Source organism: Melozone crissalis, unplaced genomic scaffold (assembly GCF_028551555.1).
Source record: "Melozone crissalis strain CALT ecotype California unplaced genomic scaffold, PUWL_Pcris_2 ptg000027l_1, whole genome shotgun sequence".
NCBI lineage: Eukaryota > Metazoa > Chordata > Aves > Passeriformes > Passerellidae > Melozone > Melozone crissalis.
The window spans coordinates 83563646-83635734 of NW_026535805.1; positions in this window are offsets into that span (position 1 = coordinate 83563646).

Genomic DNA, 72089 nt, shown 5'->3' on the forward strand with positions numbered 1-72089 from the left:
CTCTTCCTGCAGTTGAAGAAAGTGAAAGTCCTCTCCCCTCTAGAAGTCCAAATTTCCTTCCTGTACTTCTTTGCATGCTGAAGAGAGGAAAATGAGGAAAGGTCATGGAAAAGGAGCAGATTCCATAAAGAGGAGTAGGTGGCAATTACTGAAGGTTCCTAAGTTGCTAGAACAGAAGGCTCCCCTAACTGATTGAAAGGAACATATTTATCTCTGTGTCCAACGATGCTTCAAAATGTGTAAATTTCAGGATACCTGATTGTTTTTCATTACTGCACTTCTGAAATAGTAGAACATTTTTGGTTTGATCATTTTCAAGATACCATGAAATTGACCTGAGAAAGTATGAAAAAAGCTGCCCATGTTATCAAGCAGTATGAATTTCAATCCATAATTTGGTTTTTGGTAGTGCGTACTTCAGATGGCATTTTTCTAAATGAAACAAAATAAGTGTATTTAATATGCAGTTCATTTGCTTATTGTGTGTGCTGGAAACCACATATTAACGATCAGTTTTCTTCATCCTCGAAAAAAATCAGAATCTTAAGACACATTTCATAACCCTGAAATAGATTGAAAAATTAAAGTACAACATCACAAGATAGCTGTTTCTTACCAAAGCTAAAGATTCAACTACTTTGTAATTTTGTAGTTTTAAATGTTCTTTTGGTTTCTTAAGGTTTTTATGGATTTTTTTTTTTTTTAAATTAATGGAAAGATATAGAGACTCTTTATTTGATTAAGTGCTACTTATATCACCATGATACAATTAAAATCAAAGCAACTTAATGAGATAAAACAGAAGTTAACCTAAAACATTTCAACCAAAGCCAATGACTATTGGACTGTAGACTTGAGAGGGATTTTTTTCCTTTTACAATATTTCTTCCTTATACATAATGTGGCTTTAATTTACTTCAATAAAATACAAAAGTGGATCTTAGACAAATAATTTTTTCCAAAGAAAAAAGATGATGAAATAAATGGGAGTGAGAGAAAGTAAGGGGAGATATATTTAAAATAACACAGGATGTGTTGCCAGTAGAATTGGTAGTATTACCAGAAAGTGAAATACTACTACAGAGGCTGGGAAAAGAAGGAGAATGTTAGAAACTGATTAGTTGCTTCATATTTGTGTAAGGTAAAGGAAACAAAGAAACAACCTGTGAAATATGACTTTTTGTGGCTTTTTATGTTTTTTTTCTGAAACTGGGATATAGAAATAGGAATAATCATGTCAGTGCATTGGGCCAAAACCCACTGTTCTGGGGAGTAGCTTTAAGGTAATGTTGAGAATCTCATAGAATCAGAGAAAAATATTTTCCACAGAATTTTCCTCTGTCTTTAACAGGTTATCCCTGTGGATCTCCTGAAGTAATAACTGTAACATCAGAAATCTCATTAATGCTTTCTGCAAAACCTACTATAGCTGTGCTGTGTAACAACATCTCACCTGAGGAGAGCTGAGGTCAACCCTTAAAAGCCACAGAGTGGCCTCTATTGACAGTGGTGTCCTAACCTGGAGTACAAACCTTACCAGATCACAAGAAATCTCCTTTTACAGTCTTAGCCTAGAATCTCATGCTCAGTCTGTACAGGATGAGGTCTCTTGTATGGAAGTGTATGTAAGTCCTACTCTGAGGATTGCTCTAATGAGCCAGAACCTCAGCCACCTGCTGGGCAGGTGTTACTGCAACCATTTACAGGCTAAAGTCAAGTGCTGTGCACTAGTCTGGCAACTGATTGAGTACCTTAGTGTGTCAATAAGATGCACTCAAGGATAGCTGGTCTATTAGAGCCATGTGATTAATGGCTATTCAGCTTAAGAGACAAAGAGAAGAGACAGGAAAAGAAGTAAATTAAACACTCAGAAATGCAAGCTTGAGCAATGGCAGATAGGGGAAATAGTACAGAGGGGTTCATATCGTGGACTGAGAAGCCATAGAAAAAAACACCCCAATATAACATTATGATATTAGACTAGAATTTTGTGACTGATGAGAACAAGGGGAAATAGGATTATGCTAAGCCTTACTGGAAAGATCAAATATATGTAGTATTTGAGAGCTTGAAGGATTGTGTGAAATTTATTATAGAATGTTGAAAGGGGGCTGTGAGGATGTGCAAAAATTGTTATAGAGAGATCAGAGGAAGGGCCACATGCTGGGGAAAGGGGAGTGGGGTGTGTAGTTGAAGTTGATCCAGGAGGAGCAAGTGTGAAAAGCAGAGAGGAGAGGGGACAGAGAAGACTGGCTGTGTGAGAGTGTGGGCATATTTTCTAAGGGACTTCAACAAGCTGGATTAGCCTGAAAATAGAAGATCGACTTCTGCAGACACCAAATCTGTGAGATCTGGAGGCCAATGCTAAAATTTAGAGATCATCCAGAAATCACAGCAACTTTGTGTATCAAGATTGTTATGCTTGTGATCTTTAATCTTCATAGTCTGGAAATGAGGAGCAAGATGATGCTTTTGGTGCCTTTTCTTATTGTGTGTACTTATATTCTATGTGTGTCCACTTTACATCTTTGGTACATGCATTAAGCCTTGCCACTGGCTGGACCTAAAAAAAGGCACAGTATCTAACAGGCTTGGAAATCAAAGTCCAGTGCCTTCACTGAAGTTGACTTTTCTCACCACTTCCTGCTGATGTGAGGGAGTGTACTCCCTTTGCTTACAGTCTTTAACACCCTGGAGAAGTACACCTGGCTATGTCGTGTCAATTGAGTGAGTGAGAGCATCAGGAAAAGGTTGTACATCTCAGCCAGACAGGGTGTTTGTCTTCTCTCAAATCCACTTGAGGCTAACTGGTTGAAGCTTTGAAAAAGTCCCTGAATAAATGTGGCGAACCTTTTTTTTTCAGTTTCCATTTTCACATAACCTCTTTCATCTTCCACCATAAACATAAGATAATAGAAAGAGTTGTGAACACAGTTTTTGTTCTTAGATTTTTGACACTGGCTATGAAGATAATAGTAACCTAATCAAGTCCACAGTTTGATCAGAACATTCTGTCCATAGAAGGAACTCTTACTGGTCTCCTGAGAAGCAGCCTCCAAGTTTATTGTGAGTCCGTGCCTCCAAAAACTGCTGTGTTGACCTCCTCAGACCTTTTTGGCTCTTTTCTATGCCCACTTGGAACACCTTCTCATCTTCCTATCTCTGCTTTTGTGATGTGGTTCTCAGCACTTGTACTACTTGTGCTTTTAATATATATTTTATGGAAGGCACCCTCCTTCTTCCCTTCCTGGCAATGAATCTTAAACTATTCCCAAAGTGGGTAATGGGACATCGAGTATAATGCATCCCCAGGGAAAGGAGCACAAGAACAGAGATAATCTCAAACCATTATAGGCAAATATATTAATTCTGTGACTAGATCAGTTTGGTCCCAACCATAAATATCCTAGAATTTGCTTTATTTATTTTTTGAGAGCTTTGTGCTTGTCTATGGGCTATAGTCATATTTTGCACCTAATACAAAATACCCCATTATACCTGCAATGTTTAAACTGTTAGATTACAATGGTATAAGAGATTGAATGACATGGAAATGCCTGACCTGTAAGTAGGAGCCACTTAAAGTGTTCACTGTTTGAAAACAAATTAGTGTGAATGCTGAAGTGTAGGACAAATTAGATTAAACAATTAAGTCAAAGGATGATAGTTTTGCTGGTTTTTTTTTTGTTCGGCTGAGTCTATTCTGTTGCCACTAGTTGTTAACAGCCAGGTTGTTAAGTTTTTTCCTATCTTGTAGGTTATTAATTACAGAAGAAGAGTGTATAGACCTGCAGTTTCTATGAAAACCTTTAATCTCTACCATGGGAGTACATTCTATTATAAATGCATGCACACAACATTCACTGACATTAAAAGGAGTTATTGGGACCCATTGAGTGGAGAATAGATGACATGGTTGCTGAATCAATTACTCATAATATCTTTCAAATGCATGATATTTTGTTGAAACATTCTTTAAAGGGAAGAGTTAAGAAAGGAGAAGAGAAACTAGCATTTTTATTCAAAGGAAGTTGGGCCTTTATTTAGTGTATATTTCTTATCTAGACATACTAAATATACTTCCACAGATGATATTTCAAAAGAATGTAAAGTCACAAGGTTCTCATTTATATGCCCCATGAAAACCTGTGAATGTTGCAGCTTTTCTGAGTTTTATGAATAAAATAGAGTTTATTTCGTAATGTGTAGAAAATTAATAGTCACAGTGATTTGAAGAGCAATGGCTTCCCTGATAATAATGATAAACAGAATAAGGACTTGATGGATATACCTAAGCTAGTGGAGGTTAAAGGTGGTGCTCCTAAAAGATTTGATTTCATGGTGACAAATTGAAGATGACCTGCAAAGATGAAGAAGAAATTCCATTAAATTTTTCAGAGCCTCCTCCCATAGAAGAATTAGATCAAGGGGTGCACTGGGTACTTGCTTACTCCCAGAATAACTGAATGGTCTATTGCCATTGGTCTATTGTCCAATGGCATCCACCTCTGATGCAATTGATTAGGCCCCCCTCAGAGTAAACTACAAGGACAATTATCTATGATGTGGTCATTGAGGGTCTAATAGTGAAAATTAACTTTTAATGGCAGGACTAGACAGAAGAACCTCTGACTCTATACACTGACATAGGTTTGAGGTTAGGCTGCAGTGTACTGCTGGGTTCAGTAGAGGAGTGATGCTCCTTTAAAAGCAAAGTAATAACTTACGTAAATGACCATACTAAAAGGACAAATCATATAGGCTCCCCACAGCTGCATGATACCACACAGCCAGACATGAGAGGCCACAGGATAACAGAAAGAAGAGAGGAAAAGCAATGCAACAACATTTGTTTTGGGGTTTTCTGTAAGAAGATGATAGAGAAAATTAATATATTCCTGGCAAATTGCTCATTGCTCAAAAATGTTCTTTATATCTAAAGTGCCATTTGAAATACAGCCCTTGGTGGCAGTTAATATTTGTTGCTACTTTGGGAAGCAAATATCACATAAATTGATAATTTGAAACCAATTTTTTTGAGACAGAATGCTGAAAAAAACCAATAAATCAACCCATAAGAATGGCCCTTTTGACCTCATCCTCTCACTGTATATTGAACTGATTGGTGGATAGGAAACCTTACATTACCTATATCTGTATTGGGATTGGTTTTTGGTTTCGGTCAGTATGACCTTTTTGTTGAATTAAATTAGCTTGAACTCCCTGTTTTTCAAAGACTAAATTCCCTTCATACATTATTGGCATGAACACAAAGGTGATTTTTGCACCTTAAATTATAATGGTTAATTTTTAACACCATTAATTTTAACAAAAATTGGGAGAATAGGTCAGAACAAAGAAAGGACAGGTTAGAGAATATTAAATAACTTAGAAGCAGCCAAGATGTCAGGATGTGATGAAATTAACTAAGCCAGAACTATCTTTGAACCATTATTAATTATGTTTAAGAATTCTAGGGCTATCCTACAAGATTGTGGAAGGGCAAACACACTACAGTTTTATTTTTAAAAAGTAGGTGGTGAAATTAGAAAGAAAGTAAAAATGTTGAGTTGTAGACAAGTCAGTCTGACTATGGCACCAATGAAGATATGATAGCATTTTTATGATACATTTTTAAACAATTATTTTATGGAAGCCTAGAGAAGGCAGACCTGATTTTGCTAAGAACAAATGTGCTTAAATCCCACTACATTAATTCCTGAAGAGAACAATTATGAAACATATGCTGGAGACATATGTAGTATATTAGCAAAATTTTTCACATGGCCAAAATATTCTAATATTGAAAGAAAGAAAATGTAGTCCAAAAGAAATTAGTAAAATGATTTGTTATTGAAGTAGGACAGAATCTACCTTGTAGGAGGCTGTTTCGATGTGATGCTGTCCAGTATTTTTATTAACTGACTAGGTCAGCAAAGTAGTCAATGTACTTCTCTGTGGATCATAAACAATTGCATTTAGATGAGCATTGTATGAAGTAAGGATTTAAAGGATGGAAATTAAATTGTAAGTGGTCCTAATGAAAAGAGAACCACCCAAAGTATAACAAGAGGAATTAACTGAAGACGAGTGTGAGGCAATGCAGTTAAGAGACATATTTTTCTTGCAAAATTGCAAAATTACCCTGCAGAAATATGCAGTGCAATGAAATTGCACAGTTGATGTTAGATATTGTTGCAAAAATAGATAAACTTCATGTAGGTATTTATGTACCAAAGTGTAATATATAACACATAAAAGGTAATATTTGCATTTTCCCTAATACTTACCCGGTTCTATTTTCTGTTCTACTTCAGGCACTATATTTTAAGAGATGATAATATCAGTAAAACAGGACCGCTTGAAAAAAATCCCTCCAACATCCAAACAAAGCCCAACCATCAGAATAAGCAGAGACTTTGAAAATGTGGTCTTTGAGAAAGGGCCTTCTGCAGAGAGAAAGATAGCCTCAGATATATGGAAAGTGATGAAAGAAACAGGAGTGGCCTGCTGCTGTATGTCAGTAACCTCCCAGGCACTGGGTTCTGTGCTGAACCAAAGGTAGAAAACCTTCTCCAGGCTTGTCCTTGAACACAGGGTAAAACTGGTCTTGATCCTATGGCAGACTAGCTTGATGAGCAAAGTCACTTCCTGACTTAGTCACTCCTGTTGTATTTACTGTGATCACATATTACCCATGTGTGTACAGCTGCAGAATTATAGAAAATACTATTTAAAGATGACATTTTAAAATTTGAATGTGCTGTTTTGTATTTCAATTCAATTACTGTTACAATTTGCGCATATCATTATATTATATAAATTTTGGACATCTTATAAACAGATTTCTAATAATCTTAAAATATTATGTGTCAGCAATATTTTTATGAGGTTTTTGTCTATGGAATAAAGTTAATCTGAACAAAAGAGTTTTTAATTCAAAAAGACTACCTTGCTGTCACTAGAATTGACTGTGTGACTGTGGTTTTGTTGGTTTTTAGTCAGGCAAGGTGTAATGGCTAGAATAACTCAATTTGATAATTTCTCTCTATATTTATACTTCAACAATTCAATATTTTCTTAATTCTTTCAACAAATGAAAATTACTATTAAGTAAAAATTGGATATGTTTTTTTTACCCCTCACAATATCTGTAGCAGAGAAGTTTTTTAAGTGGTTGAGTGACATTAATTTTATAAACATTGAAGATTTCTCATCCGTTATTTAGATTTTAGAAGGGAAACCATAAAAAAATGTCACTCACATGGAGAAGACCAATGCAGTTTACAGAAGGCCTTGTTTAAGTGAGGTCTTCTGAAAATAGTGCCAAAATACAGGAGTGAGTATCCAAATTCAAACCATGTACTTTTAGATAATTCTCATAAGTGGTCATCAGAGACACTGAGTTTATTAAAGCAATTGCCTTTAGGAGGGAAAAAAAAAAGGCAGCTGCTAATTCCATGCATTTCCATATCTCCAGGTGCTGCAAAGAGTTGACACAGGTAGCTGACATTAAAGATTCAGTTAGACTGTTGTGTTTGTACAGGCAGAAACCACTGAAATAACCAGTGAAATAATAACCACTAATTTTTGTTTGATTTTCTCTAAGTTTTTCTCGCTCCTTTCTGTAAACAAGAAGCACAGTTATACCCAGGCATTCTCCTTGGAAGTCCTGGGGACAGGAATAGCTGCAGAATTACCTTGTTATAGAGCAATTCTAGAAATTTAGACTTAGATTTTTATATTTCATGTTAGCTTTCAAACTAACAAAGGACTAAATATTTGGTTTAGCTTTTCACTAACACTAATGTAACCCCATTGCAAATGATGCAAATGTTACCAAAATGCCACTGCATGAATGATTATGATAGAATAACACAGCAGTGTAACTTATATTCATTGCCAGCTGAAATGTGTTTTCCATTTAAACAATGCTGAAATGAACTTTTCATAGATACAAATGCAATCAAACTGTGAATGTTGCAAATGTTGTCAGTGTAGAGTAAATGGCAGGAAAGCTCAAATGGAAGTTAAGGTGTATAATTCCACTCTGAAAATTCAATACCCCAAAATTTAGATTACTACTCTGAATCCTGTAATAAATAATCCATACTTTAACCATATTAGAAATAACCTTTGTGAAAAAACCTTCTCAACAACCCCCCCCCCCCCCCCCCCCCGGCCACTCTCCCCACCCACAACTTGTAAGTATAACTTTCTTAGGTATTTTGCTTTTATAACAACTTTGCAGGAGGAAAAATAACTAAATAAAGGCACTAAAATATTTATAAGAAATATATTGAAACTACAGGAACATATAATATTGACTTTCAAGAATCTTGAATTACTCTATTATCTGTATCATTGTAAGTGGAAAAAAAAGATTCATATATGTTATTTATAGATACATTTACTCAGATAAATGTTCCGTGTTCAGAGAAAATGTTGCAGGCTCTACTGTTGGCAAAACATCATTGGTGTGTATTTAGCCTACGCAGCAGATAGAGTTTGGGTAGGACAATATACCATATTTTTTTGGGATAACAAGGAATGTTTCGCATTCTTATGGAATAAGCAACTAGACCATTCCTGAGAGAAATGCAGTCCTTTATGCATTATTTCAAAAAAAGAGACCAAAGTATTAGCCAAAATAGCTTCTGCAGTCTGGAATTTTCATGTTATCAGATAGCAACATAGGATTGTGCCTTTATCCTTGACTCCTAAGCAATTGACAATCTCAGCCCCCTATATTGTACATGTGATTTTTATCATTACTTTACATCTTTAAAGGTTAAGAAGTATAAGAAATTTTCAGGAAGCTAAGTGGAAATGCCTTTCGTAGCCTGTAACGTTTTGTAAAAAAATTATCAGTAAGTCTTATTCTATAAGTCTGTACAAATGTATCACCTTACAAATACAAATTTTTTGTAGTCTCCATTTTAATTTCTTTTTTAGGTTATTCCCAGCAAATTCCTCCACAAAAGGCAACTCAAGGTCACAGTTCTCCAAGGATATTTTTATCAAATCAATCCTGCATAAAGCTTGAAATGTATAAAAGCATTATTGAGCAAATAAGAAGCAGCATCTCTTTTTAGAATTACTTGGCTTCATAATGAAATTGTGCAAACTTGTCTCCTTTAACTCACTCTAACAAATTCATGCCTGCCAGAGTGGAATTTTTCTTTCTTTAATTTTGCTAATTTCTCTTGAACAAACGGGGGAAAGCAGACACTGCGGGAGGCAAATGGATAGACAATGAAATAGGCAAACCCCAAAAGGCTGAGGGTAAAAACAAATAAAATGAAATCACAAAGTAAGTGCCTATATGTTTTGCATTAGAAGATTAAAAGAAAAGAAAAAAAAAAAGCTAGCAAGCCTATGTCTCCAAGCCCAAAGTGAGCCGCTCATAAAGCATTAACACAGAGGCATATGTGATACACAAAAAGTGCAGCATTCCAGAGACATCAACACCAGATGTGTTTGTTTAATAGCTCAAGCAATTAAGATGTGAAGCAGACAGTCTTTCAGCCTCCTAAGTGTTGCTTCCATCTTCGTGTTGCTTTGCCTTAAGTTGGTTCCCTGGGGTCAATGCCTGCAGTGAAGCTGACAGCTGGGCATTTCTGGGTGTATTCTCTTTCCTCGTGGCCCAAGCAGCTTTTATCAGAGCAGTTTCCTGGTTCTCAATCTGTCCATAATTAATCATAAAAAGATGAAGTGCCCTTCCATCTTGAATTATCAATAAATCTGGAGTTAACATCTTGTGGGTGCCTATTCTGAGTCAGGGAACAAAAGCTTAAGAATGGATTGTGAATAAGTAGGTGTCTTTTATTTGACCCTGGCCTCCTTTTTTCCTACTGGTATCATTATTTAACTTGTAGTAGAGTATTATTCTGCTCAGGGACAACCTTTTCTGGCACTGCTTGTCGTGTACTTTAATTTATACAATGATAATTTTAATGCTTTTCCTTTTTTTCTGATTTTGAGATGGCAATTTCCACTGTCCCCCTCCCTGGACCATGAAAACCAATGTTTCATAACCTAAGAAATGCTCAGGCTAATTCTGGGTAGTAAATGGACATATGCAATACAGCACTGGTGTGCTTAGGAGGAGGTGATTGCACAGCCTTTACAAATGTGTGCACATCAGCGTGCTGCTGCGTTACTTAGGCACAATGGAGACGAGAAAAATTATGACTCTAGAGGCTCTTGAGAGAAAGAGACCAGCTAGGTATAGGGGTTCCATCTCTACTATTCTAATTAATTTACATCTGTGAGCAAATTACCCTGGGTGACATCAGCTATTCCTTTCTCCAATCAAGCCAAGAAGCACTAAAAAGCACATGACCGTCTGAAGCCTTTTGCTGGTTTGTAGCAGGATGTCTCTGAGAACTTGATAACCCCCAGTCTTCTTCTTTGTCTAAACAGGGCCAGAATTTATCACTAAGCAAGAATATATTTGCAGATGCTAAAGACCTTGATGTTTCTCTTCACTCAGGAAGATATCTTGGTCCCCTGGGGACAAAATATAATTTTATTTGAACAAAGCTAAAACCTTCTCATATCTAATTTGTCTACACTGTTATCTAGAAGTCTGTTTTCATGCTTCTTTATTCCTGATGAGTTTTAGATTTTTCTCTAGAATCATATTTCCAAGCCTGTTTTGTCCTGTTACCTGTTCCTCTGTCCTCTAATACCTCATTTTGATAGATCATGTATGCATTTGAAAGTCCTATCCTAAAAATTGCCTCCATGTTGTAGTGGAAATGTCTACTTTTTGTAAATTGATATTTTTTTTGACATATCTGACAAACAGATTGCATAGTTTTATTAGCTATCTCTCTGTAATTCCTCTGCATATCTGAGAAATTTAATGAACTCTGTTGAAGCAGACTCCCTTGAGTGTTTCCCTTTATTTTGTAAGACTACAGTAAAGACCAGCCTTGACATCTTGTTAATCTACAAACCCCCCAGACACTTAACAGTTGCAAGAGCTGCTGATGGAGAAGTTATCTAATGTGATTATCAAGAGAGAAATATTTATTATCTTGGAAATCTTCGACAGCAGCATAGATGATATCCCCAGCTGCCAACTGAAACTTTTACCAAGGTTTCCTTCAGTCTCACTAAGACATTCCTGTATAGCTTCATTTATTTGAGTGCCTAAACAAGACATGCCTCTGCAGTTTTCTCTCACAGTAACACTGAATTTCTTAATCAGCAGAGAAAACTCCTGAATAGCAGAGAAAAAATTCCCATAGGTATACAGGGAGATATCATGGAGCTTAAAATGTCATGAAAAATAAGAAAGAACATCAAATTCATTGCATTCAGATTGAAAATATATTTTGCTTGTTTTTTATGCAGACATTCCTCACAAGAGCTAGTTTTAAAGGATCTTTAGGTAGCAGAGATTGTATATAGCAGAGGAACAGATCACCTTTTCCATTGCAAGTGAAGATTCTATGTCCACTCACTGCTTGTGATGCCCGATGTAGTTACCTGGATCCTCTGAACATCTCTGGCAGCCTCATTTGTCATGACTTCAGGCATTTGTCTTGATTATTTTGGACCAATATCTCAGAAATAAAAAGCAGGACAATAAAGTATATGGGATGGCATTAAATTTCAGATATTTTAAATCTTATGAACATTTTAAATTTTAAACCAATTCCTTAATACTTAATCAAAATGATTTTTTTATCCTAACTAGAAATATATCTCAAATATTTCACATTTTAGAGAACAACATTATTTAATTTCAACTCTAGAAAAAAAGAAAGAGAAATGGCTATCAATTTTTTTTGTGTTTAACTCCCATATTAAAGGACCATGAATAATGAGACCCAGAAAGGAGAGTAAACGGAAACACTGGGGTGAAGCTGTGTATCTACACTTCACTCAAAGGAGGTATTCCTGATTACATCACTTTGACATATGGACCACTATTTAAAAAATGCTCAAAATGCAGTGCACATTAGCTTATACCCAGGAATTCCTTATCAGTTTGGCAGTAATGCAAACATAATATGAAGAGATGCCAGCTGCACTTTGCACTGTGCAGTGTTATTATGACTTGAGAATAATATTTGCACAAAAATTAAACTTGATTTTATTTTACAATAAGGAATATTTTATGGATATGTGTGTGTATGCATTCCTAAGCAAAGCACAATATGGGACTTAAGTTTGTTTGTTTTGCACAAATTAAAACCAGAGCAAACAAACTCATGTTACTGGAACAGGTTTAGATCATAGTCTGATCAAACTACAGAAAATTTCAGCAGAGAATATTGCACCTGTCAACTGCTTTTCATATCAGGAAATTAATCAAGCTGACTGTTCAGAGAGTTTTTGAGGATGTTCATTATTTCAGCTATTAATTTTTAAAAGCAGCAAATGTTGCAAGTCAACAGCATCCATAAAAATTGATTTATTGTGCAATTTACCTCATGCTATTGGAAGGAAAGAGAAGGGTTTGTGTATCTACTGCTCTCTCTCTCAATTTTTCAAGGCATAAGATGTATATGAGTATATAACTTTTAAAGGAAAATTATGTAGCTAAAAATAATAACCCTTTTGCATTGGTTTTATACCAGTGTTGATGAGTAATATTTGACTACTTGAAAGAACTGCAGAATTGAACAAGAAAGACAATGAGAAATAAAAGAAATTGTATAGTGAAACAGTCAGAGAAGAGCAATCTAAAACCAGCAAGGTCTCACTGTAAGACTGAGTTATCACTATAGTTGTCTGTGCTTCAGCTCAATGAAGTCTATTAAGTGCCATTCTTTTATAATGTACATTTCTTGTAGTTGCCTGTGTGTCCCATAAAAAGAAGTTTGACCTCATTTAGTCAAAATGAGCTACATAAAAGGTTCTGTCAAACACTTGACTTAATGGAACTTACTGCAGACTCTAACATCTGCTTGTGTTGGAGGGGAAAGATATCTCAAATTTAGAAATTTTGTCTTTTCAGGCACACTAATTCTAAAGTACCTAAAATAAGGGCTTTACAATGCTAAACATTGTTCACAGTTGTTACAATGCCATTACCTGGTATCAAATTACATCCTGTACGAAATTCCAGTCTCTGGTATACAGTAGTGGGTATATAGCTACTAGAGGGTAGGTAAATACCTTCTATACAGTAATGGGTAAATTCCTGATCCTGCTGTGATTTTTGGGAATTCAGTTAGGGTTAGCATTCAACCTCTGCTTCTTTAGGTGATGCAGTACACCCTTGACTTGAGGGCTTTGTCATTTGCATGTCGATGGTAAGACTGACAGACAGTGGAGATCTCTGTTATTTTATACAAATTAATTCATTGTGGGGAGCCCTCTCTTCCCTGAACAGCAGATATAACATGCTAAGACCATGCTCCTGTAACACTGGTCTCATTGGAGAGTGCTGGACTTGACCTGCTTATGTTATGGTCAAAATGGGGGAAAAAAAAGAAACTAAAAACCAATAAAACCCAACCTCCCACTGTTCCGACAGATAAATCCTAAGAGCTTTAGAGGGAAATGCAGATTTGTACTACAACAGAGACTTTCAAAACATTATTAATAATTCAAAAGAGAGACATAATCTTCCTGAAAATCTTGACCATCTGGGTAGAGGACATTACACAGTTCATGAAAATGCCAATAATATTAAAGAAATTGTAGATCTTCCCAGTCCTTTAACATTTTAAAACTGGATCTGAGGATCAAAGATCTACACTGACATAAGGAGAAGGAAAGACCATACAACATTGTTATACTGTTTGTCTGCTTGATGGCTTTGCTCAGGAAAATATTAACTTACTTTAGCCTTTCATATCTGAAATATAGTTCAGATTATGAAGTGAATGACATTGCATTTGCTCTGACTGGAGAAATTTAGAGTGTGGGGACCACTATTTGTTTTACAAATCCTTTTTATATTACATATCTAAATATCCCATAGATAAAGAAGAGATGAGAGATCCCTCACATATACTATTTAAAAAGAAAAGACAGTGTGGGATGTTATTTCCTGGGCAGTTTTACAGGAGAGAGTCATAAGGAAAGTAAGACTTTTAAGCACACATTTCCCATGCAATGTTTTTATATCCCATTAACTTTTTATTAATAACAAAAAAGTCCCTAAAAAACCCCAGAGAGCTTAGGCTGTGTTACAAGACCTTTGCAGAACCATTGATGTGTCTTAGCTTCTTCAGGCTTTCATACAACCCTTGGGTGGGCATTCAATGACACCAAAATACACCTACAGGGGGCTGCTGGATTAAGTAATAAGTGGCGAGTCCCCTGTTGGGACATTGCTCTTATCATTATCATCTTGATCCTCAAAAATATTCAAGCTGGTAATGATTTTATGCTACCTACTGTGTAAGATTTCAGCTTCAGTGTCACATTTAATAAAGCATTATCTGTGAGGTTCAGTGGTGCTGTATTGATAAGAGCTGCCTTTAGAAGACTTTGTGAGGCTGAGCAGTGGTGGCTGTGTAACACAAACACAGGAAATAATGAAATAAAAACAAGCTACATGATATGCAGAGATAAATGTTCACTCCAACTAATGAAGAAAAATAATAGCAAAAGGAAAAATATTGCAGAAACAGAATGCAAACAAATAAAGCAATAGCAAAGAAAAAAGACAAATAACAGGAGCAAGCTAAGAAATGAATAACAAATAATAAAACAATAACAAATAATGGCAAATAACGAACTAGATTTCAGAAGTAATCAAAGTGAGAAGGAAAGAAAAAGAGTGTATTATACAAGAAGCAGATTAGTGCTACATGCTCTTGGGATCAACAACTCATATTCCTTGTATAGGCAAAAACAGGTTAGGAAATAGTTTTATCAAAGCTTTGCACATCACAATACACTAATTGTTCATCAAGGCAGACCTCAGAATGGCTAACATGTGGATTAGCATGCAGATTCATGGAAGGAGTGGGGTATGGGGACGCACATAAGCTGCTTGTGCTTGTCTCAACATTTGCTCAGAAATCACAGATATGGAAAGAGTTCAAGGAAATCATATGAAATCCAAGGGCCTTTGGACCAGGAATAGATCAATGAATACATGAATAAACAAATTGAAACCTTGCATTTCTTTTGTGTGTGTTGCTTTGTCTACCTTTTGCTGTGAAAGTGATATCTGTTTAGCAGTGGTGAGGAAAAAAGATCAAAGAAATTTCCACTTGCAAGCACCATTTCACTGAAATTGGAATGGTTTGCAGGGGCATTCACATCCAAATGGTAATGTTTTTTGACAAAAACAAATCCTGCTTTTTGACATTGTTAGAACAAGATGGCTTCGTTTCCCCTTTGTAATGAATAGTATTCTATTTGATTGTTACATGTATCCACTGTATTTTGATAATTCAAAAATCAATCTGCAAGAATAATTTAATAAAAATTAAATGCTTTGATTGATTCAAATAAATTTTCAGTTATTCACTTCAAAATTTTCTTCCTCAAAGCAGTATTTCTGTCCCAAGTTAAAATAAAGAAAGATATGAAAACTTAGTATTCTGCATAAAATACTCATCATCTGCATTTAGCTCCTATTATTGTGCAGCCTTTAACAATGCCATCTTCAGAGAATAAGCTGTTTAGGAAAAACACCTGGAAAAGCATTATGTTTCTTCCACACATTTTGACCTTGAGGATATGACAGGAGCACACAGAAAGGGCAATCTCAGAGGGAGGCAGGCAGGGGAGAAAGCAGCTCATGAGCAAGATAATGCAGCTTTCCCACTGCGAAGGAGCTCTGCATTCTGCTACTGAAGAAGCACAGGAGAGAGTGAAATACCAGAATTAGACCAATGTCCCCCAAACCCAGTTGCCAGGGCACTCTTGAAACTGTCTCAATTCTGATGCCACCCAGAGAGCCAAAAAGAGCTCTCTTCTGCAAGTGGAGGCATCGTGCACACACCACGGGAAGTGGCACGGCATGTGCGTGCCACAGCTGGCGGTCTCCAAGGAGTTACACAATCCCCTTTGTGCTCCATCAATTTAAACAAACCTTCACTTTCACTAGCCACACTCAAATATATCTTACTTTCTCTCCCAGCTTCCACAGCTGGAGGCCCAAACTATCTTGCACATGATAGCAGTGTGCCCCCTTCATGCCACGTAATCCTGTCCTTCAGTTATTGCTGTGAAGGAAAGGTTATCTCACAGAGAAAAAACCTCCGAGATTTTATTATACTGTTTTGTTTTCTGTGCTTGAAATGATGTCTTGGCTTCACAAAACTTACTCTTTTAAGACATTGGATTTTAATGACATGAAAAAGCACTGAGCCAGCTGTCACCATATTACAAATGTGACTTTGAGAGCAAAACCAATGAGAGTTTGAATCCACCAGGACTAGAGTTATTGCAGAAAAGGTCTAAGGTCTTCTTTCCACACTGCTGACTGTGGAGGCATTATCAGGTTGTAGACCAACATTTTTAAAATAGTGATGAAGGCTATAATACTGAAATTATCAAGTAAATTATGTTTAGATGATGCTAAACAGCCCCAGAGAGAAACCCCTTCCTCTTTACTCTCCACCCTAACAGACACCAGCAGCTTTTCTTTCTGCCTTAAAATGTGGCAAGCTGTTTACAGCCCTAAATAAAGCAAACTAGTCAAGCAGCTAAGGGCATACTGACAGTGGAGCACTGTATTCACCTTTTTGGCTGCAAATAAAGAACACCCCACTAATGGCTCACTTGGTTTCTGCCTGACCTGAATAACACCAGGCTCCTGGGGGGAGGCTGATGCTCACCAATATTATCCCAGTACTGCTACCTGAGGTCAAAACTCCCTTTTGCCAAAGTTTGCACTGTTCTAGATGGGCTTTTCAATGAGAGGATTGCTGTCTTAGGTGCCTCTGATCTATGGTTGAATGCTTAAATGGCCAGGATTTCAAAGGATGAAGATTTTTCTTTGTGTTTATAGTAGAACCTGTAACTTCTCATTTAGGAAAACACAAAAATATTTAAATATCTTTACTAAATCAATACTGTCTTCCACTTTCTTTTGTTTTACAGAATTGGATGACAATGTGTTGAGGTCAAATGATGGTTATGTTAACATATTTTGTGCTGAACCAGGATACTAAAAATCCAGGACACGCATAGGTCTAGCTCTTTCAATTTCATCACCTTAATTCAAAGCTGAATTCAGCAGGGAACTCATTTTATGATAACTAGTATGATTATAATATAAACTGAAAATGAAGTAAATGTTGGTATGCAGTATTAAAAAGTAGCAGTTCATGCTGGCTTAGGGGTTTAGGAGTTCACCTTGGGAACAGACATGTTTTGTGAATGATTAAAACATCAGAATCTTTTATCTGTCTTTCTTCACTATTCAGCTTTATAATCTGTTTCACTGTAGCTTAGACTTTATACTGATGCAATAGTGATGATCGCAGATACTATGAATATTTCTAAATTACTTCTCTGTATATCATATTTCTGTATAATCTGATCTTTAACTGTTAAATTAGCCCTAGGGAAGTCTAGGTTGTAGGCAGGGGTATCATGTGATCATCCTAAAACCAAGGAGGAAAAGATTATTGAAAAATATGTAGATCAGCAAATCAGGTCCAGTACCATGTGAAAAGTAATCATTGCATGCTAGAAGTTCAGTGTATTTCAGAGCAGTTCCAGTGGAGAGAAGATGCTGAGCTTAAACCAGGACATAAGTCTCAGGCAGATACACCGAGTTTAGTGGACTTACATTCACAGCTACAGGTCTGAGAGACAATTTGAGACTCATGATGTTTCTAACATCAGGAGCAGGGCACAGAATGCTAAAAAAGCCTCTGTCTCTTTTATCTTTAGAGGAAATTTATGCAGTTCTGGGTCGGACTGAGAGCATGCACTCCAATTTACCCTCTCCATAGGGTCTGGAGGGTTACCCTCAAACCACTTGCATGGCCACTCTTTAGTAGGTTAAACTTCATGCTCTGTTTAAAGTTCACTTTGGGTCTGAGTCAACAGGAAAGGAAAATAAGTTCACTTTGGGTCTGAGCCAATAGGAGAAGAATTTTTAGAGGGCTGGAATGAGAGAATGCATTCAATGTTAGTCTAAATTCATATAGAATATAGGGGGAATTTTGGACTTTAAATTCTGCCCAAATCTCAGCTTGTATTAAACATATTTAAATTGTATATTGATTGTCATCTGCTTGATATTTAGAAAATATTTAACCTTTGTTTTTTCCCAAATTAAATCAGAACCTAATTACATGGGGGATTTGAGAAACATTAAAATTGGGGGAAAGTCGAATCTGAAATTAATGTGCTGCTTTACGTTATTTTCCTCTCATTTTTTGTGGCTCTGCCTGCATTAGAACGAATTCTGTGCCTTATTCAATTAATGTCCTCATGACAGCACTCAGAAGTGAAAAGAGTTAAAAACTCACAGGGGAGCTCTAATGGTAATGTGTCCTGAGAGATATTCATTTGGCCCCAGCTGTCCATTTTATTCTAAGTGCTAAATGCTTTAATATACATAGACTATCATTTACATAGCAAGTAGCTATGCGAGATGAATTATTTATTTTGTGACAAATACCTAATACCCAATGTACTGTCAGATACAAAGAACTTCCTTATTTGACCCTCGTGTGTAAATTTGCATTATAGAATTCATTATCTTAGCACATAAGTCACATTGAAGTTATGTGCAGATATCTGTCAGTGGAGCTGCAGATTATTGCAGCTTTGATTTAATGGCACTGTTTGCTGTTATGCTGTACTTGTACAGCAAGAAACCCGATTTTTCAGCTTTGTGCCACAGATGCTGCTCATATATGTAGCAGCTGTACTTCTAATGTAAAAAAAAAAAGTCAGTGCAGTAGAAAAGCAAACAAAAATTATGATAAAAATATGAAAATCAGTAATTTGTACGTGAGAGAAATCGCCCCAGGACTTCTTATGCCTGAATGAAGACGAATCAAGACTTAAGTCTCCCAAAATCATGACAACAAAATTTGGTCGGCTATCCTCAGGCAATAAGTGACCTGGTCTTATGCAGCCAGCTTCATGTTTACATTCCAAAAATGGTAAAGAAGTCAGCTTGAATAAGAAATTGTATCATATCTGATTTGTTATTTTTATACTGCATACCACTCTATTAATTCTCACATTAATCTTTGATTCTGTCTCATTGGAACCCAAGTCTCTTAGTCACGGTTTATTCTAACCATTTAGATACCCATATTGCTCTAGTGATCACAGAATGTCTCAGAGTAGTTAGACCTATCTGAACAAATATTGTACTTCTCAGCTTAGTAACTCTGCCAAATTTGATGTTTGTTATCATGTCCTTTAAAGAGTTATCAGGATAGGTTTCAGTGTTTGGTATAGTTGAGATAAAAGAAAGTATGAGTTCAGAAACATCTCTCTGAAATTGCCTGTGTATACTTCAAAAGATTCCAAGGGATGACTTAATCTGAGTGCAGATCTCATAAAATTGAGATGTTTATTTACATAATTTGTAACCATAAAATAAGGTTAAAGATTTCACAGGAACAGTTCATCTTACACTCTCTTGTGTGTCTAGCTTTTTTTTTTTTTTTTGACATTTGACATAACTTGTGGAGAGAAATATTTTAGAAAATATTTCTAAAACTTGAAAGAGATTTTGCCTGGGATGAAGTCAGAACAGGAAGGTCAGGTTAATTTTTATTGAATCCATCCTCTTTCCCATCTTCTACTGAGATACAATTTCTGAAGCTGGTGCCTTCAAGGCTGGCTCATTTTAGCAGTTCTGCAGAGAGGGAGTTGAGAGTACCCAAGAATTTTCATTCTGTAGGTTAGAAGGTTGGCACAGTCACAGACTGAACTCAGCCAGAAGGAGTTTATGACTGCTAAGTGAACTGAAAATTAGTGCTGACCCTGAAAAAGCTCTTCTATAGCTAAAGAATTTGTTTATCTGCACTTTGGCACTTCTTGGATTATGAAAGCTTTTGAAGCAAAATAGGCCAATTACAGACCTGGTGTGAATGGGCACAGTGCCACTGAAACCAGCAGACTTGCGCCCACTCACACCAGGTTTGGATTTGGCACGTTGCCTTTGTCAATGGCAAACAATGTTTTCAACAAATTTCCTGGCAGAAGCTGTGTTGCATGGAAAATGCATTCATTTAATATGTTTATTTGCATAACAGATCTGAGTATCAGCAGAGTTTATTATTCATTGTGAAAGCTCATTCCCTTCCCAGCCAGCAATGAGTCACACATCAGAAAGGGTAGCCGGAGAGACATTCAGGAATCAAGAGACCTTCTTCTGTTTAGTTTCCTTTCCTTTTTTTTTCTCCCAGTTGTAATCTCCCTACTTCTTTCCCCACAATGAAACAACTTGAATGATGAGCCAATACCTTCAAAAATAAAACTTCAGGAAGAGATAAATATGAGGTACTATTCAGACACCTGCCTGGCTTTCAGTATGCTCTCTCTCTCTCTCCAGCTCATGCCATCTTTGATTCTGAAGGACTGTGAAACAAGTTAATGTGAACTCAGCTTTTAATAAGGTAGAGATCTAAATATGGATTTTTGTGCTTAACTTTAGGCTTTTATTTTTGTGGTAGATTATCAGAAAGACTCGCCACTCAACTGTAATCTTCCAGAAGAAAGCTTCCATCTGCTGTAGGAGATGGAAGATAGGAGATTTCTGTTGTGAGGAAGTTTAATATCCTTTACTACCCTATACAAAATTCTGGGTATTTGGTATCATAGTGATGAATGGAGGAGCTTGAACTGTTAGAAAATATTTATGGATAGATTTCTGAAAGCCCATAAGGTTTATACTATAGCCTTTTCTAAGGTATGATGTGACGGTGTTCACAGGACTTTTCTGACAAGGGAAGAGACAGAGATCTGACTCCATGTTACAGAAGGCTTGATTTATTATTTTATGATATACATTGCATTAAAACTATACTAAAAGAATAGAAGAAAAAGTTTCATCTCAGAAGGCTAGCTAAGCTAATAGAAAGGAAAGAATGATACAAAGACATCTGTCTCGGACGCTGTCTGAGCCAGCTGGGCTGTGATTGGCCATTAATTATAAACATCCAAGATGGGCCAATCACAGGTGCACCTGTTGCATGCCACAGCAGCAGATAACCATTGTTTACATTTCGTTCCTGAGGCCTCTCAGCTTCTCAGGAGGAAAAAATCCTAAGGAAAGGATTTTCATGAAAAGATGTCTGTGACAGTATGATACAGGGGAATTAAATGACTCAAATGTGTAAAGAAGGAGTTCCATAGTGCTATGTATCTGTTTTCTATTTACATAAATAATCAAAGTTACAATGAGATAAAATTTTCAGTTAATTTTTTAACCATTCTTGGATGTTAAGAAAACATAAGTCCCTGAACTTAAGGGCTATAAGAGAAAAGATACTTTTGAGAGCTAGAGGCTGACTGCTTAAAGTAGGCAATATATCACAGGGATGTCTTGCCCTTAGGGAGCAGAAGATCCCTAGAAAAGTCCATAACTAATGTCCCCCTTTCCTACTCCAACTCAGCTTTTTTGGAACTGCTTATGTGAAGAAGGTTTTTCAAATACAGCAAGTGAGCAGGGTGGTAGAAATAGGAGTTTTCAGGGAGAAGTTTGAGAAATGTAGGTTAACTGGAGTTAACATACAGGTGAGTACAAGTGTACATGAATTATAAACAGAAAGCCAGAGTCCTGATCTTTTACCTGCAGTTGCAAGGGTCATCTGAGAATGCCTCAAGACATGTCTTTCATTGAGAAGATGTGTGAAATCTGCTGTTAAGAGTCAAAGGGGCATTGCTGTAGGTGTATTGAAAGTTTTCATCTTAGAAATTGTCTAAGATTTTTGCAGAAGAATGTGGTTAAGCTAGCAAACATCTATGGCATCAAATATATAGGGGGCATTATGTTTGCAGAGTCCTCCAATGATACAGAAACTCATTTGGCTAACAGAAAATATGTTTACCAGCCCTAAGGAAAGAAAATGGCTTTTGCTGAAAGGGATTTCAGCAAGTTTCAGCTCTGAACAGCACCTGCTGAGATCAAGAACAAAATGACTCTTCCAGCAATGACTGAGGATCTAAATTCAAATGGCCTGATCTGCCTGCCTTGCTTGCTGCTCCAGAGGAAGGTCTGTTAGTGGGAGATATATACATACATATAGATACACAATCGTGTTCCCTTGCTGACCTTATACACTCGGGTCTATCCAGCAGCTGGCCTTGTATCCCTGCTCTCTCATCCGAGATGCTGGTGTGGAGATACAGCTCAGCTGTTGTTTCATTGGCTTACACACATATTCACAGCCACAAGCACTATGGATCCTCCCAGCAGCTGGTCTTATGCTCCAAATTTAGCCAGCAGCTGTAAACTGGATCCCCTGATATCCAAGCAGTTTCATGTACAGGCTCACACACACTAAAGGGCTTTCTGTCTTACCTATGACCTCACCAGTAGTCACCTGCCAGACCTTACATCCCCTACAGGTGCTGAATTAGACCTCCTGATCCCATCAGCACCAAGTGTTCAGACTCTTCAGTCTCTCCAATATCTCACCCAGACCTAAAGCTACTCTAATATCTGAATACCAAGCTTCTACCCTACTCACCAGCTAGTTCAGCTTCATCCTGACTAGTGATGGCACATATGACTCAATTTCTGACATTGTGAGCACATGGTGCTTATGACCTGGTCACTGATTCCTGGCACTTAGACATCCACACACATACGGTCACAGAATAGAGAGTGTGATCATTCAAGAAAATAGAAATGCAGTTTAATGAGAAGACAGGGCAGGCTGCAGAGAAGATGCAAGGCATGGCCAGACCTGAGTACTAGCCAGCAGTCTGTTGACATACTTGTGTCTCTAGTTTATCACCTTATTCCTCTATCTGTCATCTATTCCACCTATCAACAGTTACATATAAACACATTTAAGTAGGTGCTATCTGTAGTTAAATAGACAGTTTCCTGGTAAGATATTTTTTGTTGGAAGGTCCTGACTGTCTTGTGGTAGTTCATTAGGTAGACAAATAGCTGTGACTACTTCAACTGACTGCTATGAAAGCCAGAATACAGCAAAGGGGTCAAGGGAGAATCCAGATGTCATTATTCTACTCTTTTGCAAGAAAAGCAGAAGTGGGACAATAGCACAGTCTTGAAAGAAAGAAGAGGGGAAGGCTGTGGAGAGAAACTAAATCCAGTTTTATATCTAGCAGTTAGAAAAAGTAGCACAGAACTGTCCATTATCCAACAGCTTGGGAGAGCAGAGTACCAGATGGTGTCACCTGCTTGTTTGCTTGTGCCTCTTTCAACATACACTGCAGTTTGAAAAACATGGCATGATATATTACAGAGCAAGGTTCAAAGAGCAAGTGAACTGAAGTAGAGAGGATGGATGAGACAGAAGAGGTACAAAGGAAGATGATAAGCTGGCAAGTCTGCCCCTGAGGTCAGGATATCTGAAGGTGATCTTCATTTAACATTCCTTTCCATCAACAACCTGTAGCAGGAACCTTTGCTGCGATAGTGACTGTGCAGTGTGGAATGAGCTTCATGTCCTCTAAAATATACCTTAATGCTTAAAATTTCATCAAAAATATCCATTTTTTATAGTTCTATGTGGATGAATGCAGGAACGAACATGTTTTTGGTTTTAGAAGATGGCTTGTTTTGAAGCAAAATACATTTTTCTAAGCCCTGTCCCAGGGCAGTTACTGAGACCATGATTTTTTTCCCAAAGGTGCATATGTAGATTGTTAAACTTGTGTTCTTTCATATCATTGTATTCACAAAGGACTCAGGACTGCAAATGTAAGTTTCAAGTAATGCTTTACCTGACTTTATGGATGACCACTTTGGCACACATTGACAAATAACTGTGATCATGAAGCTCAGGAGTAAAAGATAAAAATCTCTGTGTGCAATCAAATAGTATGAAAAAATGAAATGCATCTCTAAATGACGGCCTTGTTTCTAGACCTAAAGATTAGGAATGGGTTTTCATTTGTCTTGAAGGGCTTTTGGTTTTGGGCCTGGAATATTCTATCTTGCTTAAAGTATAGTTGATGGGAATTATTTTCAAGGTATAAACAAGAGAAGGATAATTTCTGAAAACTAAGTATGATTAATCAGAGTGCATGTGAGTTGTTACACGCAGACTCTAAATTCAATCAAGAATGAACAAATTCCTTTTCTGGTAAGTGGGACAATAAAATAACATGTTACTTGTTAAGCAATATATTTAATCAATGAATCTACCATTTAATTAAATATTTTCTTCTGTCTTACTTTAGTATAGCATTGCAGATTTCTCCTATATTTCTCCAGTTAATCTTAATGGATCTATTAAGATATTATAGAGTAGACAATAAATTGAGTATGCAATCATTTCATCACAGTTCTAAATCTAGAACAGTAACTCAGAGATAGGCTCTCTGATGGGATAGGATGTTGAGAATAGACAGCAGTGACTGGTGTGGACTTGGAATCAGTCCTGAATTGTGGTTTCATCCTTTCTAATTCAATTCCTGTGCCACTGGACTTCATTCAGGGGTATTGATCCTTATCTGGTCCAGTTATATTGTGATTTCCTACTAGATTTTTTTTACTGCTCATAACTTGTCTGAAATGGGGATCCATGTCAGATGTACATTATCCATTTCTACTGTACTAGAGTAATCTCTCAGGTTTTACCATGAATTTATGTTCCATTGGGCCACTTGCAAATACCAGCATTCTTCTCAGTCTGTATTCTTTATACTGAGTCTTGTATATCAGCAACTTCTATGTTAGTGGCATATTTTCTTTTCCTGATGTCAAATTATTAGATGACTGCTGTAGCATCAAACTACCAGCTCAGTTCTTTGAGAAAAGCAGTTTCATAGGCTAATGATTTATTGAAGATCACATGATACTGCTCTGCTGTGTTAGCAGATTTTGTTGCAGCAGGGTTGTGATGTTTAGCCCAGGCTGGGGGTGGAAACATGATGCTTGCATGCATTTTTTACTGACTGCAAAAAAAGACCAATTTAAAGTTCCTTTCACAAGAAAATATTCAGTTGCTCCTCAGGTCTCCAGTTGTTCACCATGAAGGTTACTGTGAAACTTGTCTTTTGGGAGCTGGAGTGTTATTTAGAAGAAAACATAGTGTGCAGTAGAATTATAATCTATATTGAGTCTGACAGTTCCTGATTTGCTTGAGATGTGATCACAGTTTTAGAAAGGGTGCTGCTGCTATTTGGATTGATTATATAACCTTGCTTAGCTGTGCTTTAAAGCTTATGTCAATGCTATGCAAAAATGTAGACAGAGACTCTTTTAGGTGGTGTTTAAATCAAAAGGGAAAATGATGCAGTAATTAAACTGTCTGGGTAATTTTTTTAAGTCCTAATAATGAACAGAAAATTAAAGTTTCTCTGCCTTTCTGAAAAGAGTAATATTCAATATGGTCCAAAATATTTTATTATAAAGAAATAAAAATGTAATCATAAAGAAATATTTTTTATTACTTGACATATTTCAAGATTTCCATACCTATCAGAGTGAACAACCAAAGAATAGATTTTTAGAAGTATGCAGAGTAGTATTCATAAATTCATGTTCTTTCCGTGTTAAGTACACAAATTAAAAAGTTGGGAATATACCAAATTGAAAATTGGTCTTATACAACACTTAGACATGAATATAATGATATTCACACCGCCAGTTGTACCAATGAAGTTATCTCCCTTGTAATCCATTATACTGAAATTGGCATTAAAACTTTGAGGAAATGTTGAGCGATGCAGGAAAGGAAGGGATTGGAGAGAAATGGAAAGAAAGAAGATCTGGACATCCAAACTTACAGCAAACATGAATTTTGTAGTTTATAGCATGATTGAAATCCTTTTCTTCCCCTCTTCTTTGAAATGTGATTTGCTAAATTTCTGTTGCCACCTTGCAGTAGTTCCTACAATGTATTGTATTACAGTTCTTTTGGGATGAATGCTGGATGCTGAAAAATAGTATTCATTTGGCTGCTTAGTTTTCAATTAAATGGTGCAATATGAACTGTAGTAGCACAGGTGGGGGATGGTCTAGATGAACCAATGCTGTTTCAAACAAAAACGTTTTCCATTCTGAACACAGCATATAAGCCAGATGCTGTGAATAAATGTTCTCTTTTTATAGCCAGTTAAATCAGCACTTGTACTTCTGCAAAAAATTACTGTAAAGGAAATTGTATAGATGGGAGAATTACATGAAACAATATTTCAGGAAAATGCAACACAGATATATAAAGACATGTTTAGTTTAACTTCTTTACAAAGATTAAAACAAGATAATGTATTTTATAAACAACTGAGTAGGAAGACTACAAGGAGTTTTTTTTAAAAAATGCCTGGGAAACAAAGATTTATCTACTGTAATCAATCCATCAGGCTTCAATTATGACTCTCAAAGGACTTATTAGTCAGAGCAAGACCTCCTTAACAGCCTCAAATAAATGTGTCAGTCATAAATTCCAAGAAATGTTGACCATACACTCTAAATTTTCCCTTCGCATGAAATGAATCCTTTTTTTCTTCTAGATAATTCAATGAGTATAATGCTTTGGGTAAATGTGTCTATCTGTAATTCTGGGAAAAAAATCAAACACAAAAATAATTATAATGGTGTCAAAACTTAGCATGTTTACAAAGTTGCTTCTTACTTGTCCTTAAAATCCACCAGAGTGCTATCATGGATTACAGTGGAATAAATGAAAAAAAAATTCACAATGCAATCCAGATTTGAACATAGAAAGCAGCTTGACTACACTGTGTGCACCACATCTAAATTTTGGAGATGGGGTTCTCCGTGGTGTATCTACAACATGAAATCATGGAGTGAGACCAGAACATGACTAATCCCAGCAGCAAAGTCTGTATTGGGCAGGTGCCTAAGGGCTTTCTAAAAGCAGCCCTGAATTATCTGTGCCCTCCTCTCCCTGCCGTACTTCCCACACGTGTAGAATCATTCATGTCAGTTAAAAAGGAAGAGATAATGTTACCAGGAGTTTCTACATCTCATCTCAGCAGGCGGCCACCATGCAACTTGAAGCGAAAGGAGAAGCTTTCATGGGATCTGACAAGGAGTGTCTGGTGTCTACACCATTCATATGTAGGGCCATATTAACCCTTTCTACTCAAGTAAGTTTGCTGAAAGACTCTCTGGACCACAAGTAGTTATCTTTACACAGTCCTGCTTCCCTCTGTGCTACCTCAACATTAGATTCACTATGTTTAGCTTTATGGAGACTGATGATCACTTAGGGCAGAGCATGGGAGAGATTTACATATCCTGGACAGTTATTTGACTTCATCTTGGGTCCAAAGCTTGACAATGTGGTCTATACCACTGAGAGCCTTGAGGGGTATGGGCAAATAATGGCTTTGACTACTCAATCAGAATCTGGATAAGTACATCTCTGTCATTTAGCTCATACCTCTAAAAGGTCCCAAAACAGACCTCAATTCAGATCAAAGCAAATATATAGGGTAAAATTGAATTTTTCATGTTTTAATTACTAAAAAAAAAGCAAAATTATGGTTAAGTATTCTGCTAGACACTCCTTTCTGCCTTTATAATGACATAAAAACCCCTTACAGTAATATACCAATGTCAGTTTTGATAGGTAATTTTTGTGCTGGATAAGATTGCACTACATCAGTAAAACTATCCTCCCAATGCACTTTTTAAATTATTGTGAAGCCTTGACACAGTGCAACTGAATCTCTCAAATGAAGACCTCCCTTCCCACACTCACTGTCAAATAGTAAAAAAGAAGAAACAAGAAATGTCTGATAACATTTGGAGAGAAAATTTGACAAGAACATCTTTCCAGTACATGTGAAATAAAGATGCAGCTCACCTTTCCAAATCACAGCTTTCCCATAAGTTTGGGAGAAACAGATTTTACTGTTTGTTTGCTCATCACCCTGTGACAAAGCCTACAACAGATGAATTTGCATCCCTGTTGGTGTCAGAATAATTCTGTCTCCACAGACTTAGCAGTGAATATGGGATTTCTTTTGCAGCTTCATTTTGCAAATGAAGAAGGAAAAAAGTTAAAGCTTACTTTCTGATGTCACAAAAAAGAAGAAAAGAAGTAGAAGTAAAAGAAATTGCTCTTTATCCCTTTTGCTTTTATGTCAGGGAAATAAATTTTAATCTTTATTGCCTTTCTGCTCTTTATCCAATTTACTTTCTTATCCCAGGAAAAAGTTTTTGTCATTTTCCCATTGTTGAGATATGACTCCTTTAATTATCTGAAACTTCAACTTGCCAGCTTGTAACTGATCTCCTCCCAAGGGTTTTCCAAGGTGTATGGTGAAGGTGTCTCCTTGACCCAGCAAGCCCAGTGAGTTGTGATATCTTCCACTGCACATGGAATGTTCCTCCTGCTGAACTGAAGCCCATACTTGGACAATTACTGAGTTAGCAGTGCTCATCTCCAGGATTTCACCCAGGGCCTAGCCATATTTATTATACAGGCTTGGACCTTGGCTCTTCTATGCTTTATCCCTTCTACATAGATGCTTCTTTTGCTTCCGTGGCGTATTAGTTTTTTAAACACATATCAGCTGCCAGCAAATTAATACAGAAACTCATATATTAGTTTGCTACTCATGTTGTAAAGATGTCATCAGCTCGCAAAAGACTCCCAAACGAGCTTTACTTGCTTATTGGACTAATAAAGAAATTATGATAAGTGTAAGATACTCCTGGATTCTTTATTTTTTAGACAAAATTATTTCTTAGTAGTTGTGACTGTTTATTTCCTGTGTACCACACTTCTGCCCAAGAAACCTACAGCTGAATCCTGGGAAGTTCTGACCTCGTGCATACTGGAGTCAGAACTTCATAAACCTCAGAAAAAACTTTCTGAGTCTAGTTTCTCTCTTGCTATAAACAGGATGGTGTACATGCCTAAGGTGAACACTTTTTCCTTTCTTGTCTGATGTTGCCCACAAAGGATGGGAAACTTTATTTTCTGATTGAATAGATGTGGGTTTTTTAGCTGAAATATGCATCCCTGACTTGGTTTACACTTATTTATTTAGGTTGGTTAGATTTACGTTACTCTGCAAATCAGAATGTCGTTGTTTAGGTCTATATTATTGTACGCCATTCAATTAGCCAATGTCAACATTCCTGGATGTTACAAACTTACTATGTACTTACTATACTTCAAACTTACTATATACTTACTATACTTCAAATTACTGTTTGACTATTTATAAAAATCGTATAATTTATGGGACACACTGATACCAGAATTATAATTTTGTGATCTTTCCTATGTCTTTCAACTAATCTTGAAATTTTAATCCTGAGTTCAATCAAAACCTAGAAGACTAATAAGAAAGTATTATTTCAGATGACTGATCCTTATATCTTTTCATTCTGTTACTTTAGAAAAAGTTTGATCCCACTAATATCACCTTTCTAAATATCTTCTTTTTATAAATAAATCACATATTTAAATGCTTTTCCCATAATCTGGGATTTTTGGCAGTTGGAAGAGCTTCTTTCATAGGTCAAAATTTTTTGTTCATTTTGAGTAATGACTTTGTAACTGGGTCTGGCTGTTTTGGAGTTTACTTTTTTCATAGGAAGCTGCGTGGACCTGTGTCTAAAATGGTTCTTATAGCACATCAGTGTTTTGGCTACTGGTGGACAGTAATTTTGCAGCATAGAGGCTTTCTCTATTTACCTCTTTGGCTGCCAGTGAATAGGCTGGGGAGCATAAGAAGTTGAGAGAGGACCAAGCCAGGATGGCTGACCTAAATTGATCAAAGAGATATTGTGTGCTATATAAATAACATTGTGCTCAACAGTGAAGTTGAGGAGATAGATTTTCCCCAAACCGTACTTGCTTTGAGACTGGCTGGGAATGTTTTCCTTCTGGGAGTTGATAAGTGACTGCCTTTACACCACATGCTTGTTTTTTACCTCTCCTTCCTTTAGTTATGAAACTGTTTGTATCTTTTGCAAGTGTTTACTCTTGCTTTTACCATTCTGGTGTGAATGTGGAATGACTGATCATCTGTGTTGTGCTCAGCTGCTGCCCCACACCCTTATATAGACCTATTTTAGCTGACTGGTAGAGCCTATGAACTTTCTAATATTTCAGAAAAAAAAAAAAAAACATTGATGAACTGACTTCTGAAAATTGCAGAGGAATTGAATGTATTTTGTCAGAGTGCAGATGAAGTGTTGAGGATATCACTGGCCTTGATTGTCTTAATTTTTAGTGTAGCTCCTGGCATTATTTTGAACCCAGACCAAATAGCAGCTGCAAACAATTCTGAGGCAGAGGACAATGCAGGAATCGCAAACAATCCCAATGCAGGAACAGCCTTAAAACAGTAATTTGCAGGCCCTGTGTTAGACTGAATAGGAAGGTTTAGAAGCAGGGAGATGGGATGTTCTTTACTGGTGAATCTCAGTGTTAAATCCAGTCTGGGAATCTGTAATGTTTGTGTATCACCACTGGGTCTAATTTTCCTATAACATGAACTTAACAACTGGAATATATGCAGGAACTGAAATAGTGGGGAAAATACTAGGTAATAATGTAAAACTTATTTAAATAAGGCAAAGATTCTCATTCAGACAGGGACTTAAATGTGGAATCCCCATATTTGAGGCACGATGTGATTATTAAATTATTCCAATGAGATTCTTCCCCTGCCTCCAATGTTTTGATAAATAAATAAATAAATATTATGTTTATGTGGGATGTAAAGAAATTTGTTTAATTCATTTGTTCATAAAAAGGACTTATTTTCTAGAGCACACATAACTATAATCTCTACTTTCCTGACTGGGAGAAAAAAAGGAATATTTTTACTCAATTTCAAAAGCTGACAGTGTAGATGGCCATAGTTGAGCTTTTCAGACATGTACTGGCCATGATTCATCTTTCTTTAATGAAAAAAATCATCCTCCAGAAGGTACTATTTTTCACTTCAGCTACAGAGGTTGTTTAGATGCTTAGTATATGCAAAAATCTACATTGTAAATGTCTAAAAAGCTGATGTATTCCTCAGAGCAGGTTCATTCATTTTTATTATGCAATTTAAAAATACTCAAAATGTGAAAACTTGACTGTGTAAAACCTGATTGTTATACTCATGAAAACTCGTCCACTAGATATAGGCAATTTTGCAAAATGTTCTTTGGCTGTGAATTCATAATTTCAAAAATATGTTGTGTTGACTGCAAGAAGAACTGGACTCCTCTTCATAGAACAAGCTTATTGAAGATACTCCAAAAATGACTTTTTCCTGGATCCATACATGTTACTTCTAGGGATAATAAAATATTAATGATTTATGTGATAAATAAGAATATCACACGGGATGTAGAGCACGACTGACACATTTATCACTATACCCACAAGACCTGTAGAAGGTAACACCTTCAAATTTCTAACATCGGAGTTGCATTTGAAATGGCAATCTCCACTGAAAAGGCCTTGGACACTGTCATTGATCCCAACAGTCCACAAATTAGATTGAAGGTATGATATTCAGTTAAATAGGATTGGTGCAGTTCTCCCAGATCAAATGCAACCAGTAAGAAGGTGTCAGGGGATCTGGTATAGGAAAAGATGTTTTAATAAGTAGTCCAGCACAGAAGAACCATTGAATTACTGGACAACAATAACATGAATTTGAAGGTTACACTACCATGTCTCTACCAATTTCAAAAAGTCAAAATAATTTCAAATAAACTTAACTTAAAATAATTCCAAAAACTTAAAATAAATATTGAGGCAACTTCTCCACAGATGATGGCCTAAAAGAAACCATTTTTTAAATGCAGGCTGTGAGCACAGAAGGTTCTAAAAACTGCAGTATGTTCAGCTCAAATTTTTCCAATCAATGGAGCATTTTTCTTGCGCACTGTCAATCTTCTACTGTAATTACGGTCCACATTGCATTTCAGGTGCTTCTTGCATGCTTATAAAATCAGACCCTTCCAATACTATCTACTTGTGATTTCATAAACATTCATCATGGCTTTCTTTGTGGCTGGCTATCCCCAAGGACTTTTTGAGACTTGTGATGTTCAGTGTGCCTGCTCAGTGGCACAGCGCTGTGGAACTGAAGTTTATTGACATTTCTTTTTGCTCTTATGCAGCCCTGCACTGTAACATTTACTCTGTCAATTACATTTATTTTGGTATTCATAGTCAATTCTATCTCTGTGTGACTTTAATTGTATTTCACTAAATTAAAGAGGCATTATAAAGTTGTTACCCTTTGATTTTGTAGCTTTAATTTCATTTTCCTTTAATCTTCAGAGCACACTAGATTATCAATTAGCATAATAAAACAGTCACTGTGGAATTTAGTAACAATACTGGATATTCTGTAAAGCGAATCATCCCATTTAATGTTTGTAGCATGATGGCAGAATGTGCACCAAGTAAAAAAGTAGCCAAAATTCTACTCCACACTTCTATTGTATCTCCATACATGAAGGAGGAATTTTGACATTATTTTAAGGAATTGTTTCCAATGATTTTGGAATTCTTTTGAATGTTTTGTATATTCAAAAGTTTTAAGAAAACAGCTACATTTTAGCATTCTTAATGAAGGTTAGATGCTTGTCGTAGATTTAGACTCCAGAGCTATATGAAAGCCAAGAGGAAAGGAGAAGGTTCTAGAATAATAGGTCTCTTTGTAGTACTCCAAATCTTTGTTGTATTCAGTGATTTTACTGAATATTCAGAAATTTATTGTTCCATATAGAATACACATCTCAAAATACTGTCCAGGAACAGCAGATGACTTGAAGAGATACCAATAATTACCCATGCATTCTATGAAATAACAAATAATATGAATGTGGCCAGATATATCATTATGAATATCAAATCATAGCAGTTACCTAATGATTTCTGAAGAAGTTAAAGAAATGAGACAGAAGGATACAAAGCAAAAAAGAACAGAAAAAGATAAAGAAATGTAAAAGGAAGGCCAACAAATGAGCAATCAGTCTACATATTCACCAAATCAGTGGTAGTCCAGCTGTTTTCGTGATAAAAAGTTCATTGTTACAAGAGTATAATATTTTCTGTTAAATATTTCTCATGCAATTTACCACAAAACTTTCTAAGAAGTTTCCAAACAAGGACACACAAAAAAGGGATCAATCTCTTTTATTTGATTTTCCCCTCTTTTCAAAAATTATACTTTATAATTTGGTTGAAATCAGGAATACCGGATATCCTTACTCTTGCCTTTTCTTCTGCTTATTCCTAACTTCTGTCTACAACAGAATTTTTGGGGAGGAGAATAGCACTGGAGATCTGAGATCCCCTGAATTTACCTACACCACCAGTCCTGCTGGCCCATTTTCTTGATTCTGGGTGAGTCTCTGACAAGAAGTGGTGACACTGGTGGGTGACACTGTGACACAGACTGCAGGGTCAGCAGATCTGCACTTCCCTCCACTAGGTTTCACCTTCTATAAAAAGCACAGGGCTGCTAGAGAGAATGGAGTCCATTTAACATGTCTAAATGCGGGGAGAGAGATGTGAATGAGAGCTCCTCTTTTGCAATATTTCTGTTAAAACATGTCAGTTGTTTCCCCTCCTCTGTTAACACCAAAGCTGATCTTAAACATGCTGCATTCCAGACATCATGTGCTTTCTATTTGTATTCATTGCAGATGACACTAAAACTACTGCAAATAATTCAGGTAATTGACAAACCACAGGGGCACTTACCCTGTTCATTGGCCTATTTTAGGCTGGCTCATCATCACCATCCTAATTGATGACAGGTCTCTAGTTTTCCACTTGCCAGGCTGTGAGACAGGGAATATTAATAAAGTATTCTGGCAGTGGGAATGTTGGAACTGTTTCCAGCCTTTTGAAAGCAATGAGCTCCTCCACCCCCAGCCCTGCTGCTAATGTACAAGTAAAGTGGTGGGGAACTTTTTCAATATAAGAACACTCTCTTTTCTCCATTGGCTCAGCCCTTGCAATTACCCAAATCTAATGCAACCACAGGTTTTCAATGTAAAGTTGTACCTTGCGACAGCTTGTTATTAAAAAGTAATGCCATCAAAGTAGCTGACATCTTTATGAAATAACAATATAAGGTTAATAATATATATAAGGTAATATAATGTCTTACTTATAATAAAGAACATTTCAGAAACTGAGTTTGGTTTTATTTACTGTTTACCTCTGCCCTGTACCCTAGATATTCAGTATTAGTATTTATTAGTAGGAGAACATACATATATGGTCTCCACTGTGCTTTTTTTTCACATAAACTCACAATAGAAGCCCTTTCCTAGCCCAGATTATTTCCCTATCTGACTGGAACACAAATAGTAGAGAGCACTATACAGTATCCAGAGGTGGAGAAGTCACAGGTCTGCAGCAAACAGGAATCTTGGACCCATTAATCAATAGTTTGTCAAATCCATTTTTGTAGTCCATGGAGAAAAGTATCTCACTCCATCCTAAAAGAAACCTTTTAAATAGTGCAGCTCCCTGGTTTTCCTACTGACTATAGAGGGAAGTGTAAGAGCAGCCTCACCATTGTCATCTGATGTTAGGTGACATGCAGTTCACTTTCAGTCCTTTTATTTGAAATGCTTCCTTTTGCCTTAGTCACCCAACCTGGCACGTGGACTGCAAAGTGACATAGGTGTACTAGGCTTCACCACAGTGGCAGGGTGTGCTCTAACTATCACTTTTTATACAGTTTTGTCATACAATGACTTTTCACCCAAATTAGAGAAGAGTAATAGTCTCCATAATGTCTTTTGAAGAATCTCTATGCTTTTCTTTCAAAAAGAGGCTATTCCCTAGTCAGGAGACCTGAGCTGTAAATCTCACAAACTTCTTTCCTGCAGGACTCAATGTTGATGTGATATTCAACCAGCTTGGGTTGTGGCAGGGGTTAAGTGATTCAGTTCTGATATTGCATTTGTCCCATCAGAGAAGTTCAGTAATTAGTAAGTTAGCAGTAGTTAAGGCCATAGTTATGATAAGTTATTTTACTTACAGAGGTAGGTGCCAGATTTTATGAAGCAAGAACTGAGGTTCTGAACAAAAACATTCTTTTCAGTCTCATTTGGCAAAATGTTAGAGAGTAGCTTTTCCCTCCCTTAAATTTTGCTTCTGTGACTTCTGTTAGGCAGTGCTGAATTTATTACCGTGTTTCAGAACTGTAGCCTGAAGCCCACCCATGTGGCAAAGAAATCCTCTGCGCCATTTGGCTCTGTGTCTGTCAGGGATAATTGGTGATGGAAAAGGAGGGGACTAAGTGTTCGTTTTACATAGCGCTTTTCTAAATCAGGCCTAAAAGGAGAAAGGTACTAGTGAAGGGGGGAGAGAATAGAAGGGAATGTTATTTCATTCATTAAAAATAAATGTCTGGAGTTTAAACATGTCGACAGGCTGAAGCTCTGTTCTGTGAGACACCGAGTGCCCTTGAACCCCTTTGATGTTAGTGATAGGTGAGGTAACTCAGCACTCCATGGGACTCAACCCTGAGGATTCTCCTGAAGAAAACTCACAAATAAGAAGGATCCCCATGGATTTTGAGTTGAACTCTATTTCTATCCTTTTCCTTCTGTCTCCTAGATCTAGATCTATCTAGATGTGGTTAATTCATTTGAATTAAAGATATGCACATTAGAAGATTCAGTGTGCAGTTCAGCATGGTGTCTTTTCAGTTCAAATAGATGAAAGGAAATGGCTCATTTCTCAGAGACACTCTGGTGTTATTCCATCAGACAGCAAGGGAGGCAATGCTTGTGTAATCCAAGCTGTTTGTTGTGTACTCCAATCTTGACACATTTTCCTGAATTTGGCAGAAAACTCCTGTAAATAAAGGAACTTCTGGAAGTAAAATGAAAGTGGAATTCTATCCCTGAGGGATTAATGACCTAGTTATTTTTGAAAATATGAGGCATCTGCAGAGATATTTGTCAAATTATTCCTTGCAGCAATTCTCACACACCATGGTATGGAACTTCAGAAATACATTACTGGTTTCCTCAGCTTTTTATCATTATGCTATTTTATGTCAATAAGCTGCAAAATCTAGACTTCTCTGGCCTGGTGTTTGAGCATGCTCATTGTAAATTCTTTTCCTTATATCAAGTATCCATGCCTTCTTATCCTTTCCCTGTGAATTGCTGGAAAGGCTTTGGCTTTACTTCCCCTACATGTACCCCATAGGCAATGGAAGAGTACAATGATACACAGAATAACAAGATCAGGCTGTTTGACAGAAGTTGTGCAACTTCATTGGCGTAGAGGTTTTATTTTGGTTAAACCCTAAGGTATATCAGTATTTGAGGGGAAAATGAAAAATCCTTTGGGGAGAGGGATCATCTCCATATTTCTTGTCTGAAGATGGAATCCTACACCTGCTCTGCCAAGGGCCTAATATTTGTGGTGCTGTTGGATTTGCAATAGATGCCACAATTGTGTTTGGTCCTTTCAGAGGATCAGATGACAAATTCCTGAGTGCAAAGAGCTGCGTACACTGCTGCTGCGCAGCCAAATTGCATATGAACATGCTTGGGTAAGCATGTACACACACAGGATAATTTTAATGTTATACATAGTGCAGACAATAATCAGATTGCCTACTCTTCTTATGTTGCATACTCAGTGAAAGTTGATTTTTTTTCTTTGTTTTTTAACAGCAGAATTAGTGACTGAGTGCCTTTGATTTCAGTATTGATGAAATCAGGGAGAAAAAATTCATATGAACTAATTGCAGGCATTTAAAATATTGGGTAAAAGTACTTACAGGTTTCTCATGTTGCCTGTGGAAATGATTGACTGGTGCTAATCTGAGGTTTATATACATTTTATATTTAAGCTCCTAATAAACAGTCAGAAATCTCTCAGTTTCTTTACTATCAAAACTCAAGTGTCTTTTAATGGCACTGTTTCCTTCAATTTCCAGTGAAATCAAAAGAAAGTGAGCCATTACAGTAAGCCCTTTGAAGGTGATACTGGGGAGAATAACATAATGTTTTTCAAAGAAGTTTCAAAGGTAAAATATGTGCATTTCCACAGCTCACTACTGTATTTACTCTAAAAGTGACTTCTCTTGGTAGATTGATTTCTCTTCTGAGTAATGTAATATGGGGCTTTTAAGAATTAACAAAAAAATCTCTTTAATAAAGGTTGGACCAATAGGCACCAAAATCAGTAGCAAAACTCCTACCAAGTTAAATAAAAACAGCTCAAATGCTGTGATCAGAACTCCTCACTGTAAAACATGGTCCCCCTCCTTTCCATCCTTCCCTACTTTCTCTGTTTTTTTATATCAGCTGTATGATCAAGTGATGGAAGGAAGAAAAGGTTGACCCTGATGCTAATTGAAGAAGTCTTGTCTGGAGCCAGCTGGTTTGCAGCATATGTGAAAACAGTATGAAAATGGAATTTTGCATAAGTCATCAAGATTGAACATTAAAAGCAAATATAGTTGATCATGCAAATTTAATAAAGAGATTGAAACAGGAAGAAAACAAAAACTATAAAGTCTAATATAACTGAAAAATGTTCAACACCCGAAATATCATGAATAAATGTGATCACATTTAAAAAATTTTATTAGGATAAACCACATTTTTCATTAACATGTAATTTTCACTTAAAAAGTTAAGTTCATCTACAAATGTCATCTGAGAAATACTAATGGCACACTACGAGATAATCCATTACATGAACATGTGGGGTTTTGCTCAATCTAGTGTTCAATCCAGACTCATTATTGAAAGGATAGAATGAAGGTATTGCAATGAAGTGCAATTGTCCTCATAAGTTAGTGAGCAGCAATATAAAATGAGAAGAAAACCCGAAATGGAAAACATGACAAAGTGGTAGGTCTGGATTTGTTTGGTTTTTTGGTTTTTTTTGTATCACTGAGAAATGGAGCTCATTTGTCTCAACAGGTAAAGGTCAGGGGAAATGGAAGCAGAGCAAGTACATGTCTGTGCTTCTGTGGGCGAATACAACTATTCTGGTATTTTGCTTGTGACCATTTCACCTCAAACATTCTTGGAAGCATAAAGCCTTGGAATATTAACTCATCAGTAATTAGCTTCCAAAGGAACAAAGAAAGGCCTTGAGAGAGAGAGAAAAAAATATTGTTAGGTAGATTCTTTGTTTTACTGTGGATGAGAAGTAGAAGGAAACTTTAATGCCAAATCTGCTCGTGGTCTGCCTATTGCTGCTGCATTCTATAGGTTTTTGTTCAGTCATGGATTGCTGCTTTTGAGATCAACCAAAGTATAACTCAGGGTTTATGTTGGATTATTTACTTATTTATTTTTGTTAGACAGTTGTGTATAGGGACAGCTCTTCTTTCCCAGGTATGATTGCTAGAGATTGCATTGTGTCTGGCTGAGATGAAGTTCATTTTCCCACAGCAACCGTCACAGTGCTGGTTTCACTGGTAGCTAGGAAAGGTGTTGATAACACACCAGTGCTTTAGCTGCTGCTGAGTAGTTCTGGCCCAGCATGAAAAGAAAAAAAAAATGATATAAAACCAAAGGAAGTTTAGACAAGACAAAAAGCAGATTCTCCAGGAGAACAGTAGAACTACTGCCAGAACCCAGATCCAAGCTAACTAAACATGTACTAAACATATCTGTGTACCAGACTAAACTTGCACTAAATGTGACCAAGCATACTGAAGCAAACTTAGGGAATCCTTACTTTAACCCATAAAAGTTTTAATAGCTTCATAATATCATGACAAGCAATATAGCCAAGCAAGCTTGTTCTGTACAAGATGTGTGAATAAGAAATTATTATATAATTTATTATTCATGAAGAACAGTAAATTATTTTAATCACATTTTCTGTATTATGAAAATTCTAAAAGTGGTGCTGCAGGCAAACGAATGGCCATGGAAAGTGTGATCATTCATTCCAATCTTTTTTTAATAAACTTTATTCAAATTAAAGGAAAAAATAATTAGGGGGAAGCAAGTATCTAAAGTCTATGTCTGTGAAATGACCATACACTTTAAAAGGATATCAGAAGCCTCTTCAGAGCAAAATAACATTTCTAGTATTAAATCTTTTGACCAGGTCCAGAGACAGTAACATCTATCTTTAGTAAGTTGATTAAAATGCTTTGAACTCCAATACCAAATAATATATACTTTTGAACTCCTCATTTTATATGGTCACAGCTCTATTTTGAGTAAATATATCCACCAGACTCTGGTAAAATACAGTGAATATGAAAGCTTTATTTTTATTTAATAAGTGGAAAGATAGATCAATGGCTTGGCTAAATGAAGCTGGGTGAAGTTTGATCTTCTGGATGTTAATAAATGGGGTTTAATCTAAATGGGTATTTTTGATATTTCACAAAATTTTAATGTGTTGAAGAATTTGTGTCTCAGATGTTTTAAAATATTTAAAATGTTATTTCATGTATCTATACACTGGACAGATATTTAAAAGTTCAGTTTTTATGGAATCTCTTGATTGTTATTTTTCTTCTTCATCTAGATTACAGAAAACAGATCCTGTGCTGAAATTTGTTGCCTTTAGAGATGAGAGAAGACCACTGAAAAACTCCTTGAGGGCTTTAATATTGCCATTCTGAAATATTAATATGTGATCAAATTGGGGGAACAAACTAGAAAACCTCCAGATAAAACTTTGTTCCTATCTTGTATGTGTGTTCCTATACAATCACTATCATCAGTAAATGGGGACTCCTAACAGCATTCCAAGAAAGGTATTTTACTACTTTTATGATGTTTAGAAACATCCTGAGTTTATATTTCAACTGAGAAATATTTTTATTTTCACAGTTTTTGTTTTCAATCCTTCTTACAATGTCCTTAAAATGCTCTGAGTTCCAGTTACAACAACATACCTTAAAGGACAGCTTTGAGATGTTATTTTGCTGTAAGAATAACAATAGTACTGTCTGTACAGAGGAGAAATGCTTAGCCTGCACTAAGCTCCATACTGTCTTGATTAAACTGCTACAATACCAGGAACAGCTATTTTAAAAATAGCTGAGATGTGTAAGTTTGTGACTGAAGTATAGACCCAGTCTTGGAGTGGTCAATTAACATGGATTTCATTATAATCAAAACACACTAAGCCTCAGGAAGAAGAAAGGGATCAGGACAGCAGCTTATAAGAAGGATTTTTTATGAAGGACACAAAGAGAAAAGAAGATTTATGCCAACAGTATATACATTTGGTTCATCACTAACATGACACATCACATCCTGAAATAAGTGTTCAATACAGGCAATGTTCTCTAAGAAGGCTACCAAAATGAATATGTTAAGCTAGAGGCCTATTCTGCATGGGGCCAAGCTTAGGTGAAGTGAATCCCTCACAATGGTTATTGTAAATGGGAAGGTCAGCAGCCTCTCTTTTTCACTAGACAGATGAAATGCTTTGTGGAAGCCAGCAGGAAAATAGGATAAAAGAATTAAAGGTATAGCTATTGTGAAGCATTATTTTCTTAAAAGAACCTGGGCCACATGTTGATTAAGAAGGTAGCCTCTGCCTTTATCACTACTGATTTGCTTCTGCCATATTTTTCTTAGAGCTATTTCTCTGTCACATGCACACAGAGAGAAGAGCAGAACTGGAGGTCAGGTCATGGCTTATTCAGCCTGCAGGGAAGTGTGCTGATACCCTTTTGGCATGACATGCCACAGCCAACTGCACTTAGAAAAGAGAAGGTTGCATGGAGACACATTTCTTCACTCTGGTGACCAGGGAGTGTAAGAGTGGGGAATACAGTAAATGTCTTTGCACCTTCAGTGTGCCTTCTGACATAAAATGTGGCAGGGAGAGTAATGCATGCATTCAGACTCATGCTTGTTCTTCTCTTTTAAGAAGCTGGGAGATAGACTTTTAGCCTGTGACCCACTAAGGGACAATTTCCATTTCAGGTTGATGCTGCAGAAATGCAACTGCTCTGTACACTGGGCTGAAAGCAGCAGCAACGAATGCCCTCCAGTATTTAGCCTGTCATCTCTCCCCAGCTTTCCTTTCTTATTAAGAAGATGATGCCTTTCCCATTTCAGTGAAAGACCCCTGCAGACTGCACAGAAGCTGGATCATGCTGCAACATGTTTAATGTTACAGGACAGCGCAGTGTTGCCATCAGAACCAATCCCAGCAGCAGAATATCAAATCACCCCATTTCCATTTAGCTTTCGTCAGTATCATACACAGACAGATATGGATTTGGTCTGGGGAATGGCATTTGCCTTTGAAGTACTTTTTAAATTTTTTTTTCCCTCTACATCATGCATTCAGCACTAATAGAAAGTTTCTTTTCAGGAATGAATTCCATTTAGTTGCTAAGCATGTATCAGCTACACTGCTGATCAGCAGTGTGATAGGGAAATTTTAGGTTTTCTAGCCTGCATAAACCTTGTTGCTTTTTCTCTGCTTTGCATGACTGTTCATTTTGACATGTGGCAACTTAGTTGCTGCAATTGTTCCAGAGATTGCTTTGATATTTCTTCTTTTGTTGTGCTAATAGAACAACTATTCCCTCTTACTTTGACCTTGTATTATTTAGTCAAGGCTTTCAAGCTCCATATTCTTCTGTATAGGCAGTTCTAATTTTTGTAAAGCCTTAATTACAGATTAGCCTTTCCTGCAGCATTAAAAATGAGCATGTTTAGGCTGTTTTATGACATTTCTCAGAGAGAAGCCTAACATTATTCTTTTTTTTCTTTTTTTTTTTTTTCTGTTTTCTGGACCAGTAATTGGTCACTATTGAATTTAATTTGCCCTTGTATTTCAGTCTTGTGTCTTGGAACAAAGTCAGATATTTACTTTCTTCCAGGTTTGATCCTGCTACTTCTATGTTGATTTCTTGGTTAGGCATAACTAATAACTAGATGTGGCCAAGTCAGAACTTGTAGCTCTTTACTTGGCTTCCACAGTGTGATAATCTATTTTGACATATTGTTTAGTTTTCTTTCATTGAGGTGTTTTCTGCTAGCAATATCATTTGGGATGCTGCCAAGTGTACAGAGTATGCTTTGCCCCTTTGTGAAAACAGAGCCTAGAGTGGGAAGAATTCAAGCACTAGTGTGGGCTTCAAAATAATGTTTCAAAGGAGAACATAGACAAACTCGAGTAACTGAAAATCCATGCAGTATCATTTTTTAGAGTTTCTTTTGCATCAAAGTCACTTTTATCAATATTCACATTACCACCACAGCTACCCAAAATTCTTCAGCTCTTTGACCACAATGTCTGAACAAATTTTGTGGTATGTTTCAGGCATACATTGTAGCTGAATCTTTTAAAGCAGGATCTTGTTCTTTTCCTTGAATGCTTTCTTTTTAGATGTCTTCCTTCTCCTGCTCATAAAATCCAGGTGTAGAGGGAAGGAATCCTTCCAGCATAATGATTTGTCTCACTTTAAGGTTAAAGATGGGAGACATTCTAATATAGTACTGATGCAGACCTTTCTCAACTTTCTGTTAGCACTGTGTATGAGGAGCAGATATGCTTATTGTTTACATAAGATTTCAATTATTTCTGAATTTTACTAGGTTACTGATCTTGTAGCAAGCTGTTTCAAAATATGTGTTATGCAAGAAGATAATTCTGTTAATCAGATTTGCATTTCCACTTTATTAATTTCTTGTTCCTCTTTAATTTTCATGAAAAATATCACACCTGTAGGTCATTATGAAGTAGAATTTTAGGGAAGGAAGGTAATATTTTTATATATATGCATCTATGTATAAATGTATGCCTCAGTCAAATTTCTTGTGTATCAGGTTTCCCATATCAACAAATGAATCTGAAATATTCCCTTTTGGGTTTTAAAATCTCCTTCAGGCCAGATCATGTAGCATATTTTGAATTTAAAATGTAATTTACAATGCTTAGTTTGTTTGTTTTTAGAAGTAAAAGCATTTGTTTTGTAAGAGATTAGAAATATATCACATTGCATTTTTCTTTCACTTTTTGTTATTTCTGACAGTATTTCTAATTTAACCATTATGGTTTGCTCATTAAAAAAAAGGCAAACCAAGATCATGCTAATAAGGAAATAACAATTATGCTACCTTCTGCAAAAGAAAGAAAAATGCAGTTGTAAACTAGCATTCAGTAACATATATACAGGTCCTATTCAATATGAAAAAAAATAAGGGTCATGGAAGCATTTATCATATTTACCTTTCTTATGACTGAAAAAACTTTAATATAGATGAAATTAAACAAACACACAAAAGTAAAAATTAACTTTTTTTTTTCACTAGACCTGAAAAAAAATAGGAAAATCGTATGAATAAAACAGCACAGCCATATCAATTACCTTCCAAGTTACAGTGTAAGCTTCTTTGGATATCCCAAATTATCCTCACTACAAATTCTTTTACTTTTGCAGAAAATTCTAAAATGCAATATTTCATATCAGGCTTAGTCTAGAGCAGAGATTTTCTATTATGTATCACTTAGTATGTTTTCCCCTATTACCATTTCTGGTATAGTCACATTGGTAAAAACATTTGTATAAAAATGGTTGTATAAGCAAAATATTCTTCTTGTGTGCATGATGTTTTTTTATTTCCCAATAAATTGATGCTAGCTCAATCTATAAAAGAACATTCCCATGGTGAACTATGTCTCTAGCATAGTTGTTTGTTAATATAATTCTATTGGTATCACTATTATTGCAATTCTTTTTGCACACATAGCCTCAGAAGAAAATAGATATGTGCTGTCTTCATTTCATGTCAAAAGTCAAATTTCACAGCTTATATCCATAAATCAGTGGACTATCTCTCAGTACAGCAACAAACTAACATTTTTCCTCAATCTATTTCAGGCCCTGTCCTTAATGAACAGTTAATGGCTGAAAACAAAAAACAGAAGAAAATCCAAAATGTGAATCCATTGTGGTCTGAAATTTTTGGAAATTCTTTCCTCTTTTTTTTTTTTCCTTTCTCTTTATTTTTTCAATTTTTTTATCTGTTTTTTTTTTTTTGTTGTTGTTGTTGTTTCTTTTATCATTTTGCTTTGTTTTGTCCTGATTTCGTACATCACTCAAATTCTTCATTGAATCTTAACAATTTTCTTTGACATTACCTTCTTTATGTAAAGGCAAAAATCATAGGAAATTAAGGCTACTTTTAATTTATTAGCCTTTCTGAATTGATATAAACCATTTTTAAATGACATTTTTGTCCCTCTAATACAGTAGTGAATACCATAAACTCTTGTTGCATTTCAAAAAATACATAATGTTATATGTAAAAAAACTAAGGAACATGTATTATTATGATACAAGTGAAACAACTTTAAAAAATTACAAATGTTTTAATATAGTTTTTATGATCCACGTTACATAGGGTAAAACTGAACATTATTAGCATTGTCTTAGATATATTTCTTTAGAATGGCTTTTTTGGTTTGTTGAGTTTTTCTTAAGACTTGGGAGTAAAGCATACATAGCAATATTGTGTACAACTTCCAGAGAACTTTTTTCTGGCATTGAAACCTCCTGGGAAGGAAATAGGGAGTTTGAGCCATGTTAGCCATACTAGACTTGGCAGGAAAAAAAATGTATATTTAAAGCATAATTTCTTCATGAATTAAACAAGCTATAAATGTTTGAACATTCTCTAAGGATATAAGATTTGTAAACAATGTGTAGCATATATAGAAATACAAAGTCATGGTGATAAGACAAGTGCCATTCCTCCATTTATTATTTGGGTCCAATGAAATTACTATTATCTGGCACTTCTATTGGAGAGTTTCAAATTAATCATATCTGAATGTATTAATAGTGGTTTAACAGATGATGGGCTCTGCCAATGTTATGTGTGTGGTACATACCTTATTCAAGAATTCTTTTATGTTTCTTTTCATTGTCTTTATATTTTTTCCATTTCATCCACATGACATAAAATACAAAAGTGTGTGGAGTTAAAGGACTGGAAATTAAAAGAGGATTCAGATTTTGTCCTGGTTAGTTCCTTAAGAGTAGAAGCAGTGTTTTTCCAGAGTAAATGTATAAGGTGTTTCATGACTGAAACACCTTAAATATTTCAGTCATGCTTTCAACACTGAAAATCTGCTTTCCATATGGAATTCATGACATACTCCTGGCAGTTCTACTGTGCAGTGTAAAACTTGGCTTGTACCTAAGAAAGTCCAAATGTGTTCATACATTTTTTATCAATTCTTCAAGAATACTGAAAAATTTAAGTGAAAATAATTTAAAACCCCTTTGCAGTACCCATATTGTAAACATATACAAAAATTCAGCTTCATTCTATACCAAAGGCATGTTCAATTCCTGACTGCTTTCCCACTTCACTTCTTTGTTCTATTCCAGCTACACAGAAACACATATCCTGAATTTACCTGTGCCATTTACACCTCACCTCTCAGTTTCTAAGCAGTAATTCAGCTTGGGAATCAGACTTTTATTGCCACTATGGCTTGGTCAAAACCACAGAAAAGTCAAATTTCCATATTGTTCCTGGTCAATTGCTTACACAGACTTTAATATGAACAGGAAGACCATTTTCTTGAGCTGCAGCTGCTGTCAGTAAGAACCTTACTACTTTTGAAATTGAATTGATACTTTTATCCTCAGTTTAGACAAGAGAAATAACAGTGATGGTGCCAGAATACATCAATATAAAGCTTCACACCTTTGAGTCTCTTGGGGCAGGTGTGCTGGGTCTGTAACACATTCTGCAGGACTGGCTGACATAAAAAAACAGTGTTTTGAATGGGAGCAGGCTATTTGCCAATGTCCAGATGTTGTCTCCAAATATGTACTAGATTTTTTTTCCCTGAATGGAAATATTCTTTAAAACCAAGCCAGTACAGAGAAGACATAGATCCTTTTTTCATCTCACCTTCCTGTTTAAAACATGAAGATGAGTTAAAACTATAGTGGACTTAGGTGTCAGAGAGAATTCAAAACACCGATCTAGGTTTGAATTTACCTTTTTAGGTGGAATACTAATGCTCTCTGAGCCATCCTGTTCAAACCTAGGCACAGCAAAATAGCAAAATCTGCCAGGGTGGCACACATGGAGTTTGCAGTGGGAAAATGTTCAAAACACTTTTCAGGCTTGCATATTTTTCTCTTTTTTTAACGGTTTGTGGAGATCTTTTCTTTGTCAGAGGAGAATCTAAAATAAAAAGGGGTCTTCACAACCTCCTTGGTAGGCTCTTGAAGGTTTTGAAATGTAAGAAAAAAATGTTGTGGGAAGAAAAACCCAGCAAAGCTTGGTGAGCTTAGCTGGAGCTTTAAAGAGATTATACCCAAAGTTCAGACAGACTTAGAAAAAGTTGAACCTGGCTGTTATCTTAAAAAGCTTTCGAAGGCAGGGATCATCAACACAACCACAGCTCTCATCTCTGGCAAACAATTTCAAGCAGCTTTAGTATCAGATAGTATAGCCTGGATACTCAGGAGAGAATTTTCAGGGCTGCTGTTTCTTTATAGGCTTCAGATTTGGAAGTGAAGTTTACTGTTGCTACCTCTAGAGAAAGAAAAATTGTAGTTAGATACTGAAGATGTGTACAATGGTCATTCCCTCAGTGTTATTATTAATTTCAATGGCAGAAAGAATAAATCTGATGTGATTAGAATTTTCTTTAAGCAACTACAGCATTAAATAGTCCTTGTGGTTGGAAACAACTCTATAGGAAACTTTTACCCTCTGCCAGGCATGGAATTTTGACTGTTCAGAAGTCAGGTTTTATGGGCACATCACAGTTTGGTGACTACAGGAAATAAGCTCTTGGGTTCATTTCAACTTGTTAAAAGGAAAAAAAAATGCAGAGCCAGCATAGCACCTTCAAAGATAGTTTTATTATCATGGAGTCATAGAATCTAAGAATGGTTTGGGTTGGAAGGAATTTAGAATACATCTAGCTCCATCCCCTTTCCATGAGCAGAGACACCTTCAAAGCTCCATCCAGTTTTGCCTTGAACACTTCCAGGGATGGTCATCCACAACTTCTCTGGCCAACCTGTTCCAGTGCTTCACCACCCTCACAATAAAGAATTACTCTTATCTAATACAAATCTGCCCTATTTCAGTTTGAACATGTAAAGGGCTAACTGAGTATGGTACTTGAAGTGATCTCCTAGTCCTTTTTTTTAGCATTATCTTTGTGCGTACAAACAATTGAACATGTTCATTTTCAGCGACAGGCAAACAGAAAGTGCTAAAATTCCTTGCTAAACAAGCTTCTTTTGGGGTGGCTTGTGTTTTGGAAAATGAAAGATGAGGTTCATGGTCTTAATTCACAGAAAGAATGAATAATGTATAAAATAATTATGCCTGCCTACTGCAATGGTATGCACTGCCACAAGCTGCCAGAACAGCTGTGTGCTGCGGACACGGTTTTTAGTAAACTGTTTCTAGAGTTATATAAAACGTCATTATTCCAGACTAGTAATCTATTTATAATATTAAATAGGTATTTAAAATACCTATTTTAAATTTTAATTTTGCAATTTTTCAATTTTAATTTTGCAAGTCAAATCTTAGCAGTGAATATCAATTTAATAGTTTTATCTTTTTTTTGTCATGTTGTCTGCAATAAAAACAGTGCTTCAAGAGAGACTCCCCCCCAAATATGTAAGAGTCTGTTGGAAGCTCATTGGCCTCAGTTTTATCAAATTTACTTGTACCTGGTATCCTCTGCCTTAGCAGACAATAGGAACAAGGTATTAGTGACATAACAGTGCTGACAAACATCTACAGAGCCAGGAAAATGTAAATTATCTTGTCATTCTGTTACACCAAAAGAATCTCTTTAAAATTCAAAAATTTTAAGGAAAGGATATAAAGGCACTATCTAACACACCTACATAGTTTTTTAAACTATTCCACCCAAAAATGGACTTTTTCCTTTCTTTATGGGTGTTCTGTTGTGGTGGTCAGAAACCAGTCTTAGTAACCAGGCTGAGGAATGGGTTTGTGGCTACATTCTCCATAACTATTAAGAAATGGACATTTCCATTTCAGAAAAAGGAAAAAGCTACATAAGCTTTAACAGCAAACAAATTATTCCTCTGCCTTCTGTTGCATGATGCTCTGCAAGGTTTCATCTTCTTCAGTACTAAGAGAACAGACATGCTTTTAGACTCATGTTTTGCATTATTAACCAGTCCTAATCCATAGAATTTCAGCTCTAGCAAGTTTGAGATGAATATGCAATATATTATAAGAAAGAATGTTGAAACAGTGAGGTTTTCCATGCTTATCTTAGCATTTATATAGTTTATTCATCATTAAAATCAATGCATAATCATAACTGGATGTATGAGCAAGCTGTAAGGCACAGTGACAAATTCAAGGAGGCAAGTAATTGACCACAGTCTCTACATTTGGCTAAGGAATAGCAGGTTATGGTGGTAATCTTTTCAAACAATCACTTTGAGGTCATTTTTCAAGCAAAGATTTAAATGGAGATAATATCTTGGAACATTCAGTGCAAGGACAAAAATACAAAAATATATAACTAATGAAATATCTTAGAGAGCTCAGAAGTTGACAGGTACATGGTAGTATAGCTGTTTGCAACTGTTGTTTTCTTATCTGTGTTAATGTGTTTGAATGTTCACACTAACATGGGATTCATAAATATTTTAGCTCAGTGACAATAAGCCATATGAACCAGCAGTCTGTCCATGGCAATAAGCAGTCAGAGTTGTAGTATGTTAGATTTATAGAACAAACACAGGTCCATTTCTTAGTCTTTATCCAAGGTTTGACCCAAATCCTACAGAAGTTAATCATGGCTTAATCCACTCTCTATTGCAGCCGCTGGAAAGCTGTCATACTCTGACTCTCTAGTGAGAGTCTTTTCACAAGGTGACCGTAAAAACCTTCAAGATAAGAACAGAAGCAAGATCTGAACAACTGCTGAGCTGTAGAAGCAAGATTTCAGATATTTCCCACTGATTTGGTTGAGGAAAACACTTCACACCTTCTTTGCAGGTCCTTAAAAGAACAAGTGTCTGTAGAAAATTTACTTTGGGGAAAATGCATGCTTGAATTACTTATGGATAAGTCTCAGGCAGACAAGATTATTTTAGGCATCTTTTTGGGAATCAATTTTCAGCTTGGCACAATTTTGCACAGCCAGGACAACACCAGAATTAGGTCAGATTGAATAGTGGGTATCTTGAAGTCTTTGCCACTTCGGTGTTATGAAGCAAGCCTCACACAACAAAAAGCTTTAGATCATGGAAATCTCAGTTAACCATATTTATGGGGCTAACACTGACAAATAGACACATGAGCTAAAAACATGACAACAGGAAATACTTTGTCTGGATTACACATAGATGGAAGAACCTGGTCTACAACCCATTTAATTTGGAGAATAAAAGCCCATGAGAAAAGAAAAGCCTATTTTTCTTATTAATGCCTGTAAAGTGACCAAATGGTAAATATACTTCAAAGTTTCCACACTTAATTTGGTTTAACTTGTAAATAAAGTGTAATTAGAGTTTACTAAGGACCAAAGTGCCTATTTGAAGATAGTTTTTGCCAGATACAGAAAATGCTGAAGGCAGAGATAGCAGTAGGCCAATCTGTCACATATCCTTCACTACTGCTATAAGCTGTGCAATTATTGAAAACATCTATTTAGAATTCCTACATTAAGTCTAAGCCTTTAAAATCAACTATCAACTATAATAATTACATATGTATAGTGGGAAAAGAGGGTGAATTAACATTTCTAAATTATGTTAGGAAATTGATAAATGTACTTGTTCTGTTGGTTAAGGGAAACATCTGGAAGAGATGGAAACTAATGACATTTATACACAAAGATTCCTTAGTGAGTCAGTGCTTCAAGGTGCACTATCTCCTCCAGGGTATTGAGTGTCCTCGTCTGTAATTCAATGAGATTTGCAAAAGCATAGCGAAGGCAATATAGAAGCATTTGCCTTGGCTACCTCGTGGGAGAGGAAGGATCTTTATGATTGTGATGCTTGTTCAGCATGGTTATGAAATGAATTTTTGACATATTGAGTAAGAGAAAATACAGTGATGATAATCCTTCAGAAAGTCCCTTTCTCGAATGATCTGCATCAGGCATTATGGCTCAGGACACAATATTAAAGGATTTTCTTAGATTTCATAAGTTTCTTAGATGTCTGTTGGATTCAGCAGTAGGTGTCTTTCTATTTTGTAGATATATTTATGTTCTGCTTACTTTATAACTAAATTATTTTCTTCAGGAAATATTTTGATCCTTAATTTTATACATGGTCAATTCAGGAAGCAATTTAAACAGAAAAATCAAATGCATTTACAAATGCATGCTCCTTAGAAGATCTTTGTGAGAACCACTGGATTCTCACTGGAGAAATAACATCTTGGGGTTTGGGAGGTATATAAACTGAGTCTACCTGTCATTCTTTTCAGGAATGTTACTGAACTTCATTACTTGCAGAAAAGTGCTGAGACAGTTATGCCTTAGCAGTCACAGTCTTCCCTAAAGATTTTTGTTGCATGCAAAAAATGTACCATTAATATAAGATAGCACACATCTCAAGAAAACTCAAACATTTCCAACTGAAGATATTGTTGAGACACAACGTGAACCACTCTCCTATGAGGAGCAGCTGAGGAAGCTGAGGTTCTTTAGCCTGGAGAAGAGGAGGCTCGAAGGAGACCTTATAATTTTCTACAATTGTCTGAAAAGAGGCTGTAGACAGGTGGGGCTTGGCCTCTTCTCCCAGGCAGGACAAGAGTGACAGGACAAGAGGACAGAACCTTGAGCTGCACCAGGGGTGATTTAGTCAGGACATTAGGAAGATGTTCTTCACAGAAGAGCAATTGGGCATTGGAATGAGCTGCCCAGGGATGTGGTGGAGTCATCATCCCTGGAGGCATTTAATACAAGACTGGACGTGGTAGTTAATGCCATGTTTGACAAGATGGTTTTAGGTCATATGTTGGACTTGATGATCTCTCTGACCTAGATGATTCTGTGAATCTGTGATTCTTTGTTATAGAAAGAGCCCTGAGAGTGCTATTGTTTAGATTTTTTTTTTGAGATGAATGAAGTTGGGAAAAAAAAATCAATCTCTAGCATCTTTTAATGTAGTTTAAATGAGATCTTTCCTACACTGTCTTCATATATATGCTCCTCAGATGACAAATCCTGTAGGAAGATGTTCTTTAATAGAGGCATGCTGAGAGGGTAGGAGTTTCTTATGCACTCTTATAAAATCCCTTGTTCAAAATTTGCAGGCTGTATGGAGGGAAAAATCTGCCTGATTTCTTCCCCCTATATTTTTTTTCATAAACAGCCAAATTTTCTAGATGAGTTCCTTAAAGAAATCCCAGTAAGATTAGACAAAGCTAGTCAGAAGACAAATTCAGATTATATCAGAGCCGAAGTAAAACATGAAGATGTGTCATTTGGCAGAGTGAGACACCCTGGGGGCTGAGCACTGGTTAGTGAAGTAGATGATTAAGGTTCTGCTTGATGCTGTGCTGGCATAGAATGATTAAATAAAGGTTTGAAACTGATCCTCTGTTAGCTTAGCTAAGTTTTCCAGCCAGCCAGTGCATGCAGATACATACTTGTTTATCTGCATCCAGGAAGAAAATCAGTTCTCTGTGTGAGAACAAATTTTCTGACACATTCATAATTTACCAAAAAACATTTAAATTAATGCATTAAAAAAAAGAAGAAAGAAAAGCTAATTCCCCAGCAGAAACACCATTTTAAGGGCAGTTCTTTAGAAAGGTCAACTCAGAGCCTGCCTGTGTTTTTATGTTAGCAGCCAAAAATCAAAATCATTCCTCTTTCCTTACATAACTGGAGATTCTGAAAAATTTCATGGTTAAATTTTGTGATATCCCACTCTTAAGGGACACCTAAGATTTGTAAATGCTTGTGGTTGAAAGAAAAAAGTCAGAGGGTCTGCAAAAACTCACAAAGTTTTATTAATAAATTACACCCTTGGCATAGAAATCAACATGGTGGCACTACTATTTAGGCACACAGCAGTGGGTTTTAGGTAAAGGAGTGAGATGAAAAAGAAGATAGAAAGAGATTAATTAATGACAAAGAGAGAGAAAGTGAGAGAGATATAAAGAGAGAGAAAGTGAGAGAGATATAAAGAGAGAGAAAGAGAGAAAATGATCACCAGTTCTGGTTCCAGTACTGATCCACCAACAGGATGTCCAGGTCCTAGGGTGCACATCCAGGCTAGTTGGGGATACCTGTTTATAAATAGGTTTTCCCCATCCTGAATATAGGTTTCTCACTTCCTATGCAAACCAGTTATCGTTCACAGTCTGTTCTTTCAGACCCTTCTGGAAATGTGCCAGAGGGGCTTCAGGGGTCTTTGGTGGTCTTCATCCCTCCTATAGTCCAAGGTTCACTTCTTGGTTTCATTCCTGGGCTCGTGCTGTACTATGTTGTGCTTATTTCCAGGGACTAGAACAAGGATATTTGTCCTGGAAAAGTGCTACCCTACCTCCTTATAGCCCCCTTCTCCTGACACATCTTGCCCTTCTACATGGTGTGGTATTACCAATAATCCATTACCAAGGATCCTTGGTTGGCTTCACAGTAATCTGGCTATCAGTGTTTGAGACACACACATTAGACCCTTATCTTCTGGGATTCTACAGATTTCCTCTCCTAAATCAGACAATGTTTTAAAAAGCTGGGAGTTTTTGTGGAAGAACAATTCAGTGTATGATCAAGTTGTTTCTAGAAATGCTGGATCACGAGGATTTTGCAAGACTGGGTGTGGCAACATGCCGCAGCTGGTCCAGTGCATCAGAACTCAGTACAGATTCTTGAATCTTGCAGTAAAAATTATATGTATCAAAGATATTTGTGAGGGAAGGAAATAGAATATAGTGCACTATGTCCTTTGGAAGTAATAAGCAGTTTCAGGGTATGATTAAGTATCATCTGTTAGACAACTACAGTGTTAGATGCAAATGAAAAGAAAACATTAAACATACCTACAACCAATCTATAAAATGTATTTTAAGTTATTAAATGAAGCCTTTTCCAGTAATTTCTGTTGTTTACAACTCATATTTAAAATTTCCGCAGAAAAAAAGATTACAAGGATTCAAAGATCTTTTAAGTTTTGCACATAATTTTTTCAGAAAGTAGTAGCATATTTTCCCTGTGCAGCACATCTTGGAGCTTACTTGATTTGTTTTCTTTCTTCCTCTGTCAAGCAGTCTCTTCTCAGCTATTTAATCTTGTATGAGAACATTTCATCCATGCTGGCTTTCTTTTCTGCTTATCTCTGAAACTGTTCTGTAGCCTATAGATGTATCATCTTCCAACATATTATCTACCTAAACTGTTTTATCCATGCACTGGGCTGTAGAGTCCTTGATACAGAGACAACAGGTAGTCAGCATGCAGCTGATGTACACAAAATGCAGCCAGGTCTTTAAAAGTGATTGCTAATTTTGAAGCATTCAAACAGACAATTCCTGGACTTCAGAAACAGGATGCTGAGTGTCACCATTAAAATGTAACAGCCTGAAAATGACTGGTGATAATGTTGATGACAATGGTACTTGCTGGAGTTTTGACCATTGCTGTGCTTATTCTGCGCTAAGACAGGAGGGATTTTTGTCATAAGACTTATCTTCAAGGACTTGGGTTTTCTGAAGGCTCAGAATCAAATCTCAGATATCATAAGAGGCCAGGGCTTAAACAACCTCTTTTATCTCCACTGGTGAGCCAAATATCATTTCAGTATATCATTAGGTTTACATTTCTTGTCTCAAAATAGGATGGATACCTATGTTCTCAGGCTTCTTACCTGTAGGTGGTTTATTCTGCCTCTGCTCTAATCTAAAAACCAAAGAGTTAAAGACACGAAAGTGTTCACTTTTTAAATCAGGAGTGGCTTCTGCTGATTTTTGCTTTAAGAGTCTGTGAAGTCTAAGTGAAAGCAAAAGGATATATTTTTGCAGCATGTATCAATCTTCAGGCAGTCTTTGATCTCTTTAAGGGTATTCATGGTCTAAATGACTACCACACTTTTATAGAAATAACTGAAACCTGGATTTGAAATAATTGACACCAAAGGGAAAACATGTTAAAAGTGGTAATCTCTATTCACCACTAATTTTTTTTTCTAGTGCCAACACTTCAAAGGTAAACTAATCCTTTTTTTTTCTTGAAATTTAGTGATTTTTCCAAAGTAAAGATATTTCATTATAAAAATGGATATGTGCACACTCTTCACAAGGAAGACACCTAAGAAAGTTTTAAGAAAAAATATTTTTGGCAACAAAACCATTGCCTTAAGAATTTTTTCTTGCAGTTTACTTAGAAGGTTTTTCTTTCTGATTTCAAAGCCATATGTGAAATTAGAAAAATCAAACCAGCCCAAACCCAAAAACCTGTAAACCCCATTGTGTGCAAGTAAGGCTTCTGAAAGTTTGCAAATAACGTCTTTACCTTTTGTGAATTTTCCTGTTGCAAAACTCTTGTGTTTTGTGACAGCATCAGTTCTCCTCTACACACTAGGGATGAACTCTTGATTAATACAGTTAGCAGGGGGAAAAAAGTTGAGGATCAGCTTCTACTGGTTTATGTAAGTAGGTGTGGTAACAGAAGAAGGTAAACTGGGATTTATTCTTGCTGGCTCTGCTAATTTTCAAGAACCAGATCACATTCTCATGTGCAGTGTAGTAACACAAAGTTAATCAGAATAGTACTGCACATAGTCCTTTGCAAGATACTAAGCTCTTTGTAGATGCTAAATGAGGCATATCTCAATAAATTCCCGGCCTGAAACCAATTTCTGAACAAGTCAGAGAGAATAAAGCATCTCAGAACCTCTGTGGATTAGTGGGATTGAGAGGCACCCACATGGGATTTCCTGGTCACCCTGGAAATCACCACTCGGATATGGTGGTGAAACTTCTCTCTCATGGGCTTGTCATGAAGACACTGTCTAGAAAGGAAAGCCATGACAAAACATACATCAATGGTATGTCAAATTCCTTTCAAAACAAATAGTGATATCATCAGTGTTCATTTCCAAAGAGAATTTCTTCATAGGTATGTCAAAGGGTAGTGAGGTCCTGAGCAAATGATTTTTAGCTTTTCCCCTTTTTCTCTGCATCCATATTTACTTAAAATCGTAATCATTTAGGTGGTAGAGAGCAGCAGCATAAGAACAGAAATTCAAAGCCTTTAACTAAAACTAACAGCAAAGAATTGAAAATGGGATAGAACGTAATTAAATCACATCCAATTTTTAAAGTAATATGCATTCTTTTATTCACAGATAATGCATTGATTTCACATCTTTAAAGCAAAGTAGCTCCTTAATACCTGCATTTGACATACTAGTAATACTAGTTTGTAATTCAGATGGGATCTTGCTTCCATTTTTATAGGATATTCTATATCCCCATTCTGTCTGGGCCACTGCATCCAAGAGCAAAAACAACCTCTTAAAGATGCCACAAAAGAGGTGGTTTGCCCAGTTTTCTTGGGAAGGTATTCTACATACACCAGGAAAATTTGATAGCATTGTTTTTGAATTAATTAATATTTCACTTACTGATTTAAAAAAAAAAAAGCAATTAAAGGAGTATCACAGATAAAAATTCAGGGAACACTTGGAATGGGGGGCCTCAGAGTCCATTTGCTTCTGATTGCCATCACTGTGTTACAAAGCATTTAAAATTGAAGCATCTGCAGGTTTCCACATTGAGCCTATTTCTTCACTGATGTAAACAATATTAAAGCTCTCTTAGTAGTGAAAGATGTACTGGGCTCATTGTTACTCTACTGAGATGCTAGCAGAAAAGAAGTGAAAGGAATAAAGTTCAACAAAAGTTTTGAGAGATTTCCAAAGAAAAAAGTGATTATAACTTCTCCTTTTTCAAAGGGTCAGTTGTTCAGTAAGGCAGTCTCAGAGGGTGACATTACATTATTATACCAATTTGTCACCTAAATTAAAGCCATTTAGCCTGTTATTTAATGTGCAGCTGCAGAACTGATGTGTTTTATTTTATTTTTAATGTGCTTTTTTATAAATGGGAAAAAGAAAACTCTATATGGAGGTAAAAATCACATCAACTCTAAAGATGTTGCTTATGATAAGAACTATCTGTGGCAGGAGGAACAATAATCTGAACAGATCAAAATGCTCTCCTTTGTTGCATCTATCTTGTTGGTTAAAAACACAGCAGTACAGAGATATCCCTTTACACAGGCACCTTATTTTCTTTACATCTATTCTGTTTTTCTGATAAAGTACTTTCCCTAAAACAGACATAAGTGCATTTGTGCAGCCACAGAACCTATTTCACATGTTGTGACGATGGGTAGTGTCTTCTACCCACGAAATCATGAAATAACTCTATTTATATTTTATGTGTTATTACTTCTATTGTTTTATGTACTACTATTTATTTTATTTTATTTCTTATGCTTTAAATATTTGACTGATCTACCAGGAATAAGAAACAATATCTACAAGACAGATGACCATATGGGAAACATAGAGAAATGCAAGACTGCTGCAAGATTAAATCTGAACAGCTCTACTCCCCACTTGACTCTAACTGGAAGCTTGTTCAGAATAACTTCAAATTCAGGACTAATTTTAATCCCTCTCTTGCTTTACAATTCAGAGTGCTTATCATCATACTGTATTAGCCAGAGGCAGTATTTCTATCAGAATGATAAAATGCTGTCCTGGCTGGTCAGTTATCCAAAACTGTGAATAGTTTTTACATATGCCATCAGATATACAAATTTACTTTCCTGGAGGACTATCTCCTCCTGAAGTTTCTCTTTACCTCTACATTTAGCTTTCAGTTTGACTCTTGAAGACCTTCTCACAGGTACACTCCTTTTATATTTTTTGCTCCATTTTTAGGGTTTTTTCACACTAAAATGTCATTTGTCATGCTTTCTTGGGTTTTTTCAGTCTCTTTGCTTTTGATTGCTTTACTAAATTGCACATAAATCCTTTATTGTCTCCTTAAAACTCAATCTTTTTTTTTTAATTTTTCAAAGAAGCATATTTATATATCAGAGAAAAATAGTACTGACCTAGTGTTCTGTTCTGCTTTTATTCAAAGCAATTGCCACATGCACACAGTCCTATATTCAAATACTCTGATCAAGGGTAATTGCCCAGGATTTATCAGTTTTATCAAAGCACCCATGCACAAACAGGCATAAGATGGAGTTTTCTTTTCTGTGGAAGTAGACGTGGGATTACACCCCAAGGTGCCGGGCTGCAGGGGGTTGTTACAAGCAGTAGTGTGTTACACTGAGTTTTTAGAGATGGAATCGTGTGGTGCAGGTTTGCAGCTGGCAGTTGGTGGAGTGAGTTTGGATCAGCCATGAAGGCTGATGGTTCTGCACTTTGCCCAGGTGATCTGATGGCTGGGAAATCCTGAATGGCCACACTGTGATTATGGTTCAGCATAATCTCATCTTTCTGCTGCTGAAACTGACACTGAGGAAAATGGTGAGACCTTGGACTGAAATTCAGTCCTAATGGTTTCTTATGTATGTCTGTTCCAATTCTGTTTTGTAGATATTTTCTGAAATCGCTCATGATCTCTCAGCATTTCACTGAGGTGTTGTCCTTGTCTAAGCCTCTTATGTGTGGAATGACAGGAAGCAATGTCAAGCATGACAGAAGAAAAAATCAGCAAGGAACATCTTAGCATCCTGTCAAGGCAACTCTGCAACTTTTTTATCACAGCTCAAGAGGAAAACACTGCTTTGTAATTATGACTCACTGATTATGGGTAGTTCAAGTGAAAAGAACAACAAAAATAACAATTATAACAACTGTTTTCTCCTCTAACTCTTGGAGTTCTTAATCCATTTACAGCATCCATTTCTTTTTTCAGGGACCATCAACCTGGAAATCTGTGCTGTTAGAGAAAGGCTCTAGCTGTTTCTTGTAGCTCTCAACCTTTTTTTTTTTTATATGAATAAAGAAGGGGTTTTTTACTTTTTCACATTTTCTAAGCCATTCTTCTACTATCAGACGATGGTCAGAAACATGTTTTCCTCAGAAATTTCCTTTGGATTTGAACTAATCTGACAAATCAGAGTTTAAATTGCAAAATTAAATTATTATTCTGATTTCTTCATCTATGGGCCTAATTTAATTTTATTATGACAGATATGAACAAATTAAGCCTTCTAATTTTTATATAAAGGAAACCAATAACAAGATTCAAATTCTTTTTTGGCTGGTCACAATGCGAAGGTCTGTTATGTATAAGTCTTTCTACCAAAGCTCCTTTTAAATGATCAATGTTTCCTTCCACACACATTAAGAAAGCAACCTTACATTTAAATAACACTTGATTTAAATATTTATTATTTAACCTTTCAGTAAAAATGTTTCTTGAATATCATTTAAATATTTTAATTTTTTAACAATAACTAAAACCCAAACTTCATTTAAATAATGCTAAATTTGTGACACAAACTGATTGCCTCAAGAAAAACAACTCCAATGTCAGGTAGAAAATATATTGTTATTTGTATTCAGTTTAAAACAAAACAAGCCAAAGCCCAAGGATAGAATTGGAAAGAGCCATGAAAGGTCCTGGTGTAATAAAAGAAATCTTCTGAGTACATTACAGCTGTTATATTTTAATTATTGTTTAACTTTAATAATTAAAAATAGCCACAATTAAATACATTTGGAAAAAACCAACTTTTTAAACTCAAAAATCTTTAAGAAATATAAATCTGTGGGCAACCCAAAAAAATCCTGGAATGCATGGATAATAACTTCTGCCCTGGGTAAACCAAAATGCTTTTTTCCACATATATCTATGCCCAAAATCATTACTGTCTCTTTAAAGCCAGGTGCCAAGGCCAGAAACAGAACTGCACGGACTGGGGGATTCCTTTTACAAAGTTGAAGTCGCCCAAGCAGACTTTCTTGCCTTGTGGTCTTTGCCTAAGGCAGAGGCTTTGCTTAGTTTTTAGGGTTTTTTCTTTGTTTTCTTCCTTTTCTTTCTCTCCTACTCATTTTTTCTTATTGGTGGGAAGGGATTTGTTAAAAATAAGGTCAGGAAACAAGTTCTGGAGTTCCCCTTAAACTGCCTTAAACCAAGACAGCTTCCTAAGCCAGGGAATAGACAGCCCTCCCACAGGGAAAGCAATGATGGAGCTGATAGTCATGAATATGTTTGGGAACATCAGGATTGGAGGCAGGCTGGGCTGCTGGGAGCAGATGCAAGTGGAGCTCACAGCCTTGAGGAACATGGGTGCTCTGGTTTGAAAGCAAAACCAGGGAGAAACTCCAAGTCAGAAATATAATTTATTAGGGAAAGGGAAAAGAAAACCAAAATACATGCAATAATACAAAAGGAAAAAAAAACCAAAACAAACCAACAAACCACTGAAAAATTCAGAATACAGATTGACACCCTGTTGGTCAGGGTGTTGGTAGCAGTCCAGTTGGATTGGTGGCTGCAGTCCTCCTGGAGAGGCAAATGTGGTTCTGTTGGAGCAGTGATCCTGTAGAAAGAGTGAGCCCAGATGGTGCCTAATTCCTGTGCAAATACACAAGGTGCACATATGTGCTTTGAATATTGTAGGATATCTCAAATGGGACAAGACATCTGCGTTTAAGCATCCCCCAAAGAGTTTAATTCAACAAGTGAATATATCCACAATCTCCATGTTTAATATGCTATTGGTTTAAAGGGACACATCCAGGTTAACTAGTCTGTATAGAGAAAAATAGAGATTAAGACTCCTTTTATGAGGTGAGTCCATAATATGTATGGAAAAATAAGCTATGAGTGATTCACCTGACCTGGAAGAGCAGAGAGGATGTTTTAGAAAAGTTAGCTCAGTTTTACATATATACTAACCATGGTATTATCTAGAGGATAAACTTTTGACACTAAATAAATAAACACACACCATTTAGTGAAGAATTACCTAACTTTTGGTTGTAAGAGCCTGCTGAAGACTGTTCTGTTGAAGTAATAGTTCCTCATTCTTTCCTCAGATACACTGCTGAGAAGATGGTCAGAAAGAACACGTGGACCCTTCCTAAGGAGCCTTCTGTTCATTCCCTCTCTTCCCCTGTCCCCTGATAAAATTTGATTCAAGATTTAGTTTGAAGACAGAAAAGTGGCTTTATGCCTATAAGATTTATGTCTTATTTATGCAAATATGAGCAGTGTTTATTTGAATACTGCTGAAGCTGGAGAGAGAAAGATTTCACATGGGGGATTTTTCTTAAATTTGTAACTTTCTGATTATGGTTAATTCCTCTTGTTACTGTCATTAGAAGCTTCTCTGAGAAGATGAAAAGCATGTGGTGGCCATTTATTATTTCACCCAGAATCCCTGGAGCACACTGAAGATGGGAGGAAAGTCAAATCAAATAACTTGACTGACATTAAGTCGATACCTTTCTCAGTTTTACTCTTCTACCTTTTCTTCCACTTTCTCAGCTGGGATGCACCGACCTAGCATGCTCATGGATAATAGATATCTTAAACTCATGGAACATCCACTTTGATTACTCTTTATTACAGAAGCTTGATGAGAACATAAGAGGAGAATGCTAATCAAAGAAATGGAGACTCTTTTCAACTGAGGAAGCACAAAAAGTATTTCTGAACTGATATCTCAGAGAGATAGTTTTTTCCCAAATTACAAGTTCTATATGTAAAGTGTATGAGGGATGATATGCTATTAAGGAATTCATGCAGAGAAAAGCTTATGGTGAAAGAGTACTACCAAGTTTGGAAAGACAAACCCTTCAACATTAAGGAAAGCTGGCTACCTTTGCAACTCTACTTAAGGTCTGCTAATTTCCTATCACTGTAATTAAAGTGATCATTTTGCTAATTTTTCCATTGGATTTCTTCATCTGCTACTCAGAGTACAATGAATTAGTCTGTGGCCTTTGCTCAGATTTTATCCATGCAGACATATGGACTTGTTCTTAAGATAACCATCAGTATGCTATTTTGGGGCTCCCCAGACGGCTGCAGGGTCACATGTTCTTGCAGTACTATGGAATAGTAATATCTATGTTTATATAAAAAACAATGCATGAACTAAAAAGTTAAAAAAAAATAGAAATTCAATAATCACATTTGAGATGATAGAGTTAGGGATAGTTATACTAGAGGGATAAGCTGTCATTCTTTAGTTGCTCACATTTGATGAATTTTGTTGTATGTCATGAAGCACAGCTCTGCCACAGAAAATTTCAGCATACCAGCTTTCAACTTGGCAAAGTTATAAAAAAAATGAAAAAAAAATTATCTAGCTATCTTTCAATAACTGTTAATATGTTGAAGAATATCCAACAATAATTATCATAGTTTTCTTGTCAGACTGTACCTTGCAAATAGTTCTCCTTATTTTTCAAATTGGGCCTTAGGAATGAATTGTACAAAGTATGCTAATATGTCTGTGGCAATAGAGTTCCCACATGAAATATGCATCTAATATTTAAAGTATCTGTTATATACAGTGAAAGAAAAGTTTTAGAAAGCTTATGGAATTTGTGTTGTACTAAAAATAATCAAGGTTTTTTTAGATGAGAGTACTGAAGGGAATTGTGGAAAATGGGACATAATTAAAATTTATAAATTAAATTATTCTAATTTCCAAGGAATTAAAATATAACTATAGTACTTTTTGTCATTTTTCTTCCTTTGCCTCTAGGACTAATAAAGGAGCATAAAGGAGCAGCAGAAAGTAAATGCTGTGACATTGAATTGGGAGTCTTGAAAATGAGTTCTGTTTTCAGCTCTGCAAGTTATTTGCTTTCTGACCTTCTCATTCGCCTTTATTACACCTTGATCAATCTCTGGTCCATACCTGGCCAAAATGGAAAACTCTGCAGAAAAATGGACAATAAAAAGAAAAAAAGTTAGAGTTAAGTCTCATCTTTCTAATAATCCCTGTGACAAGAACAGGAAACAGTTGATTTAATGCATTTTTAATATTCAGATTCTAGCTTCTGAAATCTCCAAGCTCTTATTTAATCTGTGACTTATTCTGACAGGAACCTGCCTATAGATTTTGCTATCCTTAAATTTTGCTCCTAACAAGTGAAGACACTTTGCCATAAATTTCCCATGGTATTAAAGTGTTACAGTCTTGGTCAAATCACATCCTCTCTGGCTTTAAACACAGCACAGAAACCGCTGATAGCCTCAGTCCTCAATGCAGAGGTTGTTGCCATTGATCATGCTAACCCCAGCTCATCATGTCCTATTTGGCCTAGGCTTACAGGCAGCTCATAAGCTCTTCTGGTGCCTACCCCACTTTAGGAGCTAAATCTCGTCCAAAGCCTCTGAAAATCTGATCTCAAATCCTGGACTAGCATCATGCTGAGACTTGAATTTAACTGAGCTTGTCCAGCATACCTGTCTCACCAATCTCTACCACTTAATTTTTTTTTTCTCTAAACCAGAAAGGGACAAAACTAATGATAAACCAGTGTCCTCTTCTAGACTGAGCATAGAATGCAAACAAATAAAAGAGACTAAGCCCTTTTTGGGGGATAGGTTTGGTGCTTAGGGAAATGGTTTAGTTCTGGACTTGGCAGCACTGGGTTAACACTTGAAGTCTATGATTATAAAATCATTTTCTAAACTAAATTATTCTATGATTATACAACAAAACAAGTTTTAAACTTAGCTTGTAACCCCAATTATGTGACACTGAAGGACTGCTTAGCTGTTTTCTTATCTTTTCAAGCTTTATCTTTTGGCTTTAGCAGACTGGTTAAACCAATTGTTCAGACATTTGAGGGGCATGAGTCTTTGGAGAAAATTTCTTTGTTATTCATCTCTACTCTTCATAGTTTGCCTTCCTTCTCAGTATATTTTTTTCCTCAAGGATATTTTTCTGTCTTTTTCATAAAAAAGGCTCAGTAAAAACCTAGCAATTCCATGTATATATAAAAAAAATCCCTAAACCATTTTTTCCCTAACTTTTGCATGATGCCTTGGTCTGTTCTCGGTGATTGTGTACAGTACTAATTTTACTCAAAATGAAATGTAACTCTGTGTTTACAGTTAGATGAACACGTGTGTTCAGGCGTGCATGCACATAAACGCATTCTTTTTAACATAAGCTATCATGCTCTGACCTGATTAAAACAGTAAGTGTGAATAGGCTATCTCTCAGCTGTAGTAAAAAATGAATTTAAGACTGCAAATTCCATAGCTTTGTGACATAAAACAACTTTTAAGCCCTGAACTGATGTTAAAAGTTTTAATTTTGTTGATAAGGATGTGTGTGCATTGAATAATATTGTCTGAATAGGGTTAATTTGAAGAAAATCAAGACACGCTGTAGTACAGATGCTTAAACCACTGACTCTTTCTATCCAAACATGTGAAAATGCACTTGTGGGTTTGCACCAAATCAATTGGAGGCTGCTTTATTCACAATACATGATTCCTTATGATTGTTCTGATGAAACTTTGTCACAGGATTATTGCAACTCATCTGCTTTTGCAGCAGCACAGTTTATAACCCCCATGCAGAAGGAAGACAAATAGAATGAAATGCTATAAGGTTTAAGTTTGGCATTTTTATTCATTAATGGATTCTCTGTATTCACTCTGATGTTGCCATATGCCAAATTAAAATAGCAGCTCCCTGAAAAAACCTTCTGGAAATTTGTCCTATTTTTTTTAACATATAGTCTACTTTGATCACAACACTCAAAATATTGCACCTGTTATTATTTCAGCTTCTCTCAGGCTAACCATGTTTCATTACTAGCTCACTATATTGTTGGTGGTGAGGGTTCTGTAGGTGATGAGGAAGGTTACCAGGAGCTGTATTCTATTCTTTCTCTGCACTGTCTAAACTCCCTTTAGGCTGCAGACTGCTTTTCAGTATAGTCAGTTATTTTTTGCTTTGTGATGAATGCTGGATGCTAAGTATATTAGGGACCCTTTATACAGCTAAAATTAAAATACTTTCTTTTCTGTTTTAATTATGGCATATTTTCCAAGAATTAATCTATTGGCTATCTTGAACAAAGCATACTGGAAAATGAAAGGGGAAAATATATTTTAGGATACATTAAATAGCAGGGATCTAAATTATCTAAAGTAACCATTTGGAAATATTCAGAAATGTAGAGTGGAATGAATATGTAAATTTTTGCTGAATGAGAGCCTATAATGATATAAAATATGTTCAGAACTCTATAGGCTAATTCATGTAGATACAAACCTTGCAAAAATAAAATACCCATTGCTTATGTCTCTGATAATAATAAATCTCTAAGACCACTGCTGATTCTTACTACTAATATGATACCATCTTGATTTTTTAACATTCCCCTTTGAAATACTTAAATACATGAGCTGTAATAAGATTCAAATGACCAGAAAGATGATTTTGCCACATGCAAAATTAAAAAAATAAAAAATCATTAAGGGATTCTTGCAAGAAACCCATTCTATGTGGGTTTTGGAACAAAAAGCACTAAAATTATTTCAAAATGTATTGGTAGTGCCTTTGAAGTCATTTAAAGAACAAACATGCAGGTGGATGTTTGGAAATAGTGCATGAAATAATTTAAAATTACAACTCACTTCCACTGTTAAAATTAACAAAAATTCTAAAATAAATAGTAATTTATGACACTCTCTGACATTCTATGACACTGTAGTTCTTCATAAGTATTTTAGATCAGGATGTTCTTCAATAAATTGCATTTATTGTGGTGTGATCTCAGAGTATTTGAACAGTTTTGAGTTTTTTTCCTCGGCAGTTAAGCAGGAAAATGTGATGGAGGTATGGATTCAGTTAACACACCTCAGACACAAATGGACATTTCCCTGATACATTTGAGAACTACTCTGAAATAATCCCTCTATCATAGAACTTATGTGGGAAGGATCTTGAGTCTTTGTCAACAGCTATCTCATTCCAGACAGAGCACAACTACTGCCCCATGCCATTTGCCAATGCAGGTGCTGCCTGACCTCCACCTGCACTAGTGCATTTTTGGTCTAGGTGTTCTGAAATGCAATGATCCCAGTCACAGTTCTGGTTCCAAGTCAGGGCTCAGTACAAAGGCAGACCCCAAATCAGGCAAATTGAACAAAGTTAGAGGGTTCCATAGATACGTACACACTGTAAGTATAGAATGCATAAACAAAGCAGCATAGGAAAGTGAGTTCATCAATAATGCATATTTAGAACTACATATTTAGAACATAGATTTATTAATAATAGATGCAGGAAGAACAGAAGAGGAAACAGTTGTCTTTCTGGAAAAGCAAGTTTTTGAGCAACCTACCTGAGATTTCTGATGAAATATGGGAGAACTATAAAACTAAAGCTTGAAATTAAAAAGAAATGCACTGTTTGATTAGTCAAAGAACCATGCCAGGAAAATAACAGAAATCAAAATCGAAACCTGCTCAACCTCCTGTCCCAGGACCAGCTGTTTAGAGACTGTGGTAAACATGATACACTTGGGATGATGGATGAGTTGGCTTTCATGTTTCTAATAACATTCTTGAGCAGGCTAATCATTGCTCTGAGAACATGCCAAATTACCTGTGCTCAATCATTTTCATGGGAAAGATATAATGTGCACAAGGTTTGGATGTTGTAACCATTAGGGGGATGATCAGCACAACAGCATGACTGTGTGAGTCCTGGAAAAAAAGAACAATTTTTACAGAGCTCAATTGCATACACATATATGTACATTCAAGCATATTCCCATTCTATAGTACATACAATATAAAAACTATAATTGTTTGATTTGTTCTATAAGACCAAGGGAGTATTAGGAGTCTTGATCAAATATGAAAGTAGTGTGAAGTTGGAACACAATTCACTGAAATGGTTAATAATAAGCCTGAGTAATAGGTCACAGAATGGGTGGTCTAAAAATTGTCTTTCTCAGCAAAGCCTTAATGAAAAAACTGAACTAAATTGGGAAAATTTTTGTTTTTGTGGAACCTGTATACTTATACAGGTCAGTATATACATACAAATATAATTGCAGTCATCTCAAATTTGAGATTTATTTTCAGCATAATTTTGGCAATTAATCTAAAGCCATGAAGAGAATGTCACATATAGAAATTGACTTATTCTACCTCTTGAACTACTGGATATTTGAGAGTCCCTATTTTGAGACTATAAACTGGCTTAGAATATTCTATGTACTGGGTAAGTATTTTCAGAGGGATGAAGTTATTTGAGTTGAAAATCAATAGAAAGAACATAGAATCTGCAGAAAGCACATCACTTCATCCACAGATTGATATAAAACAGATGGCTTTTGAGTTTATACATTTCTTTAGATTACGCCTACCTTTTTTAGATATTGGTGGTGTGATCTACACTACCTCTTCTAGACAGCAAAGACTGGCACCCTGGTTAGTCTCCTTAGACTTCCCTTCCACCTAGGAAAGGTGCTTTCAAGGTGCAGTCCATTTCATCCTAAAGTATTCTAAAACATTTCAAATATATTGTCCCCTGAACTACCTACTTCCACTTATGTAAGGGGTCCAGGGACAGTACTTCATGTGCTTGACTCTGTGTTGTGGAAGTTTCAAGTTAAGTGACATGGGTAAATGCCTGAAAATGCAATTCTTGTAACCTAAATACAAACAAAGAACTTAGTGTTGGTTAATGAATATTTGTTCGTGCCCTCTTCAGATGGCATGTATGTAGGCAAATAACTTCAATGGGTCACTTGTACCTGTCCTGGTTTAGGGCAAATTTGGTAGAGAACCTGCAAAGGAGGGCCCCTCCAGAAAGCAAAACCCACACGGCCCCTCCCCCCAACTGGTTCGGGAAAAAATTCCTCTGAGAGAAGTGGAAAGAACCTGTTTATTTGACTGGCCCAGCACCCCCCAGCACACAAAATGAACAATACCAGCTGACATCGCTCTGAGAAAGATGACAAAATCAGAAAGTCTCTTTTGGGGGTGGTTGCTCTGTTCTCAGTCCCTCCGGCGCTGGGCCAGCTGCTGCAGCCGAACGGTGCAAACCCTCAGTGTTCCCAGTCCCAGTCCGGGCAGGTTCGAGATGGTCACAGGAACAGGAGAGGAGAAACAGTCCAGGAAGAAATTTGGACTGTTTAGCTAGACTAGCTAATAAGCAGAAGCAAAAGCAAAAGCGAGAGCAGAGAGACAGCAAGCAAAGCAGAAAAGCCAAAAGCAAAAAGCAAAAAGTGAAAACAGCTCTATGTACTGCCCATCTCTGTGTCCTTGATAAGAGAAACCCTAACAAAACTTTCACTCTTCAGAGCCGGTCTTAAAGGCACAGAACAGAAGAATGGTGATACAATCATCATAACGTCACCCCAGGACAGTACCATAAGAAGCAATTCTCAGTAGTAAGAAGAAGATGACAAGAAGCAAAATTTAGGCTGTATTGCAAGAGATTAATCTTTCTGGGATCAGAGAGAGAAGAAATACTATGAATGTTAATAGTGTGGCTTCAATACCACAATGGATAATCCACATCTATGAGTATCTGAAGGGAAGGTGCCAGGAGGATGTTTCCAGGCTCTTCTCAGTGGTGCCAAGCAAGGGGCAATGGGCAGAAACTGAGGATGAGGAAATTCCATCTGAACATGGGGAAGAATTTATTTACTGTGTAGGTGACTGAGCACTGGGACAGATTGCTCAGGGATATTGTGGAATCTCCCTTACAGGAGATACTCAAGAACCACCTGCAGTGCTGTGTCATGTGCTCTAGGATGATCCTGTCTGAGCAGGGAGGTGGGACCAGATGATCCACTGTGGTACCTTCCAACCTGATCCTTTCTGTCATTCTGTGACTACATGATAAAACAATTGAATCACTGTGGTCCTCCATAATCTGGGGGACAGAAAAATCTGGTGCTTTAATGAAGCTTTCAATATTTCACAGCAAAATGGTTAAGTGCAGTTTGTAGATGGAAAAGCTGTTTCTCTATGCTGCTTGCCAAGGCTTCTCAGAATTGTTATTCTAAGTAGAATATCGCTAAAATGAGAGTGTTAATTGAAATTATAGCTTTCAATGCTTGAAAAATCCACAAATTCTCCTGGTGTTTCAGAAAAGTAATGTAAGAAAGTTTTTGTTTCAAAGCAAAGAAATATGGGTAAAAGCAGGATTGAAGGAATAAATGAATGAAGAAATATTTTATTTTACTTTTAGGAGGATTTCTTGATGATTCTTTTCTCTTTATAGAAGCTTCTGTTTCTCTTTGCTCCTGTAATCTGCCTTGTTAGCAGAACATATGGTGACTATCTGACCCTGTACATGCAGTCAAGCAGAATCCAGGCAGAGAATAGTCACTGCACACTGAAATGTTTCTGAAAATGATCATTTGATGTGACCATTTTTCTTCCCGGTCTCTGTTGCTGCTGTTAACAACCAATTTAGTAAAATGACCAAGGGTATATTGCTTTCTGTGTATTTATGTCTGCCCTTTTGTACGCTGTGTCCTAGGGTGTGAAAAGGTCAAACTGCCAAGGACTACCACACGTGCCCATTGTAGATACTCCGACATCTCCTTAACCCTTCCATGGCCTGTTCAAGTACGCAATGACTAAGACCTTGACCTTAATAGAGATAAAGATGCCATAATAACAAAAATTAAATAAAATAGTGGGCTTTTCACATTCTGTGATTTCAACTCTTGCCCCTACCCACATCAACAAAGTCTGTTTGCTGTTAGAGTCTTACTAATAAAAAATAAGTGTTTGAATAGTATATTATTTATATTCTTGGAAGAGGAATTGAAATATAAGCGAAGTTTTGAATTTTAAAAATTTGCTGATTTTTCTTTTAAACATAGCTAAATTATTGCTTCTAGCTATGCTGTGCATAATTACTGTTTTTAGCAATAGCTGGACATGGTTTGGAGATTAATTGCAAAGACAAAACACAGTAAGATGATTAAAAGAGTTTCTTTGTTTCCTATAATTCAAGACCTACTTTAGGTCATAAAATATTTTTTTGCTGTTCTTTTTCTGCAGTCCATTGATGATAGCTGTACTCTGGATTTCCATGGGTTACACTGTTGGCCTTAGTCCCACATTATAACAAAGAGACGTTTTCTAACTGAGAGATATCATGTTGGCATCTTTACTCTGTGCTCACAAAATGGTCACATTTCCTTTTTCCTAACACATTGAAGATGGGAAGACAAATCTTGTATTTATAGATGACACACAAAATACTCTGCATCTTTTCTTGTGGTTCTGTTTTGATGGGAAAAGCCTTTTCTTAGGTGTTTGCGCAAAAAGGAAACCAGTATGTCTGTGTTCTGCCTCACTATTCAACTGTCTAATGCCATTCAAAAGTCCTGTAGTTTACAAAGGCACGAAAAGGCTTGTGTATCTTGAAGCTGTTCATACCAATTCCTTTTTTATGGTGTCTTTAATCTAATCTAAGTAGGAGTCCTTTCTTCTCCCTCCAAGAAGAGCCACTGGCATGTGCAGGTGACAGCACAGCAGCAACCACTGTTGGCATAAACTCTGAGGGTTCAAAAGACCTAACTTTGCTATGAGTAAAGTCAGAGAGCTGCCAGTGGCTTTGGGTTTAGAGGCTTGATCCATTGCCCACTGAGTCTGCAGAGATTTTTCCCAGTTTATATCATTGTTTGCTGCAAACACTTTAAATGAAGGTGAATTTTTTCTTATTTGTAGTATTAATAATACAGAAATAGATTTCAGTACCTTTTACCTCCTCTTCAGTCATGTTCCACTAAGCCAATGACCCATTTTTAACTAGAAATCTAAAAAAACTACTGAGATAAAAATGGTGTTATGAATAATCCTTTGGGAGTAAGAACACCCCATTCATTCATTCCTTCCCTCCTTTCTTTTTTTTTCTTCCTACTACAGGCCCCCATAATGTAATTTTTTTAAAAAATTAGATCATCTTCAGGTCACCTACCTGTATGTTAACTGTGTCATTTTTTATTGCAGACATGCACATGCTTTGTTCTGCCTTGGCATTCAAAATTTTTTGCTGGTTTTGCTTTTGTGGTGATTATGTTGTTGTTTTCCCTTTGCTTTGCATAGTCTTAATTACATTATTTGGGGTTTTTGAAATTGAATCAGTGGTATCAGATAAATTAAAGGAAAATGCTTGCAAGGCACTGGTCAGAGAGAATGAGCATCTTCATGTTAAATAAAGTTTGAAAAAAACTTCTGAATTATCCCCCTTGTATTGTTTGTTGAGTGCAATCCCAGATTATATTTGATCAAGCAAATAATAACATGATCCAAATTTTACCCAAAATAAACATAAAGTGGATATTTTCCACCTCTGTATCTGTAAATAATGAATGCCTTAAAGTCTGTACACAGTAAATAAATCAGTAGTTTAGGGCAGAGTTCAATTCTTCTTTCACATCATTTTTACAGCTGCAATGACTTCAGTGAAATTTCTGTGGAGCTAAGATTCACTGATGAGAATTAAGCTTCTTGGTCTGATGCAATGAGTCTGAATTACAGCCATTTGACTGAGGCAATTTCATTAGTGATTAAAAAGCATACAGAAAGCAGATATATGGGGCATGAGGGATAATAATGAGAAGTTTTGGAATTAATCCAAGGAGGAAAATGCTCTAACTTTACAAATTTTAAAGGTATTTTGGTTCTTTCTCCACCTTTCTGCCAGCGAGTCTTTACCTGCATTCCCACTTGTGATGGAGCAAATATTTAATATGGTCTTCGGTGGGCAGATCATGATCTGTTGAAACTGACCTGCTTTAAATGGAGAAGTTTAATTTGCATCACCCTATTAACCTTGTACCCCATGAGCCTGAATGGCTGAAGAAAGGAATGGTGGTGCGAGAGTAGAAATATGAGTCAGTGACTTATACTATACTATCTAAACTCTTTGTAAAACTACTCAACCCTTAGGGTTTAATGAGACTGAACTTTGATTAGGCACCTTCTGTTGGCAGTAGAGAAGGACTTCCCCTGACCCAGAGCCTGATTTACCCACCCTGATTTTCCTTCTCTAGGTTTTTGTTGAGCAGGAGAAAAACCCAAAACACTTAACTTGCACCAAAAAAAAAAAATTATGGCTGTAGTCTGCAGTGCAAAGGGGCATTTCCCCTCTTACACAGTAGCATAACACTCAGCCTTTCAGAAAGGTTCCCAGCCTCACTTTTCCACTGAATAACATCATCAGTGCTATGATGTCTGTCCAAAATGTGCATCAGTGGGTTTTTGGGGTGAGCTTGGAAATGGAGAGAGTAGTGAACCCACCATGGTATGTCAAATTAACGAGTATCCCAGGAGGTGAACAGAAAATGCACAGGTAATAAAGAACAACATGTACCTTGCTTGTGTTTCTGACAACTGCAGTTTCAGTTTAATTATTCATATGAATACTTTGCTGGATTACTGCTTGCATATTTTATAAAAGTGATGACCTGGAAGTACTCAGTCTGACAGGCAAGGCAGCAAGCTGGGCTGCTTTTTAAAAGAGAGGACAGAGAAGTGAAAGCAGAAACATCCTCCTTTGTTACCTCAGCATGGCAGTACTGTTCCTCCCCAGATCCCTGTGCAGATCAAGGACTTTATTATGTAGCAAAAAAACCTTCCCACTACATAAAGTGCATACCCATGGAGCTACTGTCATTGCTTAATCATTCTACATGTCAGAGAAAAATTGTTGCATGTGGAGATATTGTCAGTGACCTGTAGAGAGCCCATGCAGCTGGTCCCATTTTGCACTGTGGAACTGCAACCTCTATTTTTGTTTGTGTTGGGGCAGTCTGTGACCTTAAGCAAAGGCACTTTGCTATGGTTTTACCTCCTTGCTAAACTGTCTGTGCTGATATTCCAGACAGATGTTTGCCTAACCTATTCTTAAAGACCTCCAGTAGTGGAGAATCCACAATATCCCCAGACAATCTATTTCATTGCTTCATTATCATTACTACTAGAAATTTTCCTAAATGGCATTTTTATCATAATTTCTTGTTGTTACTAGTAACTGATTTCCGGGATGCCAGATGTGTAAATAAAAGGGACTTTTCCTTCATAAGTCCTCCATTTTCACTTT